The 60,948-nt window shown below is 42.2% G+C and overlaps 1 protein-coding gene across 2 annotated transcripts; it reads right to left on the bottom strand.

Moving 5' to 3' along the window:
- Nucleotides 1-521: 521 nt before the first annotated feature.
- Nucleotides 522-36,057, bottom strand: CLDN10 (claudin 10). Of its 2 annotated transcripts, XM_075198045.1 has the most exons (6): nucleotides 35,160-36,057; nucleotides 31,156-31,234; nucleotides 6,317-6,478; nucleotides 5,564-5,645; nucleotides 3,615-3,722; nucleotides 522-1,621 (listed from the first exon to the last, which is right to left on the bottom strand). In XM_075198045.1, the coding sequence occupies exons 2-6, from the start codon at nucleotides 31,223-31,225 to the stop codon at nucleotides 1,495-1,497; spliced, it is 549 nt and encodes a 182-aa protein (XP_075054146.1). In that variant the 5' UTR covers nucleotides 31,226-31,234; nucleotides 35,160-36,057; the 3' UTR covers nucleotides 522-1,494. The 2 variants fall into 2 exon arrangements, with proteins under 2 accessions (XP_075054146.1, XP_075054145.1); XM_075198044.1 differs by lacking the exon at nucleotides 35,160-36,057 and having other exon boundaries at nucleotides 31,156-31,369.
- Between the last annotated feature and the right edge of the window lie 24,891 nt (nucleotides 36,058-60,948).

Genomic DNA, 60,948 nt, shown 5'->3' with positions numbered 1-60,948 from the left:
CCCACTATCACTTTTAGATACTCCCTTAAGATACTCCCTTAATTAAATATAATTTTTTTCTTCTAAAAAATATAATTTTTTCTTCTGTTCCTTCAAACTTAATTAATGACGTAAATAATTTATAAGGGGATTGACGACTGTCTTTTTTTCCATTTGTCACGGCGTTGTGTGCGTATAAAAAATGCACTTTCCTGTATAAGGTACCCCTGGTGGGTAAGGTAGGCGGACCTATGTATAATCTATGTTGGTTTGCTTGGGTTAAAAAGCTCTGCGGTCACCACTAAATCTTGGATGCCCTACCAAGTGCACAAATTGAATCCCATTGAAACGTACTTAGATATGTTATTACATAACACAAAATCTCATGTATTTCTCATCTGCCTGCAGCAATATCTACCTAGCTCCACTCATTAGACAAAACAAAATTTGTAAACATGTAGTTGTGTTAGTGTCAACCGACAATATGCATTGCTCATTTCAGTCAATCATTTCAATGTTAAAATAAGAAATGGAAAGCAAACTGTTTTTGAGGACTTTATTTCAAGGATTCCTGTCATCTATAAAGCTGGCCACACACTCTTGCTTTGCCAAGACACAAGCAACAGGAAGGATCGCTGTTCACTCATGTGGATGACCAAAGTGGCAAGGTCACTTTCACTACACATAGCGGCCATTTTTCAACATGCCCAATAATGTTTCTAGCCATTTTGATAAGATTATTATCGAGCATATCGGTCGTTCCTTTGCCACTATAACTGCACAGAGAAGAATAAAAAGATCATGAAGCAATTGTTTTCTGTTCTAAGTTACAAATGTGCACATTGCTTACTTAGAAAGGTCTAATTCCCCAGTGTAGATTGTTAAGGAAATCATTTTTCTAGGAAACCAGGTATCTTAGATAGAGTCTATAATCACAGCAAGATAACAGAACCACAGTGCAGTGTCATGCATGCATAGTCATAAACAGCACCAATGCATAAACAGTTATGAGCGTGAGTGAATTGGCAGTTTGTAAGATGTCAATATTAGTAGGAAATCAGTGCAATCAAATACTAACTAAGAATTAGCATTACATCCAAATGTATGATATAAAGGTTTTATAGCAATTTTAGTACTATTCTCGAATTGTTACAAAAAACAAAGGAACATTTCATTCCTAATGTCCAAGCAAAAAAACCATGAAGTGCCTTATTGAGAGTCCTTGAAATTCCCACAAACTCCAGTCTGTCAGGAGCCACTGGATCTTGCAAAACCCTAATTCACTGATACAACATGTGAGAATAATATGTATCAAAAACATTGGGATAAGAATATATTGTGCAATTATGCTTCCGTCAGTCAAAATAGAGATGAACAGTACAGACTTGACATACATGATAACTTTACTACAGGCTTACTATTAACTCTTAGCTTGCCTCATCAAGATAATAAAGGTACTTTATTAACTGGTACAGTTTATTATTTAGAGTAACAGTATATAAGGACTAAAATGTTTTAGACATAAGAGTTTTTATTGTATCCCTGTGAGGATCCTTGAGGGATCACGAGTTTTGTTGCCACTTTTGTTTTTGTCCGTGAACTCATGTTGGATGATGCTGCAGCATTATATGGATACGATGGTCTAGAAAGAAAAATAGTGTAAAGCTGTTATTTCTTCAGTAAACATTTACATTGATTTGTGTTTATCTCACAGAGTCTATTATTATAGTAGATGCTCTGTGGCTTCAGGTCATTTTGAAAGGCATCACAATATAATTCAGTGTTCAATGCAGTGTCCCCCTTTTTTGCCTCTTGATTGTTTTCAATACTTCAATATTTTTAATACTTAATTAAAAGTTGAGGAAATTAAGAAATGTATTTACTCAGATATTCTGTGATATCTAATTGGATAAAAGGTCGGCACGGTTGTACTTTGTAAGCAGTAGAGGCAGAGGGTTATTTAGAAAGCTGCAAATATATAGATCCACAGCACATTTCTTTCTTGTGCAATTTTACTGTTTGTAGTGCACATACAAAGGTGTTTCTATGACCATTTGCAGAGATGCGGGTGAAGGCTGGAATGCGCAAAATGGAGAAAGTAAAAATGTCACCTTATAATACTACCTATCACTTTGGATCACCTCCTCAATTCAGCATTTCCATTTTCCCTTAAAATACATCTTGTTCAAGGCTCATTTCCATCTTTAATAAATCATAAATGTAAGCAGGCACCTAGAATGTGTTACATTGGTATCTGTATGCATATAATGCACTTTCCATATGAAGTGCACTGGGTTTGTGCAGAATGTGTCCCATAGAAATTACTGGCACCAATGATATTTATAAATCAGGTCTTTTTATGGAGGTAAAAAAGCTCTTTGGCCACCCATTAAGCCTAAATAACATCCCCACCTTATTCATACTTTACAGTTATTAAAGCTAATTAAAATAACATCCTTGATTTAGCATGTGGGCTCCAAGGAAGATTTTTTGCATCTAGCTCATATTCAGTAATCTAAGCCTCAATCCAGCAAAGGTATGTGGCAATGGGCCCCCTTGTAGGCAGCACATCCACCCGACGCCAATTGCTCCAGTCCCAGTGTCAGGATCTGCCTGCAGCCCTCTGCATTGCATGCTGCTTTACATTGGCAGCTCCTGCCTCCAGGACTATAGGACTTTATATTTGTGTTCATTGTATATATTATGGCAGCACTTCTAACTCACCAAAGGTGCTGCTATTGTGCTTTAATCTTCTCACTACTAGTGGTTAACCTGTTGGACTAATTATCTCCTGCACCTGGGTGTTCCCTACTTATACCTACCTCTCTCCCTCTACTGTGCTGGTCATTGCTGTTTTGTTGCCTTCCCCTTTGGTTTGTCTGCTGGTTCTCCTGAGCTCTTGGACTTCACATCCTTACTCCGGATCCCTCCTTATCTAACCATTCCTCCTGCATCTGCAGTCTTCCTTGCAACCAGTATCCAGTCATCTCAGATATTCCTGTGCAGCTTCAGCATTATCTGGTTTGTATTATTTATCTGCATTTCGATTAAAAACACCTATATTCTTTACCACATCCTGGGCTCCATAGCTGTTACTTATTTTGAAGTGTGACACACAGCCACCCAGGTGCACATCTTCCAAAGAGAGAGCTGGCCAGATAGAGAGGCACGACTAGGAAGAGAGGCTTCCTGCAGCGTTGCTGACATCATGTAATTAATAACATCACATAGCTATCAATGGAAAGGAGCTGAAAGAAGACCACAAAATGAAACAGAGAGGCAAGCAAACTACTATAGGGGTTAGATAGAACCAGGGATTGGGGGCGACTGAAGAGAAGAGGGGGGCAAATGTTGGGTAGAGGATAACTGAAAAGTGAGGTGGGGTGCATGTTACATTTGTAATAGGCCTCACAAATTCTGGTGCAGCCTATAAGTGGGTCCAATTGTGCAAACATAGGTGCATGACTCAAGAGTGGCATTTGTGCTGTGGGGGGAACAGTTTTGTAGTTTCGAAAATAACCCTTGGTAAGTATGTAGACACAGCAAACTAACATTCATTACAAGATTTTTTTTTTCATTAATAGTATTCCTTTTACATTATATCCATGATATTATAAAATAAATATCATTTATACCTGGAAAAAATGTTTTCTGTTGAAAATGTGCAGCAAAACATAAATCCACCAGCCATGCAGAGAAGAGCTCCAGCCCACCCTACAAACAGTGCTGTCCCCAACTCATATCTGCAAAAGAACAAAACATGCACAATGTAAAGCAGTGAATTCTCCAGAGCCTGTAATCCAGAAAGTTCCAAAAACCAGTAAGAAAAACCTGAACATGTTTGCTGCAATTCAGTGCTAATGCCATGCAAACTAACGTAAGTGCCACCTCCTAAAGTCACTAAATGAAAGAAACTTTACCTTTGCAGATTTTGCTGAGCTCCGTGCTAAGTGTAGCCTGTGAAAGTAGCTGTCTTTATTTTGCCCAAACGTACATATATTTATGTCCTGCCCACCTGTACTTAGCAACCAGATTGTAACCGATTTCTTCAGGTGTTGTAACTCAATGCACTCTGCATCATAACCAATCGTGTACCTACAAGCCCCATAGGGATATTGTAAGTTGCATAAGTCATTATAGCCTTTATCTCTAATTTTCAATAGCTTGTTACTTTTTACTCTGCTGTAAACAATTATTATGACTATGTTACTGATAGTGTTATACTGTATTTACCGTAGTTAACATCATCTAGGCAATTTGAAACAAAGGAACAAAAAAGATGACCAGGACTGACATAGTGAACCTAATGCAAATAGTGGTCCCAAATTGATGAAATGTAGCAAATAATGAATGTTATATGTTAGTGACAGTAATAAAATACCACTAAATCCAAAATAGTAAAATTCACAAATGTACAGTCTTACAAGAGTATTATTGACCAATTCTATTATTTTACTTAATAACAAATCCTACACTGAAATTTTGTAACCAAAATTATATTTTTGTTTAATGTGACATTGTTACATGTTACAAAATAATCTTAAGGAACATGAAATATGCTGTTTGAATAAGTATTTAATCCCCATACACAAACTTTTTAGGAGCCACCTTTTGTAGTAATAACAGCTTTAATTCTTTTGGGTTAAGTATGTTCCAACTCTCAGGTTAGTAGAAAAAAAGAAAAATAATCCTCATTTACTGTTTCTACAAGTCCAGTGTTACTCAGCATCAGGCTCGGTCGTCAAGGAGTAGGGCATAGAAAAATTATCAGGCTCCTGCATCATGAAAGTAGTGGTCCACTGCTGAGTAGCGCTGGGCCCTCCAGGTTTCCCTGGCCAGTGGGTACCAAGGTAATACTTTCAACACATAGTGCAGACTCTTGTGGCCTTACAGGTGCCAGCATGCACATGTGCACCAGTGCATATTTTTGTAAGCCGCTGTTTATATAAAAGTCCCTATATCTTGACAGAATTGGAGATGCTTTTTTTCTCTGCTATCAGCCATTTTCTATCTTGAAAGAGAGTCAAGACATATGCTGTGAACTTGAAAAAAAATACCTATGATAACTATGTCAAACATCTTCTCATCAGTTCCTTTTACATGTATAGCAATGTATATTTGTGGTCATTATTGCCTAAGGCTACATTTATTTTAGGTTTAGCAGTCCTTATAGCCTCATCTAACACAGTCACAATAATCATATATGCAGTGTAAATAAAGGATATAAAGCACTAAATCTGTCCAATACTATTTTTTGCCATAGTCGTGTCTTACATCTTTCTTTGTGTTATAACGTATCACCCTGCAGAAACAGAACAGTGCCCATGGCAAAATCTTGGTAGGGGCCCAGCAATGCCATTCTTGTCTCACAGCCCCCCTCTTTGCTCCAAATGGAGCAGAGCGGGGACCTCTTCTGACTGTGTTTGTCCCAGTGCAAGTGCAAAGTGCGCATGTGCTGGTCATAAGATTACTCCACTTTGCACTTTTGAGAGAAGACTGGGGGCCTCGGAGCAGGGATGGACTGGAATTGCAGGGCCCCACACACGTCTGCCCCGTCACCATAGATTATGGAAACAGAACTTACTTTGCCGATACAAGTGTTGGGTCAAAGAACTCGGAGGTGGTTTTATGGGCATACAGGGAGCAACCAGTCAAGGAGCATGCACCTGAAAAACATAGATGCTTCAATATTTGATAATTATTTTACAGAGAGTCTATACACAAGTAGGAAAGATCCATGAGATAGAGAGAAATGTCACCCATTCTTCTCACTTGCCTAAGTTATTAAATAATTCCTATTAGTCCTGATTTGGGCACTGTTGTTACTTTATTGATGACTAGGTACATTACAAATAATACAACTAGTTCAGCCATATTTTGCCTTGTGTATAAAATTATACATTATACATTTCTGTCAAACAGTTTCCCTAAATAAGTCAACGGCATTTAGGTTCCTACCTATCTCTGATAAATTGACTATATTATAGTTTATGAAATAACAATAAAAATGATCAAGTCAAAAATGCATCGACACCCTTATACTCATGGGTGAGAAGTGTCAACAGTAGAATCATGTCCAGTGGCAAGGTAATCTTGAATGTTGAATAAAGGGAAACTATCAGGAAAATTTAATATTCATGTATGGTATGTGTTTTCGGGTAAATTCGTTTTATATAATAAGAGCTTTCCTGATTCTATTTGGTGCACCAATAGCCATTTCTCAGAGTTAGTGGATGGTGTGAGTGATCCATTTGAGTGGGTTTAAAGAGCCATTAGATGGTCTTTGATTGTATTCTCCATTTATCAGAGATTTTAGTCACACTAGAAATTATATTACCTGAAAATATGAAGAGTACTCCAGCTAAACAAGCAACTTTGGCTTTCATCTGGTCAGTGCCTCCTATCCTTGTACATTTCATGCCAGCAAATGCAAATATTGACCCGAATGATCCCAAACATATTGCTGCAATCATGAGTGCTCTGCAGGCCTGCAAAAATCCTGATGGTTTAAAATAATACAAAACTGTTAACATTGGACATGTCTTCCTCATATTAGATAACTTGTTATATTAAAGGGCAAATTTTTTTCATATTAGAAGGCACATCTTCATACTAGAAGATGTGTCTTCCACATATTAGCAGGCATGTCTTCCACATATTAGCAGGCATGTCTTCCACATATTAGCAGGCATTTCTTCCACATATTAGAAGACACAACTTCCTCACATTAGAAAACATATTTTCCTCACATCAGAAAACATGTTTTCCTCATGTTAGAAGGCATTTCACACTCATATCAGAAAACATGTCACCCTCATGTCAAAAGGCATTTCACCCTCATATTAAAACATATATATCCTGTTCATTGTCTCAGGTTTAATCACATGTAATCAAATTAGTAGACCATTTTATTATTATTATTAATTTTTACTTATAAAGGCGCCACAAAGTATCCGTAGCGCAGGACAAGGTCAAACAATGGCACAGTACAAGGTGAAATAGCACAGTACAAGTAACAGTAAGCACTATAACTCTGGGGCTTAGGCTCAGCTAACGAGAGGGAGGGGAAAAGTCAGTACCGGCAGGTAACTTTGGCCCAAGAGGGTGGGCATGGGTGACAGGTTAAGAGCCACTGAGGGGAGCGGAGAGAAGCGAGAGGAGACAGAGGGCAGAAGGACCAAGAGGAGGAGAGCTGAGTAGCTGGAGAGCGCAGTTAAAAATGATGGATACAGGAGGTAGGAGAGCCCTGCTCAAAGGACCGTACAATCTAAAGGGAGGGGAAGACAGACAGACACAAGGATGAGACGGAGAGATGGGAGAAATGGAGATGGAGTCGAGGAAGGGGGAGTAGGGAAGAAGGGATGAGAGAGAGAGGTAGCCGACCGGTGGGAGGTTAGGCATGAGACTGGAAGGCTTTTAAGAAAAGGTGGGTTTTTAGTGTTCGTTTGAAAGAGGACAGATTAGGGGAAGTTCTGATGGAGCGGGGGAGCATGTTCCAATATAGGGGAGCGGCGCGGGAGAAGTCTTGGATACATGCGTGAGAAGAGGTAATCAGAGGGGAAGAGAGGCGACGATCGTTGGACGATCGCAGAGGGCGGGATGGAGTATGAATAGAGATAAGGTTAGAGATGTAAGGAGCATGGAGTTGGCGAGGGCCTTGTAAGTAAGAGTAAGGAGCTTGAAAAGGATTCTGTAGGGGAAGGGGAGCCAGTGAAGGGCTTGGTAGAGTGGGGAGACAGAGGTGGAACGGCGAGAGAGGAAAATAAGCCTAGCAGCGGCGTTAAGTACAGATCGAAGAGGCGCGAGATGAGAGAGGGGGAGGCCGATAAGGAGAAGGTTGCAGTAGTCCAAGCGGGAGATAATCAGAGCATGGACGAGAGATTTGGTGGCATCCTGGGAGAGGAAGGGCCGAATGCGGGCAATGTTGCGGAGCTGGAAGCGGCAGATTTGGCGAGAGAGTGAATGTGAAGGGCAAAGGAGAGAGAGGAGTCGAGGATGACACCTAGGCAGCGGAGTTGGGGAACAGGGGAGATGGAGGAGTTGGCAACAGTGATAGAGGTCAGAGTGAAAGGAGGTACGAGAGGGAGGAAAGACAATGAGTTCAGTTTTAGCAAGATTGAGTTTAATAAATCTAGAGGACATCCAGGAGGAGATGGCGGAGAGGCATGTGGATACCCTGGAGAGAAGGGACTCTCTCTCTCTTCACATGTGGGACAGGTCCCACATGTGAAAGTGGGACCTGTGTGGGTACTAGAGTTGTGGTTAACTCTTTTGGACAGTCACCCCCAAGGCAGACTTATTTGTTTGCTGATGTGAATGAGTTCTCTGTACAGTGCTGCGGAATTAGTGGTGCTATATAAATAAATGATGATGATGATGATGATGAGGGTAACTAGTAGCTCAACTCGAATCTTTGCACTCACCTTATGGGGCATGTCTAACACCACATTGCCTGCTGTACTACCAAGTAACCAACTGTGAGTAGCTGCATAGATACTACTGTTGTTATCATTTTTAATAAACAGAAGCCTGTTTAAGTTACAAAAGTGTTGTGGCTTAACATCCATATTAACACCGCTGAACACCTTTATTAACATCAAAAGGTATAACCAACAATGAAAACTTTGCTTTTTTTTTATTCGCAACTGTATGAGATGCGTAGATCACTACCAAGCATTACCCGGTATCACACCTTATGATATTTCTGCTGCATTTTGCTGCTAATTGAATTGGTACCTTCATTTGTAAACGTTGTTCTGTCTAGATACAATAGTTATTCCTTGTATTCTGCAAAAATGTACAGATGCCCCTAATATGATCTTTTCTGGCTCACTAAAGTATTAAGGTAATCATGTGTGGAGGTTTGATGACTTTAGTATTATATCTACAACTGAAAACACTGGGAAAGTTGTACAGTATTCCTAAGAATTGAATAAGAAGGCCAATTTGTTCAATCTGTACGGAAAACAGTGTTTCTCTCTAGATATTTCAACAAAAGAGGTCTAGCAGATTAATGAGGTAGAAAATATTTTCTTTGTTTCTCAGTCAAGTTGCATTTTGCTGAGTCACAGTGTGTAAGGCACAGCCAATCCCACATAGAGTACCTGGAGTCCTATTTTTTTTGTACACCAGAAAGATGTAGATAATGAACTGTATATGAAGGAGTATAATTATCATAATAAAATTTTGGACTAATATGTGCATCGTTATGTACTTATTGAAATTAAATATATCTATATTTGTTATATTCTATGTTGTAAGTAAAATTTGTAGAACAATTTAAAAAAGAGAATTTAACCTCTAATCTACTCCTCCCCATTGAGCATGTAGGTATCAGAAGGTTGGGACTCGCTACCTTCGGACCTGATACAAAGTAACCCATATTAGTGCTTGTTCCCCCAAACCCAGCAGCTAATAACTACAGACACAGAGGGGCTCATTTAGAGTAGGACACAAGGCGCATTTTAAATATAAAATATGCTTTTTTGAACTTTACATGCATGTGAAAAATAAGTATCCTTAAGTCCATATTATACTATTTTGTAAGTTGTGTCAAGTACAGTAAAGGTGTGTTTATTACATACTTGCGCTCTACTTAGGCGTAGAGACGGCAACATATATGCCTGTCAGAAGGGGTACCTGTTGCGGGTGCTCCATCAAGCACAGACCTTTGGTGGTCATCACAGCACAGACCTTTGCAGTTAAATAAAAATTATTTAAATAAATTAATTAAAAAAAAATAACACCACCTGCCCCCACCCCCCCTAAAAAAAAAAAGCACTCCCACCACCAGCTCTCATAGCGTGGGGTCTCATGAGGTCAACCAGCCATAACCTGGAGCTCAACTGCTTCACTATAATTACAAGTGGCAGCATGACCTGGCAGCCATGAAAAGGCTGGAACTTGTGGAACATACCCCGATAGTTCAGGGATGCCAGGCTGAAAGTATTCAACCTCCTAAAAGGTCAACAGATTTGTCTCTATTACAAATGACACTTAAATAGATGTTTCCGACAGTATTTTATTGTGAACCAGTTGGCTATTAAAGTAAATTTTCATAATTCATTATTTGTCTACAGATTTTTTTAAAAAAAAAAAAAACAAACAAACTGAAAAATGCTGTTTGTGTAAGTATTCAACCCCTGTGCTATGAAAGCTCTAAGTTTACAGGAAGATATTGCCCTATCGCAGTGTTGGATCAATTGTGAGGAAATGTAAGTTAGGTCAGCTATTACTTTGAAAGAGCTACAGAGTTCAGTGGCTGAGACTGGAGTGAAGGTCAGCCATATCAAAAGCTCTGCATTAACTAGCCTGTATGGGAGTTTGGCTAGAAAGAAGCCATTACTGAAGAAAAACCATATCAAACCACATCTGGAATGACCCAGCTAAAAAAGTTTAGTGATCAGATGAGGTAAAAATGCCCTTCCTCAGTGTGGACTGGGCATCTTGTTAAAATTGAAGGATGGATGGATGGTGTAAAATACAGGGAGATACTGCAAGACAACCACTAAAGCTAGGGAGAGAGCTCACCTTTCAGCAGGACAATGGTCCCAAGCACAAGGCCAAAGCAAAGTGGTTGAAGAGCAAAAAGGTGAATGTTCTACAATGACCAAGTCAAAGTCCAGGGGGTAAATTTATCAAGCTGCAAGTTTCCAGTAGGTTTGAAAGTGCAAATGTTGCCTATAACAACCAGATTCTAGCTAGCATTTTGTAGAATGTACTTAATAAAAGATAACTAGAATCTGATTGGTTGCTGTAGGCAACATCTCCACTTTTCAAACCCATCAGAAAATAGCAGCTTGAATAAATTTACCCCCCGATCTCAATGCAATTGAGAATCTGTGTTACTATTTGAATATTTCAGTCCACTAATGCCAACCAAATAACCTGACCAGCCTGGAGCAAATCTGCAAGGAGGAATGGGCAGAAATCACTCCCAAACATTATGAAAACTTAATAGAAACGTACCATAACAGACTTAAATCTGGTATTGCAGCAAAAGATGGTTCTACATAAAACATCAATGGACTGTGTATGGAAAGGAAGCCCTGGTGTTCATGCTGTCCATAGTGTTGAAATAAAATAGGGCTATTTCTGATATTTAAATAGATTTTCTAATGTTGTCCACCAGGCATACTAGAAGGAGTGCGAGTCAGTGTGTGTATAATAGAGGGAGGGTTAGTCAGATATATTGATTATGTGGCTTCTATAAATATATTTCCTTTGTGACAAGTTATCCTATTTTTCTGGTCTTTTCCCCTTCTGAGTTTTACTTTTGCGGTATATACACATATGCACACACACAAATACACACAGCTGAATTACAATGAAGTTTTAGTGGCAGAGGTCTCACAAATTTCTTATTCTGGAGCCTCCACTATCCTTAACAAGTCCCTGAAAATGACCAGCAGGCAATTATTAGACAAGAGCACCTTCATTTGAATGAGGGAAACAAGAGAACTCCATGTTTTTCTGAGCCAGACATAAGGATACTCCAAAAACATACTAGTAGGGTAATTGGCTGCTGACAAAATTAACCCTAGTTTGTGTCTGTCTGTGTGTTAGGGAACTTACACTGTGGAGCAGGGACTGATGTGAATTACAAATATTCTCTGTACAACGCTGCAGATTTGGTGGCACTATATAAAGAAATGATAAACATAATATTGAGGCTTTGAAAGAGCCTCCTCCTATCCCTGGCAATTTAACTGTTTGATGCATAGTGGGTATTTGTGCACGGGCATCATGACACCATGACGTGACATGACTCTGACACTGCATTGGCTCTTCTGTTGCAGCACTAAAAGAAAATCCACCAATCACAGGGTTAATGGAGCCACAGAGAAGGGTGTAACTACTATAGGCACAGGGGGTACAGCTGCTATGGGGCTCACAGCTGAAGGAGGATGACATTCTCTGAAAAAGCCCTATGTGTATATGTGCATTTTTCACCATTGGGCGATGCATCAGGGTTCTTACAAATATTTCCTATGAGGCCCACAAATGTCTAGTTACACCCTTTTCCACATACATTCTTTTGGACCTTTCTTGCAGGCTATGATAGGACCACAATTATTAATGAAGAGAACCAAGACATGGAGATCCATTATTCCAACACATATGCATGTATTAAAATAAATAAAGTGTAGCGAGTTAAAAACTGTACCTTGGGACTAATCTCAGGCATAGACTGCGAGGGATAGCTAGTCTATTATAACTACTCATAACACAATGACTTGCTGCTTATCAGAAAGAGGTAATTAATTCACCAGAGACTATTTTGTGTAACCTTATCAGAAAACTAAAAAGTAATTGAATTAAATTGAATCCAACTAAAAGTAGGTGAGCACAGTGGGTGTGGTTTGATCGGGCATGGCGTAAGACACATGGTGCTTGCTCTCTTGCCAAAATCCTGCTTTAAGTCCGTCCTCTCACACACTGAAAGCACTGTATCTTTACTTCATCCCACTTGCTCCGTGTTCCTAGATACTTGCATTAACTGATTTTGTGCCTGGAATACCTGTTGTGGAGTTTTGACCAAGAAAAGACTTGCAGTTGTTGCTGAACCCCCCTCCCCAGGAGCGGACTCTGCTGACCACCAATTTTATGAGGACCTTGTGCAGAGTTACCTGCGCGGTGATCTCGGCTGTATTCTGCAGTGGAGTCTCCTGATTGGCAGCCTTTTTGGGTGCTTCTGGACTCCATTCCAGTCCCCTCCTCCTCAGGGCTATCTTTTCCATTGGGCATGATGGGCAGATGCCCAGGGGCCCCATGGGGAAGGGGGCCCCATAGGCAGGAATCTTAATTAGAATAAATAATCCTGGAAAAGAAAAAAACTGCAAAAAAAACCTTCAAGGGTCACTGAGCAAGTACATCTATCTATCTCTATATATCTATATCTGTATCTCTAAACCTATATATATATATATGTATATATGTATATATATATATATATATATATATATATATATATATATATGTAAGGGCCCCGGTGCACCGCTTTGCCCGGGGGCCCATAATGTTGCTAAGATGGCCCTGCTCCTCCTCTGGTGTGTGGAGGCAGGAAACGGTCATCTTTCTAAATGACAGAAAGGAAATCCAGCGATGACCGGAGGTGCGCACTCTTAGTCTGCTCTGCTGCAGTTCTGATCCCTGACTCCCGCTGCTGTGTTCCGCTGACTGCTGTCTCTTTGATTAATTATCCCAGGTGCGCGCGGTGGCTGCAGGGACTGTCTGCCTCTGAGGGCTGTGTGGTGGAAGACAGGGTTCATATTCTTATGCATCCTGACTGCCCCTTTTCAATGTCTATGGCTTCTTCATACTCATATTGAGAAGAGCTGCCTTAAGTATACCACCGCTGTTGAGTGTGGGCTGTGCTTTTGCGATAAATATTGTGCAGCCTCAGGATGTGCTTGGAAACAATTTGTCACTCATCCAGTATATCGGCAATACAGTGACACAATATACTACACTGCACCTAAAACCCAGTTACCATTGAAGGGTATTCAGATATTTACATCTCCTATGTCTGTAAGCTCTTCTGGGATGGGGATGAGGAGTTGGACTATTATACACAGGAATGCCACGGTTATGATGCTATAGTGCCTATCTGCCATTGCTCCTGCAACCATTTGCTTCAGTTAATTAACTGTAAACTCCTCTAGGTCCTGGGTTTGGAGTTGTGCTGCCCTCAGCTGGTACCTTGTGGAAATTGTCGATACAGGGCCTGCTATAACTGTATATGCTCTCCTATTTACCCATCCATCTGTAAACTCGTCTGGGCTGCAGATGTGGAGTTGCCTTGCTTTTTTATGCACCTTCAAACTGTTGCACAAAACATTGTATAAATCTCTCTGTAAATCTTTCCAGAAGTCTTCCTTGCTACCCTAATCCTTAGAGCTGTAATTATGGGAAAAACCAACACTGCCACTGCAGCTGCCAAACTTGAAAAATATGCTTGTGGTTCCTCCACTTCTACATCTGCAGAGGCTGCTGGAGCTACCAGGCCCCCTGCTGCAATGACAGACTCCCCTCCGACTGCTGCGGAAGATCCTTTTTCTATTCAGCAGGTCCTACAAGCCATTACATCTTCGGAAAAAAGACTTGCATATCGTATTGGGGAGGTTCAGGCGGATCTATCTCTTATCTGTCAGGACATGTAGAGGATGAGAGAGCGAGTGGATGAAGCTAAGTAGCGAATATCCAGGCTAGCAGACACTAATGCACCCATGAAATGGAATATGACTGAGCTGACTAAACAGGTTAACATCTGTAAGCAAAAAATGTCAGATCTTGAAGGGCGTCTGCATAGAAACAATCTACTCTTTGTTTGTCTTCCTGAGAGAGCGGAGGGCCCCAATCCGGAGGCTTTCTTAGAATCCTGTCTGATATCTGTGTTTTGGGAAGAAGGCCTTTACTGCGCAGTTCACGGTTGAGTGGGCTCACTGACTTCCTCCTCAACTTCCACAACCGGGAGCCCCGGCTTGGACTTTTATAGCAAAGTTGCTGCATTATCGTGGTAGAGATGCTGTGCTTCAACTGGCTCGGACCAAGGGCCCACAACATTATGAAAATCAACCTGTATCAGTCTTTCCTGATTTTGCTCTTGATGTTCAGAAAAGTAGAGCCTAGTTTGTATATGTGAAGCGACAGCTTGGAGACCTGCAGCTTCAGTATGCCATTCTGTTTTCCTGCTCAAATGCGCGTGGTTGCTGATGACCGCACTCACTTCTTTCCTACACCCAGAGAGGCGATGGACTTGCTGGATGGCAAGGTTCGGGCTGATCCTCGGTGAAATGGAGATCGTTGGATGGAACTGTTGCTAATCAATCAGGTCTAGGGTCGGGGGACGACCCTTTAGTCTGTTGTACTAGAAAGTTATTATTGTTAAGCTTGTGAATTCTAGCAAGTATCTCTATATACAGTGTGTGAGATCTAATATTGCAGGGGGACTTCGATTCTTTGCCTGGAACGTGCAGAGACTCAATGAGCCTTCAGCCCAAATTCCTGTATCCACTGCACCACTCCCCTACCTACCTCCAAAGTGTTAGGAGCCGCGACTCACTGCCTCTCTCCCTGGCATACAACAACTCTTGCCATTCCTCCACTAGTACCTCTCTGTACCATCCTAGATCTAACGCATTGGCTCTGCTTAACCCTTCTGGGCTCCCTGGCATACACTCTACGGCTTCCAGTCTGAAGAACATCTGGAATTAAGTTCACTCTGCCTTAAAATGAGCCTCATTTCACTCCAAAAAAAATTGTGGCTCAACACCGTAGGAGCTGCTATCTCAAAGTGTGTCAGAAGGTGTGGTGAAATATGTGGTAAAAACAAAACCCCTAGGAACCGTTCTTCGGGTCAGCTTATGCCTTTATCTGTTCCTACAAGACCTTGGACACATTTGTTGATGGATTTTATTGTGGAGCTCCCTTCCTCAGCAGGCCACAATACTATCTGTGTAGTGGTTGACCGCCACAGTAAAATGGCCCATTTCATACCTTTAACCAGACTCCCTAGTACACAGGCCTTGGCATCCCTTTTTGTCCAACACATCTTTTGGCTCCATGGTTTACCGATGGACATTGTTTCTGACCATGGCTCCCAGTTTATTGCTCATTTCTGGAAGTCCTTCTGTGCACTCCTTGGAACAAACATCAGTCTCTCCTCAGCATACCATCCACAATCCAATGGACAAACTGAAAGGGTTAATCAATCCCTGGAACAATTTTTGCGTTTTTACTCTTCTGAATTTCAGAACAACTGGTTAGCTCTGTTACCATGGGCAGAGTTCGCAACTCTTGCCATTCCTCTACTAGTACCTCTCTGTTCTATTGCAATCTTGGTTACCATCCTAGATCTAACTCATTGGCTCTGCTTAACCCTTCTGGACTCTCTGGCATATGCTCTACGGCTTCTAGTCTGAAGAACATCTGGAAGAAAGTTCACTCTGCCTTAAAACGAGCCTCATTTCACTCCAAACAATTTGCGGATCAACACCGTACGAGCTGCTCTTTCAAAGTGAGTCAGAGGGTGTGGCTCTCCACCCATAATATCAGGCTCAGACAACCCTGTAATAAAACTTGCTCCCAGATTCATTGGCCCCTTTTCCATCATCAAGCAAGTGAATCCTGTGGGTTAAAGCTTCCCCGCTCTCTAAAAATCCCTTACACGTTTCATTGCTCTTTGCTTAAACCTGCCATTTCTTCTAGTATATTTAAGCATGTTCAGTTTCGGAGGCCACATTCAGTTAATGTGGATGGACACCGGGAATTTTTGATAGAAAAAATACTTGATTCCAAGAGAGTTCAGGGGCAGATTCACTTATTGGTCCAATGGAAGGGCCATGGTTTGGAGGAGCGTGCCTGGGTTCCACGGAACCTTCTTCATGCGGATAGACTTATTAGGAATTTCTTCAAGCAATTCCCTAAGAAACCAGGGTGTCAGGGTTCCTTAACCCCTCCTCAAGTGGGAAGGCTACTGTTAGGAGCCGTGGTGGCAGCAGGCACTGCCACGACTCACTGCCCCTCTCCCTGGTGTCCCGGCCATCTCCATGATGAACGGGACGTCACTTCTGGATTCTCGGCCCGACCATTGCTAAGGCGGACGCTGAGTTTGGCTATGACCTTGTCCCTTTGGCGTGTTTTTGACCATTCTACCTGCTTGTGACCCCTGACCTTGGCTTACATCTGACCATCCGTTACCATCTTCTCAGCCTCCTCTGGCCTGCCCCTGCCGTGTTGTTTAACGTACTTGCACTGCTGGGAGATGGATCTGGGTGCTGTTACTGATGAGAATTGGAGCTCTATGTTAGACAGTGCCAGAGAGGCTACCTCCTATACTCGCAATACACAAATTCAGCTATATCTCCTGCCCAGGTTATACTACTCTCCGCATAGGCTGCTCCAGATGGGTGCCAGGTTGGATGCCAATTGCCCGAAATATGGGGGTGACCCTGCTACCTTCTGGCACCTGTTATGGAGCTGTCCTGTATTCAGGAATGTTTGGTCACTGGCGGTGTCTGGTATACAGGATACTAGTGTTGGGATTCCACTGCTATTTCCTAAGACATGTGTTTGGTCTGGAAATTGATCTGCTTTTGGGGAGGAGCAAGACCAGATATGTTCGTAATGTCCTGGCCTTAGCCAAGGTTATTATTGCTAGAACGTGGATGGCTCAGGAGGGACCTGACTTTGATAGCTGGGTGGCTCTAGTTAACGAGGCTGTGGGACATGAAAGGTTTAAGCATGAATCCTAAAATTAAAGATATGGGCGAGATGGGCAAAGTCAAGATATTTAGTGCAGTCCTTGGTTGCTGATTTCGGTCCTGGCTGAGAGTCTCTTTAATCATTATCTTCCTTGCCCCTCCACAGAATAGATGCCTAGCTCCCAGTTGTTGCCGACCAGAGGCACTTACTCTGCAACTTTCCTATGGTTGGCTACTTTCCCTTATGGCGAAGGTGACAATTGAAGTAGAGGGATATAAGTCATTTAATGTATCACATTAATGATCTGTGAATAGTAGTCTACTTTGTATTTCTTGTTATATTCTACTTTTTACATCCATATTTATTAAGTGTGGCTTCAAATGTATATCAGAACTATGTTTTGTTTATTTTTCTTTTTTTCTTGTACTGTTTAAAATATTTAATAAAAATATTTGATTTAAAATAAAAAGTAGGTGACAACAATCCACAGCTCCTTTATTGGTGCTATGCAACTTGTGATTAACTGTTGGTCCAATCGAATTGGTACTAATCTACTAACAATAATATAAAAATCAACAACTATCCAATAACTCCAGGATCCAAGAGCATAACTAACAGCTCCTTAATCAATAATTATTACCAAATATAATTTTACAGCTATGGTTAGCCCACACTGATTTCTATCTTAAAGACATATTGCAACGTACTATTTAGACAAATATTATCATAATGAGATTAGTCTCAATTTACGCTTTTTAACTACACTTTACTTATTTTAATCTTCAATGAGATAAAAGAAGTCCATATTTTAATAAAGAGAAATAAAGTTGTGTTTTTTATATTATTGTAAATTATATGTAATAAAATTCAGACTGTTTAGTGTTTGTGCGCCACAATGTAACACTTGCTCTCTCTTCTGCCTTCGTGAATCCCTACGAATATGTAAAAAGTTTAATTATCATCTTTAACTTCAATAGTATTTTTATTAATTTTTCAGAAATTATGGGGTACAGAAAGAAGAAAGGGATGGGGGGGGGTAAGGAAAGGACACAAAAATAAAAAGGGGGAAGGTTTGAAGGGGTACATAGTGGGGAGGAACACCTTAAACAATTCTGCTGTTAAACCACATTGAACATATGAGGGGAGGAACCCAATAGGATCCCTTCCAATTCGTGAAAGTTACACTAGTCGAATGGTCACCAGGGAACTACTAATAGGAACATTGGGGAGCTTCTCTAAGTGTAGGAGATGCAGGTAGTAAATCAGAGTCTATTCGATTTGGACGCGCTTCCTCTCCGTCCATCACATACACATGCCAGCTGAACCACTTCATTATCGAGGACGAGGTGGCAGTGGAGTAGGGCATCCCCTCTGTCTCCATTTCAAAGCTGAATTGCACCTTGCCACTACTTTCGATATCAAGGGTATCTGTGGTGATTTCCAACCTTGAGCTAAGGAGGCACTTGCGGAAATCAGAATATGGCTAAAGACATATTTAGCATGTGATGGAAACTGGGGGGGGGGGGGGTAGTGCTGCAGTAACGCGACCTCTGGGGTAGGGGAGAGATTTTGTCTAGTAACCTTATTAGCTAACTGGAAGATTTGTACCCAGAACGACTGTATAAGGGGACAGTTCCAGAATATATGTATCAAATCCCCTGGTATATTGCATTGCCACCAGCAGAGTTTCGACTGGGAGGGCCACATTTTATGAAGTCTTGTTGGGGTAAGATACAATCTATTAATTAATTTTATCATCATTTCTGTGTGATTTATACATTTGGACATTCGGAACGAGTTTGTGAAAATGGCTTCCCATTCTTCGCTTTCCAACTCTAGTTGCAGGTCAGATTCCCAGTGCAATTGTATTTTGGTTTTATTTTCTGATGTAGAGGGGAGGGTATAGCGGTACCAGAAGGTAATGCTGGCTCTATTATCTCCTTTTGTTAATTTAGTGAACAGCAAGGGTGGAGGAGTTGTAATAGGTAGACCTAGTCTGGGAAGGGAGTTGAACCAGTGTCTGAGCTGCAGGTATTTATAAAATTCCTGGGAAGGGAGGTGAAATTTTTCCTTTATTTGTGTAAAAGATAGTAGACTCTGATCGTCTAGTAATTTAGAGAATGAGGTTATTCCGTTTGATACCCAAAGGCTGAGATTTAAATTGTGAATTAAATTAGCCACTGCGGCTAAAGAGATATTTTTGTCGGGACCATAGTCATAGAATTAGCCTTTAACACTTTGTCCCACACCACCAGGGAGTCCCTAGTTGTCTTTGGTAATTGGGCATTTACAGGGTGCCAATATTTTGGAACCCAGATCAAATCTGCTAATGGGAAATGTGGGTTAAGAGCTTTCTCCAGGTCTACCCATGGTTTTTGGTGCATCGGAAGTGACCAGTCACGAAGCTGAGAAAGTAAACAAGCCGCATGATATCTGTTCAAGTCTGGTAATGCCAAACCTCCCTGTTGTTTAGGCAAATACATCTGAGAAGTGGCTATTCATGGGGGTTTATGTTTTCAAACGTATAATACCATAACCGAATGTAATTTATCTAATAAAGATTTGGGGATACAAACAGGAATAGTACGGAATAAATACATCATTTTTGGGAGCAACATCATCTTGAAGGCTGCAATCCTTCCCAACCAGGAGACCTCGCTGCAAACCCAGGATTTACTTAGAGTTGAAAGCTGGAGGGTTAAAGATGAAAAATTAAGATTAATCGTATTTTCCAGTGAAGGAGTAATCTGAATACCCAAATATTTCAGTGCTGACATCTTCCATGAGTAACGAAAGGATGTTTTAAGGAGTTGCACCTTCTCCTGGGGAATATTTATTGGGAGAGCTTCTGATTTAGTGGAGTTTAGCTTATAGTATGAAGCTCGGCTATATGTATCTAAAATATTATGAAGGGTCGGCAACGAAGTCCCCGGGTCAGTTACAAAAAGCCAAACGTCATCGGCAAATAGACATATTTTATGCAAGGTATTTTTAACAGTGGCACCAGGAAACAGATGTGAGGATCTAATGGCTATGGCAAGAGGTTTCATTGCCAAGACAAATATCAACGGGGATAAGGGACAGCCCTGTCGAGTTCCGTTTGTGATCGTGAATCTATCCGACAGGAATCCGTTGCTAAACACTCTAGCCGATGGGTGGGAATATAAGGCCAAAATAGCCCTCACGAAGTCACCATGGAATCCAAACCGGAGAAGGGCCCCCTCCATGTAGCCCCAATGTAGTCTATCAAATGCCTTCTCGGCATCGAGGGAGAGGACTAACAGCTCAGACTGGGCCTCTGAGAACCATTCTATAATATTGAGCACTCTTCTTGTATTATCCGAGGCCTGCCGCCCCTGAACAAATCCCACCTGGTCTGGATGGATCAAATTTGGGAGAAGTCCGTTAAGCCTGTTTGCTATCAGTTTAGCATATATTTTAATGTCAGAATTCAGAAGGGCGATTGGCCTATAATTGAGACATGATGCTGGGTCCTTCCCCGGCTTGGGTATAGCGACGATTCGAGATTCTAACATTTCAGAGGGGAATGACCCATGTGTTGTCCCTGCGTTAAATAGTTGCTCTAATATTGGGAGGAGGTCTTCCTGAAACATAACAAAAAAAACATTGATATAACCGTCAGGGCCAGGGGCTTTGTCTCTTGGTAGGTTTTTAATAACTGTTTGTATTTCAGCTTGGGACCAGGGGACAGATAGGGATTTTGCAGTCTCCGGGTCTACTTTAGGGATATGCAAGCTATTTAAAAAACCATCTATGTCTGCCGGAGATGGTTGATGCAATAGGCTATCCTCTTTCAAATTATAGAGTTTAGCATAGTACTGAGCAAACATATTCGCTATACTTTTAGGGTTAAATACCTTTTGTCCACTTTCGTCCACTAGATGTTTAATTCTATGTTTAGCTCGTTGACCCCTACACTTTCTCGCCAAAAGCTTCCCCGCTCTGTTCCCTGCAACATAGAATTTTTGCCTAAGTTTAGTCAAAGCTTGTTGTGTTTTGGCCATCAACAGTTTCTGAAGTTGACCTCGGACCAGTGTCAGTTCATTCTTTAGTTCAGAAGAAGGGCGTTGCTTATTTTGGGATTCTAAGGTTTGTAATTTTAATTTTAGCTCAGTTTGGCGATATGCATTAGCTCTTTTTAATCGGGCACCTGTCTGAATCGCCACTCCCCTCAATACTGCTTTCAGAGCACACCACAAATTAAAAATATTAGTGTCCTCTGGGGCATTATTTTGACAGTATTGATGGAGAGCGTTCTTAAAGTCTAACTTAGCTTCCAGAAGTGTCAATAAATATGCTGGCATGCGCCAGGACCTAGGAGGGTCATACGGTCGGTCTCTATGCCACGTCCACAACACAGGAGCATGGTCAGACCAAGATATTGGTAGAATTTTAATTTGTTTAGTGGCCTGTAATGTCCACTTATCAGTTAAGATAAGGTCTATACGGGAGTATGAATTGTGGACTGAGGAAAAGTATGTGTAGTCCCTGCCACTCAGTTCCGAGGTTCTCCAGACATCATACAGGTCGAACTCTGCTAACAACTTAGAAAAGGCTAAAGAAGGTCCTGGTATAGCGGGAAGAATAGGATTATAAGGAGAGGATGGAACTGGGGATGACCTATCTAGCCTAGGGTCTGCCACAATATTAAAGTCCCCCATAACTATCAATTTACCCTCTTTGTGTTTCTCTATTTCCCGGAACACTCTTCTTACAAAAGGAATCTGACGTGAGTTTGGAGCGTAAAGTGAAACCAAGGTCACTGGTTTGTTTTCTAATAGACCGACTAGAATCAAGTATCTGCCCGCTTTATCTGCTATGGTAGTCTTATTCACATAAGTAACTCTACTGCTAAATAGCAAGGCTACTCCATTACGTTTTAATGGGCCATTTGCCGTGAAACAAGTCGGATAATGGTTATCTCGAAGAATGGGGGGAGCTGCCGCCCTAAAGTGTGTTTCCTGCAGGGATACTATGTCGGCATGCAGCTTGTGGAATGAAGTTAGGGCTAGTCTCCTTTTATTTGGAGAATTCAAACCGCTAACATTTTGCGTAAGAAATTTAACCATTTAGAATAATAAGTGTGTCTATTAATTTATACTGTAAGTAATCTATTGCCCTGTGGTCATTCTTAAAATGGGGTACCCTGTAGCAATGTATATTAGAGTAGGGAGAATGGGCCTCAAGTGAGACAATGGTACCCAAAACAAGAGTATTAGAAGTGGCGACTTTAGTATGTAATGGGGTGTTCCTGATTAAGGGGGAAATAACGGTGGGAACGGGAAACATAGGGAAAAAAAAGGGGAAAAAAACTGAGATAACCCAAAACATTGGGTTAGAGTATTTGCTGTTAGGGAAAGGAAAAGACCAGCAAAATAAGTAACTTGGGGCTGGTCAGGCCAATTATGGCACTCCTCATCCCTGTTAACCCGACAAACCCCCGCAATTTTAAAGAATCTAAAATTAACCGTATCAGATGGAATATATCCAGGGCGAAGAGATATATCAATCAAAACAACATACCAGCAAAACATTGACACAGTACAAAAATAGTACCTTAACCGTTAACTGTAACCTATATATAGACAGGTATCCAACTCTTTTGCTTCCAGGGGCGGAACGCGGTGTCCTCCAGCGACATCCAGCACCTGCAGTAAGTAACGTAACCAGATATAAAGACACATAACACATAACTTAGTGAAAACAAAAAGGCATTTTTAAGCATGGGTGCTTAGATGACTCCAGATAGTCCCTGGCGAGTCGTCCCCCGGAAACTGTAGATCATGTTTGAGTAGCCGCACAATCCGTATCCCGGAGATCATGTTGATATAGGGCTTCCCGAATATTTACTCAAATGTAGAGAGATCAGGACCATTAAGGCCCATTAGAATATTCATTTCGACCAGTCCTGTCTCACGCGGGAACTAGGAACTGAAGCAGGCTCCTGAACAGGGACATTCCAGGTTTTCAACCGAAGAAATAGTGTGAGTAGAATTATTCCTCCTAATGATTAATTTGACTGGGAATCCCCATCTATATATGATGTCTTGGGCTCTTAGAGCTTTCGTGATTGGTTGAAAGGATCTCTGTTTAGAAAAATCGTAGCCATAGAGAAGTCTTGAAATATCTGAAGATTCTGAAGGAATTCAGCTTTATCTTCCAATCTGGCCACTCTCAAGATACGTTCTTTAGTTTGAAAGAAGTGGATTCTCATAAGTGTATCTTTAGGTAGGTCATCCGACACTGATCTTGGTCTGGGAAGCCTATGTATGCGGTCAACCATCAAGTCCTGTTCAGTCGCGTCAGGCAATAGTTTACGAAAAAGATCCAATGCATAGGGGAGTAGTTCAGCTGAGGTAATGGAATCTGGAATACCCCGAATCTTGATGTTATTCCGTCTGGATCTATCCTCCATATCCGCAAATTTGTCCCGAAATTCTGCTTTCAAGGTTTCATGTTCCGTTATGAGATTATTGTGTGAGGCCGCCAGTTCCTCCATTTTGTCTTCAATGTGGCCAGTACGACCACCTAACTCAGCAACTTCCCTCTGTATCTCCCTGATCGACGATCTCATTTTTGATAGTATTTAGATTTAAAGGTGGAGAACAGGTGCTGCATAGCCTTGATCGTGATAGGACCCTCAGAATCCGGGTTGTCAGTAGGGACCACACCGTGAGCTGCCCCCTGAGTAGCTGGCGTAGCATCGGAGGTCTTGGTCCTGGATGTCTCCAGCCTCTTAGAGGTACCTGCTTCCAGGGTAGAAACCTGTGGTTTGAAGAATTGAACTGGTGAAGCAGATGAGATGCCTTTCGCATTTTTTTTCGAGGCCATTCCGGCGTCACTCAGGAAGAGCTACAATAAGATAGAAAACTTTCCAAGACACTGGTTGCGCAGGAGCACGTATTATGATAAGTGGTATGTTGTTAAAGCAGCGTTAGCTCTGGTCGGTTGACATTGAAGATAATTAGTTCAGAGATATTTCGGTTGACATGGGTAGAGGGACCCCCTGCAATCACGCCATGTGTATAAGTGGCTTAGACATATTTCAAAGATGTAAAAGGCTCAAGGTTATCACAGAAAGGAGCTATATTTTTAAAGCAGCCACCAGTTGGCAGTGTTGCCTTATTTTTGCCTCCGTCTAGAGAGAAACTGAAATTTAGTGTAGAGAGCACTTCAGTGTTACAGTGTTACAGCACTTCTAATGCCTGCTTTTGTGGGGGGACACGGGCACAATACCTTAGCCGGCCAGTCAGCAGCTCTGGTGGTAGTGGAGCAGATAAGACTCTGTTCGCTGCCATATACAGCAACTCCTCTCCCTCAGATCTGCATATCTGCATGTGCAGCGCCTGCTGAGTCGGTCCCTGCAGTTCTCTCCGGTCCCCAGCTGCCGCTGAACACTCTGCCGGGATGTAGCTGGCCTCTACAGGTTAGTGCAGTTCCCTGATATCACGGCCGGATGTGACCGCGGCCGGGCGCCATGTACAGCAGCAGGCCCCACACCTCTCTCCGTCGGTTTGCAGGCTTTCCTGTCACTCTCCGTGTGAGCAGTTGGCACACTTATCTAGCGGTCCGCAGCGGGGATCAGCAGGCTTGATTTGGGGTCTCAGAAGTCCCGATGTAAGTGGATTAGGGCACCTTTTCCCCGGAGCTTGCCAGTCAGGCGTCTACCTCCGATGGCGTCCAAACCACGCCCCCTAATTATCATCTTTAAATGCTGATCCTGACACTTAGTTCTCACTGCGCAATTTGTCCACACACAAAGGTTGTCAAATTGGATGAAAGTTGGGCCAGATTAGTTTCTGCAGTACTGGGGTCTGTTTGTATGATTGATGAGGACAACACCATCTTCCACCATCGAAATGCCCAATAGAAACCTGTTTGATTTCAGTTAGATTATTATAGGTCCAATATGAATAATGCAGTTTATGCAGCTTGTTCAGGAAGTAGCCTCACATCCACATCCTCCATGTCTCTATACACAAACACCATGTTAAACCTGTGCAATCAAAGGTGTATAAAAGTTGCACTGATGTACATAAACACATTCTATTTAGTGTGTTAAATTATTAAAAAGTAATTAAAAGGAAATCAGCTTTCATTCTAGAGAAGCATATACTTTCTATAAAAAGGAGGTATGAAACCATCCATTGCCTGTAAGCCAAGAACTGTGCTCTAAAATCCCCATGAAAACCATGACTGCTGAAGAAGGTAAACCCTGGCGTTTCACAAAAAAGTATACAGAAATACTCAAAAAACAACATTGAGAGATCAACAATTTTGTATGGTATATTATTTAGAAAGATAGGTGATGTATTGTTCATGTGAACCAGGCTGCAGCACTACAAAGTGTTTGGAAAGTAAATTTATAAATAAATGTATTAATCAAAATGTATAGCAAAATTGTAAACAAATAGTATATGTGAAAATAAAAAAAGAACAGAAGAGCGCTGGTTAAGGTGAATTAAAATTGATTATTACTTATAAATTGAACTATACATTTATTGTTATAAAACAATTAAAATCATTTAAAATAACTATATATATATATATATATATATATATATATATATATTGTAGTTCAATAGATTAATCACAATGTTGGCAAGTGACAGCAGCAGAAGCTATAGTAAAAAACAAAGTTTCTCTGAGTCAAAGTTGGCAATTAGCTCATATTATTGGGTCAGTCATATGAATACAAATAGTTAAACCCACAAGTATCCAGATTCCTTCCGATATTTGATGATGATTTAATTATTGTTAATTCATTAATTGTTATTCAGCTCATTACTATAAGCGTTATTGTGGTTTTTATTATATCCAGACTTTTTTCAGCTTCACAGAAGCCAGATCATCATCTAGTTACAAGTACAGAAACAATATACTGTGGACAGCAAATTTTTTTGGCTTCTCAATTGTTTCCTAATGGACTGTTTTTGTAGTTGTAAATATTAATGGGATTATTCCCTAAAAGGGATGGATGGTCTCTGTTTTTTTGCATCTTATACTTGAACTAAGAGGTGTTTTACATAGCGCTATTTCATTTAAATCCAAGGGGCTAGATTTACTATCAGGCGTGTTTGTAAACCCGCTGACTTTCGGCGGGTTTGGCGGCGGTTTAGCCATCGCCGGATTTACTAAGGCTAAACCCTCCGTCCAAACGACCAGAAAAGATGTTTTCAAACCCGCCTCTGTATAAAGCGCCATGACGGTTTCAACAATGTTCAACATACAAACAGCCGGATTTACTATTAGGGGGTTTATAAAGCCGCCGGAAAACCGCCATTCAAAAGACCAAAATGAAAGCGCTGCTTGTGAGCGGCGTGATGGTTCAAACAGTGTGCTGTTTCAGGTATTTTGCCAATCAGACCATAAGAGAAAGGCCTATTTCATGTCCATCGACCCATTAGGACTGTGTATAGAAAATGGCCAAAGTGTCATGAAATTTCAGGCTATTTTTTTTTTTTTTTCCATTATTTTTTCACATAGTATGATTGCATAGTAAAAGCTCATTTCACCTTTCCTTTTCTAGTTGTTTTGTACTTTCCAAAAAACCACTAGAATACTGTTGCCTCAAAGAAATTAGGATGGGAATTGTTGCATTACATAGTTAACCCTTATTTTAATGCTAATGTAATCCACATGTGAAAAATGTTTTTTCTGCCTGAAGCAATCACAGACAATCACCGTCTATTGCCCAGCAGTTAATCATGATGCTTACAAAAAGGGCCCCTCATTATTTGGCAGGTGTGGGTTTGTTGGAGAATGGCTTTTGCAGGTAATGTGGTGCATTCTTGCCTGTGTATGTTTGCAGCTTTTTACCTGATGGAGGCAGAAAGGCGCCAGGAGGAGGAGGATGAACAGCAGTTGGCATCTGTTCCGCGAAGCCTGCAAAGACCCCGCACTCCACGTGCATTTCCAGTGCGTTTGAATCTGGAGTCTTTGGCTGATGTGGAGGTAGTACAAATGTTTCGCCTCAATCGTACTAACCTCATGGCACTGTATGAGCAAGTGAAGGTTGATTTGGAGCCTATAACCAGCCACTCTAATGCAGTGTCAGGACTACACAAACTACTGTGTGCAGTTCACTTTTTGGCAACAGGTTCCTTTCAATCTGTGTCCTGCACATTTATGCCCCCTACAATTTCAGCCGGCATTATCTGGCGCAGCTCCTCCTCATATGTGGTGTACTCCATACGAAGTGGGGGGCCACTGCCCGTGCGCCTTGTAGACCTCCTTTCCTGGGCCATCTTCTCTTTAAGCCTCCTCTAAATATCAGAGAAGCGCTTGCGGCAGTGTGCCACTGTCCGCTTCAGTGGGCCCACCGCGTTCACGGCATCACAGACACGCCCCCACAATTGGTGACGCCGCCTTAGAGGAGTCTGGGCTGCCAGGTTGCCTAGGATGACCTCGTAGCAGGGAATGATATTGTGCACCAACACACAATTCTCATCATGTGAGAAGCGCACATTCCTCCCTGTCTTGGTTTTCCTGCCCTGTCCTGTCTCCTCAACCTCTCCCTCTCCCTCCTCTGACCCCTCAACCTCCATCTCCCTCTCCTCAGCCTGTTCTCCCCTCCTATCTCTGGACATAATGACAAATAAATGCCAAACACAGAAAACACAGAAAGACTTACAAACACAAAGGACAAACTACACTAAATACAGACACACTCTCCACACAGGCACACACAAGTAACACAGACAAAGGACAAGTCAAATACAAAAAATACAAGACAGAAAATAAATGTGCAAAACAGAAAAATACCACAGGACTACTCACACTTCAATCAGATATCGCTCCACCAATCCAACCAAACTCCAACTCTCACCAACTCTCACAAAGCACAAACCAACTAACTCCTCTCTCAAAACTCCTCAAAACCCTATCAGAGAAAAAAGTGTCAGGCCAGTGGTTTATATAGGACTTGTGATGTCAAATCTCCTGAGTTTGAAAATAGCCAATAGTAACAGGCCAGGAGACAGGTGTAATTTTCAAAAAAAACGCCTTTACACGAAAGCGTCATTTAAAGCAAAAGCGCCATGTTCTATTCAAAGCCGCCGGCGGCTTTGAGCATTACATCCCGCCGTGACATCGCCGGCGGCTTCAAATTGAAGCTGAAATGCGCCCATTAGTAAATCCGGCTGTTTGCAATGCAAACCCGCCGGAAAACCGCCGCGATGCATGGCGGCTTCAAGGCGCCATGCATCACGCCTGTTAGTAAATCTAGCCCAAGGTCTTACTAAGGTTGGCAGTTTAATCACCGAATGAAGAGAATTGCATAATTGGTCTCAATATGTGTTGGACCTAATCCTTATATGGAACTTCTCTTGGATAACGCTATTTGTTCAAACAAATGAATTATCTCTATAGTCTGGATATACAATAATTAAATAATATATGTTGTTAAGGTAGCTAAGAAATACTTTCTATTTATCTGTGAAGTTGGCTCTTACCTACAATATATATGTAATAAAATTTGTATGTCTTAATCATAGCAGAATACTGCTACCTCCGATACTTTCATGCAAACTTACATTTCATCATCAACATATATTTATATAGCTCCAGGAAATTCCATAGCACTTTAACATTGGGAAAAAACAGCCATTCGATCTTCATATTTGAGTGGAAAAATGTAGTCAATGATCTTAAAAAGTAGAGCACTTCTTTCCATGTTAATAATTTTTAAAGACTGGCCTGAAAATCAGACATGTCGAAAATACCATCATATTCTCATGCGGTTGTTCCCAAAAATAATTTTTTTATCTCAAACAGCAACCAAGAAAGTAAAACAAGTTCACCAAACACCTTATATATATTTTTCATTGACTATACAGTGAAACCCCTCAAACAGCATTCACATTTGAAGATGGATAGTTAGTATTTGTATTGTCTGTAGAAATATTTTTTCCTCTCAGTAATTACTAAAACACACCTTAAAACCTAATATATGTGACATGGCAAATACTGTGAAGCAGATTAAAGGATAGCTCCATCAAGATCTAAAAAAATTGCTTTGTGTGGCGTTAAACAAGATTAAGAAAATAACTGCTCTCCTCTGATCTTGCTGTATCGGAAAATCAGGGTACAGGAGGTAAGATTTAGTTATTTTATTGATGTCAGCTTACTACTACATATTTTGTTTTTTTTATGTTATCCTTTAAGGCAGTAACTAATTAAAAACATCCATATAATATTTTTGTATCTCTTAAAGGCATGAAGTATATCTTGTAGCTGCTTTTAAAAGAGGGACTGTACTAATTCTTGGTATGCTCATGCTTTTATTGTGCAAGTGCTACATCGACTTTCTGGCATTTGCTATGTATCTACAGTTTTGGGTTTGCAGACACTATGGAAGATATGCATTGTGGTAACAGCATAAATGTCACTACAAAGTCCAATCTACTTTCAACTTTTCATTACTTGCAACTTTTATGTTTTTCTCTTAATACACTGCTTAGCTTTGCCACATGTATGTCTTAAATTAATCATGTGAGCAAGGGGACATTAGGCATGTCTAATTACATGTTACTTTTGTCTTTGAAACTTTATCTCACATTGTTAGACGTGCACCTTGAAATTCCTTTCTCTGCCAAAAATACAACTGAAAGGTGCAAAATACATCCCATTATAAGTACAATATGAAGCCTGGCTTACACTAATTCTGAAAAGTGGAAAAATCCATCCCCGGCAGCATTTAAATATTCCCATCCCATAGAACAAAATCCTGTTTACCACTTGAGTGTACTTAGCAAGGTATGCCCCAATTTATATATTATTTTTATATTAAATCAGTATTGATGGGCCTACTTTCAAGATGCAAAATTTCTAAAATTAGTATTTTAATTTGTACACTTTTCAGTATTAATATAGATGGTTATTTGCTATTTACTAAGGTAATTAGGAAATAGCAAACACAATTATAATAACATTTTAAAAATGTCTTCAATAATTTGAACAATTCTTTTTTTATAGCATCATTTTGTATACAGGAGACATTTGCTGAATACTAGTTACATTTCAACAAAGACAGTATACCCATTTTGAAAAAAAAATAATATAATTGAAAGAAAATACACTTAAAATTATCTTATTTCCAAAAAATGTTGACTTTATTTTATTCATGAGACTGGGATTTTTTTTAAAAAACATTGTTTTTATTATATTTCTAAATGTATTACACTTAATTCCATTCCAGGAAATGCATATTTTTTTTTAAAAATAAATGAAAAATTGACCTGTGCATCATAAAACTACAGAAAACTTTAATATGGGTCTGTTATATAAAATATTAAAACTGTTCAAGCCGTTTATGCAGCATTAACAAAATAACAAATCATACTAAACACAAGACAGTTGTTTATGTTCAAAGAAAAGCCCAAATATAATCTATTTCCTCTGGTAAATATAATTGCATCAGAGGCATAATTCTCTTTATAAACAACTGAAATCCAGTGCAACAAATTAATACAATGAAATTATATATTAACTAATGCTCTTGTATCAAGCTGTACTTACATCTATTTGTTGATTTATAACAATCAAAATAAATTCATATGAAAAATTATGGAAAAAAACCAAGGGCTGTCAAAATTGGCATTTTTTTGTGTAATTACAGTCTAAACATAAAATAAAATTAGACATCTTAAATGTGTCACAAAGTATCTATTTTAAATTATTTTAATGCCTGTAAAGAAAATACAAGACAACATAAACATTGTAATCAGTCATTATTATAATTTAAATTATTTTTAAAATATATTAATGTATAAACAGAGACTACAATACAGATCCAAGTGCATTGTTACAGCAATGTAAAAGAGTTAAGAAAATGCAAAAAGGAGGAAAATATTAAATCATACCTTATATATCATAGATATACAGCTCAAATGCACATTTGTAGATAACTAAGAGAGCATCAGAAAATACAGCATGTTCAACTCTTCTTACCTTCTACACGGAACATGGTGAAGTGAGGTCTGCAGTGATACGAGCCCAAAGCATTCCCTGCACAATTCATCCATAGGCCCTGAAAAACCCAAGTGGCGGTAATTACAGAGCTTGCTCTACTGGTCACTCTCCATTCGTTTGAAACAACTGCACCTATTACTGCTCCAGTGCCAGAAATACAACATATTAACGCCAATATTTGTAATCCAGACATATTTATATCACTTTTCCAAGTGACCTGAACGGGACCTTAAAGAATAGAATTGACCAAGATGGGAAGCTGTAGTGGTCTGACAGCGTCATTGCAGCGTAAGCAGCATGTTCAAATTACATATGCTACAAAAATATTAGACGCTTGTAAAACATGGTTTTCCTTTCTCAGTGGAGCGAGCCATGATAAGGTGCAAAGTACACTTCACTGGTGGATGCACTGGGGAAGGAAATACTAAGACTACCACAAATAATGAAACAAAAACCTATCTTATTAGCAATAAAGAAAAACGCATACATTAGAATACACTATTGCATATACATTTTAAATGAATCATTTAGTTTGTTTTTTCTGCAGGTGAATAAAAAGCTCAGTTAATACCACTTTAGGTTTCCTAAATACTTAATGTTTAAATTGAGACAAGCTTAAAAGCAAAGTCCAAACTAATGATTAATTGAGAAATAGCATTTTTCTTAATCACAGTTGCTATGTAAAAAGGCAAAGCCTCCCAACAAGGCCTCAGGTGAGGACAAACAAAGTACAAATTAATAGAGTAATTGTAAAAAAATAAATAAAAAACTGTGTGTGGATTACATGGGCGGAATGATGAATAGGTTGCATTTATTTTACTTTAATGGCCATAACCTCTGGTGACCAGAGATTCAGCTATGCACAGTGTCTTATCAGCAGGTTTATTTTGTGACTAGGGTTCATCTTTTTGGTTCAGTGTGAGCTGTGAAATAAGTGGCCATGCACAGAGCCAGGATGAGGAGCGCAGATTGCCCTTAATGTTCAGTCCCTGTCTGCCACATAAATTGCACCCACCACATGACTGCTTCCATTACTCACACTCTTTTGGGCTTCATCCATCTAATGACAGAGCCCATCTCTCTCCAGGTTCATTGATTGTGCCCTTTATTACACACATCAGGTGACACTCCTCCCATTTCACTCCCTCTGGTTCATCTGTAACCTCCCTCTCCATCCCCTAGAAGCTCCAGGTAATTGCTCCTGATAATACTCCTGTTATTTGAGTGATTGTGCCAGGACACACTGGATGGTATTTTAGAGACGAGTCCCAACCAGTATCTTGTCTAGGGCCCCAGAGTGTCTCAATCTAACTCTGACCTTGCTGTTTCATCTTAATAATGCAGTTAACCTCATACACTGTGCAAGACAAGCACAAGAATGTAATAGTGTATTACAAAAGTAACAATAATATGTAGACAATCAGGGCCTGAGTCATTAAGGAGAGCAAAGCAAATAAAGGAGTAACTTTGCACCATGTTGCATTGCAAGAGGAGATAAATTTAAAATGTGGGGACAGATTTATAGTTGTTGTAGGGCATATTCAAGCTCAACGTTAAAATTTAGTGTAAATATAAAGTTATCAAGTATTTGTTTGCTACATGACAAAAAAGCCAGTATTGCCCCTTGCATTGTAACATGGTTTGTCCAGGATCAAATTTACTCCATGTTTTGCCTTGCTCTCCTTAATGACTCAGGCCCTCAGTGTGAGGTTAGCAGCAGAAATAACTAGGTGTGTGACTTCGAATGACAGTCTTTATTTTATAACACAATTGATCAGCAAGATTGCAGATTTATCAGGTTCAGAATCAGATTAAGATTATCAGGTTCAGAATCAGATGCAGATTTATCAGGTTCAGAATCTGATGCAGATTTATCAGGTTCAGAATCTGATGCAGATTTATCAGGTTCAGAATCTGATGCAGATTTATCAGGTTCAGAATCAGATGCAGATTATTAGGTTCTGCGCCGCAATGTGGTAAGTATATATATATTTATTATTGAGTGAGGAGCGGAGCAAAGAGGACCCAGCATGGAAGAAAGAAGACAGAATACAAGAAGAGTAGAAAAGAGATGAAAGAAGCCAATAGGAAGGTAAGTAAAAGAACGGGGACAAGGGGAGGGAAACAGAAAAAGACAGAGTGATGAAGAAGAGGGGGGGCACAGAGTGATGAAGAAGAGGGAGGCACAGAGTGATGAAGAAGAGGGAGGGAGGCACAGAGTGATGAAGAAGAGGGAGGGAGGCACAGAGTGATGAAGAAGAGGGAGGCACAGAGTGATGAAGAAGAGAGGGGGGGCACAGAGTGATGAAAAAGAGGGGGGAGGCACAGAGTGATGAAGAAGAGGGGGAGGCATACTCAACATCTTACAACAGTATCCTAACACATGTAGGTAGCACACCTGCAATCCAGCTCAAAATAAATTAAAGCAAACAGCTCGCATACACAGGGAAACAGCAACAGAAACAGATAACAGAAGTAGAATCCCAATACTCAGTATGTCTAGCAACCAGGAAGTTCCCTCTGAATGTAAAACATTGCATGCAGTAATGTGAAACCACTCTAAATGTTGTCACTACAAGCAGGGGCGGGCTGGACCGGGGGGCAGCGGGCACCCAGGCGGCTCAGTCTAGCGGCTGTTCGGGCCAGACGCCTCCCCCCATCCCCCGTTGTGGATGCAAAAAAAAATTTCATATAACAGGTGGCCCCATCGCGTGACACCGCGTCAGCGCACAGGCGGCCGCATCACATGACACGCGATGCGGCCGCGTCATTATGACGCGGCCGCATCGCGTGTCATGTGATGTGGCCGCCTGTGCGCAACCCGGGCTGATACCTCCCAGCCCGCGCCTGACTACAAGGTATAGCCACAGCAGGCATAATGCTCTCCTGTCTCTTGTTCGTGTTAAGGACTTGACCCACATTAATCTGGACCACTTTTTCCATTGCACAAAGATGCACACATGTCAGGCTTATCTCTCTCTTTTCAATGAATCACTTACAATACATATTTATGTACCTTTAGGGAAGCACTTACTTTCCTGCAGATATGATCAAGGTTGTTTCTATGTTATATATCACTCGGTGCAAAAATGTGACCCCCACCCTTCAATATCCTAAAATTCTTACATTTAACATTACAGAAATATCATTATTCAAAATCAGTATTCATTCCTTATACTTTTGACCTTCCAGATAAGGATTTTTCCAGATTATTACAGAAATGCATTTACTATTTGCTGAAGAAATATCAGACAATTAGAATTTTAATTGATCAAATTCATCCTTAATTTTAATCAAATCATAAATAAGTTTCTTATGGATAAATCTGACACAGTGTACTCACCTGTTAGATATCTCCACCAAATAAACAATATCCTGCACTTTATAAACATAGTAAATTGTTGATCGTTGTCACTTAACGAGTTTAATAACACCTTAACCAGCCTGTCCCTTGTTTATCACAAAATGTGGATTATAGCATGCACTTTTTAATAGCCCTTGCTTTTGTTCCCCAGTTCAAAAGAGTACAACTGCATTGTCTAATTACATGTGGATAAGTTGACATTGTAGCCATACCTAGATAAGAGACTTCTTCATTCCATGTTACCCATTGTAAAAACGTGTTTGTTGTTAATTCAGTGATGCTGTTATGCATTGTTCTCAAATTGAAGCCATGTGGGTTATGGGTAAGAATCAGGTGGTGTCCAGGATACAGGTGAGGGGGCTGGAGCTGCATTAATTCTCCCCCCTCTTCTCTTTACAGGAGTCATGGAACAGTTGGGGTCCCTGTGACATCACAATGTAGGGGGTAATTTCAGGAGGGGTTAACTGTTATCTGTTATTTGGAGGTGGGGAAGGCCAATTAGTGCTCATTTTCCTCCACAGGACTGACTCAGACATTCTCTCTGGGAAACTGCAGGGGAGCCACTGTGGAATAACAGCTCATCTTAACTCCACCTACCACATCCTAGTCCATCACTCACCTATGTTTAAGAAAGAGAGACCCAGGGGTTTGCCCAGGGAGGCGAAAACACTGGAAATTTGACCCTAGATATAAGGAGCCGCTCCAGGATGAAATGATGTTCGTTCTGTGATTTGATTCCTGGAAGGTGCAAGATCTGGTGTTGAGTTGCCGTTCTCTACCTGTGAAATACATCAGCAGATCAATGGGTTGTCAAGTCAGGACAGACAGGTGACTGTAACTCCTTAAGCTAGTAGTGTAAGGGACAGATAGTTTAGTGAACCTGCCTGGCATTTATTGACTGTGTGTATATAATATTTTAGTGATTGTTTTTATTACAATAAATGTATTGTTTTACTTTCTAACTGTATTTGCCTGAGTGACTATACGAACCTTAGAAGGTACTGGGGTAGGCTTCCCTGGCATAGTAAGGCACCCCTGGGTGGCCAGCCAGCGTGAAGTGGGTAGAATTGGGACAGAAAACATGGTATTTTCAATTTTTTTGTGGCAGCAGTGGGATTACCCAGTTCTGGTTAGGCAAGCCAGGTAAAGCTGCAGGGGATCACACACAGGGCTCTGTAGTATGCAGGTTTGGTGCTTTCGATATTCGCAATCTGTGGCATAGTTGCTTGGGTACCAGTAGCCAGTAGTTGGGAGCTGCAAAAGGTTCCAATGGCGACAAGGGTACTGGCTCGGGGTCGGTGCATTCACCCTTCGGGTGGTACAGAATAGTGGGCCGTATCCCACAAGGGGGATCACAGATAGGTGACCCCGGCATTAGGCTAGGATTATGGTCTGCTTAGATGCGAGATAAGTGTTGCACAAGAGAAGGCCATTATACCAGCTGGAGTAGGGTCTGCATGCACACTCGGAGGTACTAAGTGAAGTGAAAGCAGGACAGAACCCTGCTACAGTCACTGTTCAGGACCCAGAAGCCCTTGGAGCAGAGTGCGTGGTATTGGGTCCCAGCCCCACCATGTATGAGAGAGTGTAGTAGCCCCACTGAGGAAGTGTAACTCCTGCAGTAGGTTGAAGCTACGGGATAACTACAGACCAGCCTAGCAGTGGGTCTGTTCACCCAGCCAGCAGTGTGTGATTTTGGGCCAAGGCCCTGAAAGTTGAGAGCGAATAGTGGGTCTCAGCCCCACAGAGTACGCTGCAGTGAGTCATAGTCCAACTGTGAGTAGAGTGAGTCCCAGCCCCACAGCGAGTAGGGTGGGTCCCAGGCCCATCATAAAGATGGCACCGAAGAAGGGACAGGAGTGTTAAAGGTCCTTTGGGAAGATGGCAGTTCTAGATGAAGGTGCCACAGTAAGGCACCGACATGTAGAGCTATCACCTTCACCAATACGTACCGAGTGCCCTTATCCCTGGGAGCACTTCTTTGATGTCTGGGCAGAGAGAGAGAGGGAGCCGTCACCCAGGAGCAGATGAGAGCCCTCATTTATGCCTACTTGCAGTGCCAAGAGAATGCTATAAACTGAGGCCTGAATGAAGAACCTACATGGAAGATACTCGTTAAATCAGTCACATGGAAGTTATGCCAGCTGTCTCTAGAGATTTAAGCTTCTGGTCAAGAAAATCTGAGCCTGCTGACTCAGTGTTCAGAAAAAAAGCCAGCAGGCAAACAATGTTGAATCCCAGCACTCATACCCAGCAATCCAGTCAGGCTACCGAGGGGGCTGTCGCTTGGCAGATGCGAATGAGTTCCCTATTGTTATCGAGAATGTAGGGAAATCGTCCAGGACCTCAACCACAATCAAGAAAACCCGGACAAGGCGACTACCGAAGGTCAATTCTTCAGCCAGGTCCCAAGATTAGTCCAATGGAACAGCTGCAATATTTAGAGGAGTCAGATTGGGGACAGTTCAATAGCTAATGTGACAAGACCAGTGCCAATGAGTGAATGCTGAAAGGCACCGCCTGCAACACCTTCTTCCATTAGCCGAAGAAGCGATCACCCAGCCTTTGGAGGTCAAGGATAAGATGCCCCATCCAGTTGATGATGTTATGGGGCAAGCTACAGTGAAACACCTTGCTCCCCAAGCAACCCGGCTGGGGAAGGACCACGTTAAAGTGGATGCTGGGAAGGAGGCAGCTAAAGAGAAGAGTCCGCTACCAGCTAAACCATTAGCTATGTTGAGGAATGCCACCCACGACCAGGTGGATGCTAGGAAGCATGCCTGCAACCCCTTTTCTCCTCCCTGGGAGAAGATCACAATGAAACTCTCAGTGACCAGGTTGAGCTGTGTTACAACTTTCCATTTGCAGGCTTGGAGGATGAGAACTTGACAAGTGAATGCCAACCACTCGCTGTCCTGTATGTTAGACTGGGCAGTGGCGCACGCAGGGTGGGGGGGTTTCTGGGTCTCCAGAAACCACCCCTTTTTTTACTAACTAAGTGCTCACCATAGCGGCACTGTATTATACAGCAGCCGCGGCGCTGTCACAGGACTGGGAGAGTGTCTGGATGTGAGGAATAAAGCAGAGGGTGGAGTGTGACACCAAGGCAACAGGCTTGGGAGACTGAGGAAATTGTGGTGTTATTGACAGCGAGGGAGATTTGAAGGCAGGTGGTGACTCTGAAATGAGGGAAGAAAATAAGCTCTGTTTTGGAAATGTTGAGCTTTAGGTAGCGTTGGGATATCCATGTGGAGTTAGCAGAAAGACAGTTGGTTACACAAGATAGTACAGTAGGAGAGATGAAAAAAAACACTACAGAAAATTTCTCCAGATGAGATATCCGATTTTGCCAATGATTGAAAGTCCCGATGAGCATGTTAATTCATGTGTACACACGTACATGATTTACCTTCAGATCTGTGCACCTCCCGTGTCTTAACCATCTGCTGAAAAGATCGTGACTGTAAACTCCGTAGAGATCTGCCTACACTGCTGGTCATGAGTGCATATACACTTCAGAATTTGACTGACATCCTTAACAGAGATTTTTAGTCAGTTTATAAAAATCAAATGAAATGATACAATGTGCTTTGGTACGATAAAACATGATCGTGTGTGTTACGAGCCGCGGCGGTGCCCAGCCGCCGCGACTCACTCACCTGCGTCCTGGCCGTCGCTATGGCGACCGGGACGTCACTTCCGGCCCTGACCCGGCCGTTGCCGGGGCAACGAGAAGACGCTTCAGCGCTGCGTCCCGGCAATGAGAGGAAGCCGGGCGCAGCGCTCACCATATGTCCTAGCCTGTGGGCTAATTAATGCAGCCTATTAATTATGCTGGGGGCTGTGTCTAATTCAGAGCTAGGCTCTGATTGGTGGCCACTGGTATTTAAGGCAATGAGGTCTGCTGCCTCATTGCCGGTTATAGCTCCTGTGTTCCAGTCTGCTAACCTGCTAGTTCCTGTCCTGTATCCTGATATCTCTATTTGACTCCCCGTGTATGACCCTTGGCTTTGATTTGGACCTTGCTCGTGTTTCCTGTGACCCTGATCTTTGGTCTGTTTACCCGTTCTGCTATTTGCCTGTGACCCCTGACCTCAGCTTGTTCATCGATACTGTTGTCTGCTGCCGGCCCTTGACCTCTGCGTGGACCTGACTCCTCTTGCCTGGGTTCTCCCCAGCTGGTACGCACTTCACGACCCTCTGTCAGTCTGCGGCCCAGTCTGTCCCCACCATCAGGGGCTCCAGTGAACACCTGACTGGCAGAGTAGATTCCGGGTTGTGTTGTGCCGGCTGGAGGGTTTCCTAACATTATAACCGGCCCACTCACGGAGACGAGGTTGGAATGGATGCAAGTGGATCCTCACCGTCTCCGGCACAAGCCCTAGCAGCCCATGTTGAGTCCTTATATCAGATGATCCAGGGATTGGCTGAGCGTCTGTCTGTTCAAGAAGAAGCCGCAAAAGTGTCACAACCCACTCCAAGTTCCGTCTGTGAACCTAAGATGAACTTGCCGGATCGCTTCTCTGGAAATAGGTCCCTGTTTCGGAATTTCAGGGAGAGCTGCAAGCTCTATTTCCGATTGAGACCCCGCTCCTCCGGGTCAGAGTATCAAAGAGTCGGGATTATCATTTCCCTTCTACAGGGTGACCCCCAGTCCTGGGCGTTTTCCTTGCCGCAGACCAGTCCTGCCATGCAGTCAGTAGACGCTTTCTTCGAGGCGTTAGGTCTACTATATGACGACCCGGACCGTACTGCCTCCGCTGAAACTCATCTACGGGCCTTGAAACAAGGCCGGCGCTCGGCAGAGGAATACTGCGCTGAATTCCGTAGATGGTCACCTGATAGTGGATGGAATGATCCTGCCTTGTGGAGTCAGTTCCGTCTTGGCCTGTCGGAACAGGTCAAAGACTCTTTGGTGCAGTACCCATCTCCTACCTCTCTGGAGGATCTGATGCACCTCTCCATTAAAATCGACAGGAGATTTAAAGAGCGGAAAATCGAAAAGGAGACATCATCACCTCTATCCGGCTTCATTCCTGTTCCCACGGATGGGGAGGAACCCATGCAATTGGGGGCGTATCGTCTCTCCCCTGAGGAAAGAGACAAGAGAAGATCACAGGGCCTATGTCTCTATTGCGGCACAAAAGGCCACTTCTCCCGTTCCAGCCCGAATAAGCCGGGAAAAGAGCATGCCTAGGGAACGAGGGGAAAGTTCACCTAGGTCTGCAGATTGTCTCCCCGAAAAACGCCGTATTGATCCCTGCACAGCTCATGTTTAGTGCTCGTTCAATGGACCTGTCCGCCTTCGTTGATAGTGGAGCTGCAGGCAACTTCCTGGACATCGGGTTCGCCCGCGCTGCTAAAATTCCGATGGTAAAACTCAAGTCCGCTATTACTGTCTGTGGATTAGATGGAGGTCCGTTGCCTGGTGGCAAGATTTCCTGGGAGACCTCGCCACTACAATTAAAAATCGGAGCTCTCCATTCAGAGTCAATAACCTTCCTTCTTATCGATTGTTCATCAGTTCCCTTGATCTTGGGCCACCCATGGCTTTCCCGTCATAACCCTGTCATGGACTGGGTAAAAGGAAAAATTGTCCAGTGGAGCTCTTACTGTACACAGTCCTGCTTGTCACTGCCCCTGCGGGTGATTCAGTCTATTCCGGAGCAGCTTCCCTCACAATATCATGAGTTCTGGGATGTGTTCTCCAAGAAAGCTGCTGACACCTTACCACCTCACCGTGACTTTGACTGTGCCATCGAGCTTATTCCTGGTTCCAAGTTGCCTAAGCGTCGCCTGTACTCTCTCTCTGGTCCGGAGACCAAGTCCATGCAGGAATACATTGAAGAAAATCTGGAGAAGGGCTTCATCAGGCCATCTAAATCTCCCGTAGGAGCAGGATGCTTCTTTGTATCCAAAAAGGACGGAGGACTAAGACCCTGTATTGATTACCGGGGATTGAATCTTATTACAATCAAGAATACCTATCCCCTTCCGCTCATCTCCGTATTATTTGATCAGCTGAGAGGTGCTACTGTCTTCTCAAAAATCGATCTTCGTGGAGCGTATAACCTCATCCGTATCAAGGAGGGAGACGAGTGGAAGACGGCATTCAATACGCACTCTGGCCATTATGAATACTTGGTTATGCCGTTCGGTCTTAGCAATGCACCTGCAGTATTCCAGGACTTAATCAATGAGGTTCTTCGGGACTTTCTTGGTAGTTTCGTGGTCGTCTATTTAGATGATATCCTCATCTATTCCAGATCTCTGTCTGTACATCAGAATCACGTTAAACAAGTTCTACGAAGACTGCGAGAGAACCACCTTTACGCCAAACTAGAAAAGTGTGAGTTCGAGGTGCAGAAAGTATCCTTTTTAGGTTACATAATCTCTTCTGAGGGATTCTCCATGGATCCAACTAAGGTTCAGACTATTCTAGATTGGGTGCAACCAAACAACCTTAAGGCGGTGCAGAGGTTTCTGGGCTTCTCCAATTATTATAGAAGGTTCATTCCAGGTTTTGCGGACATCGTGGCTCCCATTGTCGCCCTAACCCGTAAAGGAATGGATCCAACTAATTGGTCGCCTCAAGCAGTAGCCTCATTCGAAAGCCTGAAAAAAGCCTTTGTCTCTGCTCAGGTCCTTAGACACCCGGATCCAGCTAAATCATTTGTTCTTGAGGTCGACGCCTCTGACGTCGGTGCTGGGGCTATACTATCACAGAAGGACCCTCATACTAATCGTCTACACCCGTGTGCCTATTTCTCCCGCCAGTTCTCTTCAGCAGAAGCCAACTATGATGTCGGGAATAGGGAACTGTTGGCAATCAAATGGGCCTTCGAGGAGTGGCGACATTGGCTGGAGGGTGCTCCACATCAGATCTCTGTCATTACCGACCACAAGAACTTGCAATATATACAATCGGCCAAAAGTCTAAATCCCAGACAGGCCCGTTGGTCGTTATTCTTTACCCGGTTCAATTTCCTGATCACCTATCGACCGGGTTCCAAAAATGTCCGGGCAGATGCTCTGTCCAGAAGTTTCTTGGCACACCACGTTCCAGTTTCGAACCCAGAGCCTATTATTCTTTCTTCCATAATCCATGTTGGATTAACCCAAGATCTGAGTATCACACTTCAGAGATTCCAGAAATTAGCCCCTGATACTACTCCGGAACAACATATTTTTGTTCCAGTCCATCTAAGGAAGGCGGTTCTTGCAGAGGCGCATAATAGTAGGTCTGCTGGACACCCTGGAGTTTATAAGACGCTGGAGATCCTTTCCCGTACGGTCTGGTGGCCATCCTTGTCCGCTGACGTCAAGAGTCATGTCCTCTCGTGTGAAATTTGTGCCAGGAACAAAGTCCCCAGGACTCGCCCGGTGGGTCAATTGCTTCCATTGCCCATTCCTGCAAAACCTTGGACACATTTGTCCATGGATTTTATTGTTGATTTGCCACCTTCTGCAGGACATAATACTATTTGGGTTGTGGTGGACCGTTTCAGTAAAATGGCACATTTCATCCCATTAACCAGGCTTCCTACAGAAGATCGGGTATTTGCTAATGCGGAACTGAGATTAAAGGCCCATGTGAAGGTGTTAAAAGAGTGTTTTACATTCATTCACATTAGTTTTGCAATCTCTGCATCACCTGTCTGGGAGCTATAATGATGAGCTCTCTCACAGTTTGTTGTTCTTTGTATAGGAAGAGCAAAGAAAATTGTATATAATGTAATTGTTTATTGTCTAGTTTTGTAAAAGTATGATATGCAAGCAGTAAATGAAGTAAAATAAATGTCTGGTGCAGTGCCACTCTAGATTAAAATACATCCATTGTGTGGTTAACCACATTGTTGTAAAATACCACATTAAAACTGGAAACTGTTATAGGTTTCAGACTTTTCAAGTGGAATAATTCCCTCTGGTTGTATTTCTGTTAATTTTATTGCATGTATTTCTTCTATATGTTTCTAAATGTTTGCTTCCCGAAATGCAAATAGAGGCAATACTTAGATAACTTATATTCAAGTTTACCTGCTCCAGTCATCAGCAGATCTGTGTGAGGAGAGACAAAGAAATCGAGCCAGACACTTCAACCCTTATATACAAACAGTGGTACAAATGGACACGTCCCAATTGTCCCATATTAAGACGGGACAGTATCGATTTAAGGGGACTTTCCCGCAGTCCAAATACTGGACTTTTGATACGACTGCCAGGACTGTTGGGAGGTGTCTCCCACACACCTTTATGATTGGGTGTATGCCCAACAATGCAGTGGTATATCTAGGTGAGAGGAGGGTGATTGAGTGCAGAATTTTATTGTGCTGTAATAAATGTGCCAGTTTCTTTTTTCCTAGTAAGGCATGTGTCTTTACTATAACAGAGTAACCATATTCTATGATACCGAGTAGGAATCTGAAGATACTATTACCATCAGAACTATAAACAAGATTCAGGTGGAGGCACTATGCTAGAATTCAAGGTGAGCCGCTATTTACACACACACCCAGGGCCGCCATCAGGGGGGTACATCCAGTACAGCTGTGGGGGATCCAGACAGGCCATGAGGCCTGTACATACCCCTTCGTCTGTACAGGCCCCTTGGTCTGCTCTGGTCCCCCTAGTGTGAATGACTGACCCCTATCCCTTCAAAATGCTATGGCTCCCAGTCACTGATAGGCTGGAAACGTGCGACGTGGTGATGTCTTCACTTTGCAGCTACTTCCAGTGAATCAGTGACTGGGAACCACCGCATCGAGCCAACAACAAGGTAATTGAATTGGGAGAATTTACTGTGACGTGGGAGGGGGGAGGAGAGTGCACAATTTACTGTGATAGGGGAGAGGGAGCGATATGGGAGGGGGAGTGTGGCATTTACTGTATTATGGGAGGGGGGAGCGTAGCATGTAAACTGAAGTGGGGAACAGAGAATATAAAGTAATGAAGGGAGGAAGCAGAGCATGTATTGTGATGTGGGGGGTAAGCGAAGCGGAACTACTGGACTTTTGCCTCTAATACTGGCTGCTTTATTGCAATGTGCCACGTCTACTCCAGGAGACAGCATCTGCTATCTACGCTCGTCTCATCAAATATGAAAGTGTAGCAACATTTCTATCTATTTATCTTTGCCATCTTCTACCATCTAATAGATAATAGTGATAACAGTAATGTTGTTACATACACCAGTTTAACCCATACAATAATTTGCTTAGTCATCCTCACCATTACTGAGTAATGTACCATACCTTTCACCTCCTGTAAATTATTACTACCATCTCATGTCCTCTATTTACTCTCTTACTGTGTAACTATCCATAGCTCATTAACACAATGTGGGAATGTTTATCTGTAGTGCTCTAAACTTTCTCATACACTGATTTCAAGGCACAAAGTTATTAGCTTTAGATAAGATAGGCATCTACAATTTAAAGCTGTAATCCAGAAAAAGTTTTTACCTGTTTAACGTAAAGCTTCTTGTCATTTATGTTTAAAAATACATATATGATGGTATCAGATACCTTTGCACTTTGTTCTTTGACTTTATATGTTACACATGTATGGATATTTTATTAGGTATTGCTGTGTGATCTGTTCTTTAACATTGTGTACCTATATTATTTGCAGACAGTTTTTCATGTGATTGCAGCTTTGACCATTCACTTTCTAATAATCTTTGATATGTTGATCCTAAAGCAAATGATGCATTTTACTGTGTGAAATTTGTCTAACTTGATCGACAGAGGAAAAATCTTCTTGACAATAAAATTCAGCATTTTGTTAAAATGGTAGCCTGTCATTACAACAACAGGCTCTTATACCTACAACGTGACAATGAAAAATCAGTAGTTGCCGGTGATCTATGGAATTGGTTATACTTGTGTTGGGCAGTCATATGATAATCCAACAAACAGGAAGAGCAGCAAACATTTGTAAACAATATAAAATAATTTAGAACAATTTACAACTAGGATAGTACTCTACATAGTGTATGAGAACATTTATGGAACTTTACTTTATCAATACAAACTATGCATCAGATCTAAAAGAGGAACAATTCAGAAGTAAGGAGACATTAAGAGACTGTGGAGATATGCAGACATTTGAGAAAAGCAAGCAAGCACCCACTTTTCAAATATGACTTTATAATTCCACCATACTAACTTCCAGGGACATAACTAGATGTTTTGGGCTCCAAATCCAAAAAATACTGGGCACATCCATCAACCCGACCCTCTTCCTCTCATCTGGCCTCATAGTACACACCGACCCAAGCAAACCTCAATGCTCATCAAGTGTAATGGACACTGTGGAAGCCATTTGTTTTCATGTTTCCTCATTCGCTCTCCTCATTTCAGTAGAGAGAAGTAGTAAATGGGGGGTGGGCACTGCTGTATGATATCATTTTCTGCATGCCTTGATGCCATCTTGCAATTTGCAATTTGAGCTAAAATTAAATTAATGCCAGTGAAGAAAGTTCCCTATTGGACAAATGATGGCAAATGCTCTGCTATGTTGATTCATCAATATTAGGAGGGAACTCAATTATATCCCCACAATGTCTGTCTACACTCATTTCTGGGTACTACTGTACCCAAAAATCAATGATTTTCCTGGCACCTCTATGAAGTGTGAGGAAAACTGTGCTGTTGCATCTCCATGGAGTGCGTTTCAGAGACACTCCACGGCACATTACTGGGAATTTTCCTTTAGAGTACAAAAAATTTCAGGATTAACCACAAAATGAATAATGCTTCATTTATGGGTACCTGGATCACAATATCTGTTTACATATGCCACATGTCCTACTGTGTCTATTGTTACTCCCCTGCTGAATTTTTTATTTTTAAAAAGTTGTTAAAGTGCAGGCAGATACACCAGTGACCTTCTCCAATAAATCTGCTGCATTGTCTGAGATTTGTATTTTTCCTTTTTGTAACAACTTTAGTACAATTGGATGTATTTTGGGCACCATAATATATGTATCAGGAGTACACGAAGAGGGGCCTTGAACCAGCTCAAGTTGGCTCTCCCCACACTCAGGACACGGAGTCTAACATGGCGCCAGTGTTCACCAGGTACTCCCACAAGAAGGTGTGGCTAATCGAGTGAGGCAGAGAGGAGTCACAAGCGGTTATGTGAACACATCTATATTAGGATGGTGTGCACATGTGCCGGCACATGTGCGTCCAAAATGACTGCCAAAAGCAGATGCCACCAGAGAAAAGAAGATCCGGCAATGGCGCAAAGCTGAAGAGAAAATGTGTGCTGGACCCTGGTAAGTTTGGCGTGTGAGAACCTGGCTGCAGTAAGGCATGAAAAGGAAGCAGAAAAGTGATTGGAACAGCCATATAACATAATGTAAATAATGTATACTCCTACCTCAACCACTGCTTATAATGATATAGTCTATGCATTATTGGGAATACTACAGTGCTTCATATTTGAGTGCCCACCCCTAATCTCCTGCTAATTGGGTACAATGAGATACAAGCAATCCATAGTATGACCGATACCATATTATTGCATTATATTGATCTTAATTGCTGGTGCCCTGAAATGTTCTTAATCTCCAGTATTAATTAGTGTTGGTGCTAAATAAAATACCAGGTACTTCGGCTGTATGAGTTTAGTCAGGTTCCCCTATAACATCTGAATAACTTATTTTGATAGCTCAATTGTAAAATAATAGCATATTGCAGCAGGTATGTCATTGGAAAGTAGTAATGTAATCATAAATATTAGACTTTTGTGATGTAATATGCTGCTAACTTGCAGTTAGCGGGGGAAAAAACTATCCGTAAAAACTCCTTTTGCTCAAATCAGAAACGTTTCAAAATATGACCTTATTTTCTGGATTCAAACCAAACATAGATACGAATACATTTCATGATCTAATGTAAATGTTGATAAAACTGTGAAAAATTATTATTTCTGAACAGTCATTTTTACATTATTATACATTACGTTATTTATATTTATTGCAGTAGCTTGCATCCTAAAGTGAAACAGCTTAAGTGAACTGTGAGTTTGAAACAGAATCAGGTGACTATTCTCTATCTGCCTACAGCAGTGGTTCCCAAACTTTTGCAGTTCGCGGCACCCTTAGAGTCTCCAAATTTTTTCAAGGCACCCCTCCAAAATAATTATTGAGCAGTCCTGTTTTAGAAGTAGTTGGGTCAAAAAATTGTAATAAGTATTTAGGTCAGGACAGAAATACTTACTTAATTGTATGCAAAAATGCCCCCTCTGCATCCAGAAAGTCTGCCCTCAGGCACTCTGCCCCCTCTGCATCCAGACACACTGCCCCCTCTGCATCCAGACACACTGCCCTCTCTCACACTGCCCCCTCTGCCCTCTGTCACGCTGTCCCCCCTCCTCTGCTCTGTCACGCTGTCCCCCCTCCTCTGCTCTCTCTCACAATGTCCCCCTCCTCTGCCCTCTCACACGCTGTCCCCTCCTCTGCCCTCTCACGCTGTGTCCACCTCCGTTGCCCCTCTCACGCTGTGTCCCCCTCCTTACTAATCCGTCGGGCGCTGGGGCCCAGCAGCCTCCTCTCTCCTGCAGCTTGTTACTGACGTCGATATTCAGTGACAGCTGCAGGAGAGAGGAGGCTGCTAGGTCCCGGCGCCCGACGGATTGGTAAGTTTCTGTGTTTTGTTTTTTTTTATGTCTGGCCCGCGGCACCCCAGTGACAGCGCCGCGGCGCACAGTTTGGGAACCGCCGGTCTACAGTATATCTATCTGATTGTGAATCTGTTTGTGTTTGTATCGGTGCTGTGCATTCTTGTCTGGTGCTTACCTGGAGCCACAGCTCCAAGGGATAAAGAGCACATGTTAAGAATTGTGAAAGCAGCAAGAAAAGATGGGGAGGTGAATGTCATTGTCCACCTAGGGACAAACGACCTGGCTGATGCTGAAATCATGGCAGAAAGAGATGAACTTAGAAAGTTAGGGACTGCTCTAAAACAGGTGGCAACCACTGTAATTTGTTCAGCAGTATTGTCAGTGTATAGAAGTGAAGACAGACCTCATTGCATCAGAAACTTCAATGCGTGGCTAAAGAAGTGGTGTTATGAGGAGAGATTTGGATTGATAGACCACAGTCATGCTATCTGGCAAGATAGGGGCCTATACACAAGTGATGAGCTGCACCCATCTTCAAGGGGAACCAGAATACTAAGTGAGCAGTTTGGAAGTTTCATCAGGTACTATTTAAACTAGCAGAGGGGGGCAGTAAACTAAACAGTAATACAGCAATCTGCTCCCCCAACCAGGTATCGTTTCTGCAGGCTAACATAGAGGGAGATAAGCATAGAAGATAAGAACAGAAAATGCAGAAACAAAACTTTAGAAGCTTAGGAAATAGAAATTCCATAACTAATTGCTTTAATGACAATGGATGAATATGAATCTGAATATTGTGGTTATTACGGAGTCATGGTGAATGAAAATCATGACTGAAACTTAGCTATACCGGGATATATTTTATTTAGGAAGGACCGAGTGGGAAGAATGGGAGGAGGAGTAGCAATGTATGTGGGAAAAAAAGCATAAATACTACTTTAATACAAAGTATTTAAGAAAAAACTGAGGCCCTTTGGGTGACCTTAGAAACAGGGGACAAGGCTGTTCTTCGCACTGAGGTGATTTATAGACCAACCGGTCAGGAAGAGGAACTGGACAGGAACTTATTGCAGGACATCAAAAAATGGCATTAAAAGGAGAGGTAAAAATCATGGGAGAATTTAATCTACCTGATGTGAACTGGGAGGGGTCTTTTGCAAGTTCCACTAAAAGTAGGGACATTCTGAATTCCTTGCAGGGAGCATCCCTCCAGCAAATGGTGATGGAACCCACTCGCAAAGACGCAATATTAGACTCAATTCTTACAAATGGTGACAGAAGATCCAGTGATCATCAAGCAATATGGTTTAGTATAAAAACAGAAACCAACTCATACCACACAAAAGCAAAGGTGTTACATTTTAGGAAGGCAGACTTTGTTGAGATGGGAAATTGTGTAAGTGACTATTTGGTAGAGTGGAAAAACTTGAAAGGAGTGCAGGAGAGGGGGGAAAATGAAAAAAGTGCAATACTTAAAGCAACAGACCTTTGTATGAAAGGGGTTAAGAAAAGTACAAGAAAGCCATTGTGGTTTGCCAAAGAAGTAGCAAGTAATGTGAAAGAAAAAAAATATTGCCTTGCCTTGCAGACTCAAATAATGAAGACAAAGAGGTGTATCTTGCTAGACAAAAGGAGGATAAGAAGGTAATCATATGTGCAAAGGCACAATCTGAAGAGAAAATGGCCCAGTCAGTAGGTAAATGGGGGAAAACTTTTTTTTTGCATAGAAGTGAAAGAAGAAAAACAAAAGGACGAATAATAAGACTAAAGACAGAGAGTGAGAATCTTGTTGAGGGAGACAAGGTAATAGCAGATCATCTTAATAATTTTTACACAGTGTTCACTACAGAAAGAGCGGGAAGGGGCCACAGTTAAGTTGCATGTATACTCATAAAAATGAGGTAGATACAAGTACATTAACAGAGGAGAAAGTCCTAACAAAGCTCTCAAAACTCAAAGTGGATAAATCAATGGGGCCAGATGGGATACATCCAAGGATACTAAAAGAGCTTAAGGGGATGCTGGTAACATCATTAATATAATTATTCAAGCAGTCACTAGCTACAGGAGTAATTCCAGAGGACAGGAAAAAAGCTGATGTAGTATCACTTCACAAAAGTGGAAGCAAGGAAGAGGCGAGAAACTACAGACCAGTGAGCCTTACATCAGTAGTAGGGAAATTGATGGAAAAACTCTTAAAATAAAGAATTGAAGAATATCTCAAATCCAATAACTTACAGGATGCCAAACAGCATGGATTTACAGGGGGAAGATCATGTCAAACAAATCTTATTGACTTTTTTGAGTTACTAAAATAATAGATCAAGGTGGGCCGTAGATGTAGCTTATCTAGATTTTAGTAAGGCTTTTGACACTGTCCCACATCGCAGACTGTTAAATAAACTTGAAAGCTTGGGATTGGATTCTAAGATGGTTGAATAAATAAGATCTTGGTTGCAAGATAGAAAACAGAGGGGCATATTCAATTCCGATCCGATCCGCGGTAACGCGCGTTGCCGCGGAAAATGCACAGTACTGCCGGTAATACGGTACTGCAATAACGCGGATTTTCGAAAATCCAGGTTATTGCGGTACCGCGGATTAGGTTCGCGGCCGTTCCGGCGCGATACCGCGGATCGGGATCGGAATTGAATATGCCCCAGAGAGTTATAGTAAATGCAGGATAGAAAACAGTTATAGTAAATGGAGTGCATTCACAGGAGGGAAAGGTTACCAGTGGAGTACCCCAGGGATCTGTACTTGGACCAGTGCTTTTTAATATCTTTATAGGAGACATTGCAAATGGTATTCAAGGGAAAGTTTTTGAAGATGACACAAAGATATGCAACAGAGTAGACACACCAGCAGGGGTATAACAAATGATTGATGGCAACTACAGTTTAATGCCAAAAAAATGCAAAATTATGCACTTGGGTCTCAAAAAACCAAAGGATAAATATAGTATTAATGACATAATAATGGAAACTACTGAAGAGGAAAGGGATTTAGGAGTCTCTATTTCAGATGACTTAAAGGCAGGTAAGCAATGTAACAAAGCAATGAGGAAGGCAAGTCAGATGCCTGGTTGCGTAGGGAGAGGTATCAGTAGCAGAAAGAAGGAAGTAATAATGCCACTGTATAGGTCATTGGTATGACCTCATCTAGAATACTGTGTTCAATTCTGGAGGCCATATCTCCACAAGGATATAAATACATTAGCGACAGTACAAAGAAGGGCAACTAAAATGGTGCATGGCCTACAGCACAAAACCTACCTGGAAAGACTTAAAGATCTTAATATGTATAGTTTGGAGCAGAGAAGGGAAAGGGGGGACATGTTAGAAACTTTCAAATATATCAAGGAATTGAGCAAGGTACAGGAGGGAAGCATTCTTCAAAGGAAGAGAAGTACTAGAACACGGGGATATGCACTGAAACTGGAGGGAAGTAGGTTCAAAGGAAATTTGAGGAAAAACTACTTCACATAAAGGGTAGTGAATAAGTGGAATAGCCTCCCCTCAGAGGTGGTGGAGGTTTATACAGTAGAGCAGTTTAAACATGCTTGGGATAGACATAAGAATATCCTTATAAAGAATAAAGTATCAAATAGGGTTTAAGGTACCGTAGGTTAATAAAATGGGCAGACTAGGTAGGCCAAGCGGTTCTTATCTGCCATCAAATTCTATGTTTCTATGTTACAGTGCATGCATATTATGCAGCACTTTGGACTGAGGGAAGAAACCCATACAAACACCAGGAAACCTACAATCTCCACAGAGAGAGCCCTGATTGGAATTGAACACAAGACCCCAAATGTACTGTGCCACCATAGGCGTGCACAGCACATTTTATTAGGGTGTACCCCATAGAAATTTAGAGAGGGATACTCTGTGCTGCAGAGGGGGCTTGTCTAGGCGGTAAAAATATGGGACAATGCCAAAATGTTCGCAATAATCATTAAATAAGTACAACTTTTACATTGCTTACTGTATCCAGTGGAGGAGGGTTCAAACTACTATTAATGCTGCTACTGTTTTCACAGTCGCTGTGTAGGGAACTGTTAAAGTGGGGATAAAAAAGTCTTAAATGGCCAATATGCCCCTCAGACCTCTCCACATGCCCAGTATACGCCCATCAGACCTCCTCACATTCCCAACAGACCTCCCCACATGCCAACAGACCTCCCCACATGCCCATGAGCTGCACTTTACATACCCATCAGACCTCCTCACATGCCATCAGATCTCCCCACATGTTCCTTACATGCCCATCAGCTTCCCTACATGCCATTATATCTTCCTACATGCCCTCAGATCTCCACACATGCGCGTTACATGCCCATCAGCCTCCATACATGCCATCAGATCTCCCCACATGCCCACCAGCTGCCCCTTAAATGTCCATCAGACCTCTCCACATGCCCTTTAAAGTTTTTTTTAACATGTCCCTTCCAGACCTCTCCACATGCCTATTAGATTTTAACAGATTCTACTTACAGACCTCTCACACCTCCCCACTTACCTTTACTGCAGGAGCCTATGCAGAGGAAGGAGGGAGAGCACACTACTCCCTCCTCCCCTGACATGATGTGGAAGTCAGCTGCTCGGGCTCAGTATTCAGTCAAATTGGGAACAGCCGATTCGGGTCCCTGCCGCGTCAGTCTACTCCCACATGCAGCTTGGCCACTGTTGCATCAGGGTGTGCCTGGACACACCTGGCACACACCGTGCACACACCTATGTGTGCCACGCACCTAAGTGTATTTAATGCATATTAAAGCATGTAAAGGGGCGTGAAAATAAAAATAGTTGTACTAAATAAGTACTTGCAATTTTACATGCATTCATATTGCATTGCACTGTGGCACATTACGTTGAAAACTTCCTGTTCTATTTTAGTGTGTCTGATGTGCAGTTGAAAACCTACACCCAGTTCTATGGGCTTGTAAAGGCAAGGATATGTGATTAAAAAGTGTTTACATATATCATACCTCCCAGCATTTAGAATTTCGAAAGCGGGACAAAATAAGCCCTACCCCCGTTCCACCCAAGCCCCGCCCACATAGTAATTTCTGTAAAACTCCAACTACTTTTCTGCTAAGCCCCACCCCTTTTGTAGCACACGAATCGGGATGTCCTGCCAAAATCAAGAAAGTTGGGAGGTATATATGCATACCTCCCAACTGTCCCAATTTTGGTGGGACAGTACCGATTTTAGACCTCCGTCCCTTTGCGAACATATTTGTCCCTCAAGTGGAAACGGCAGAGCAGTGGTGAACCTGCTACTGTTCGTGCTGCAATGTTTGAAGGGGAAGGGAGGTATCAAAGGGGCAGTTTAGTGCATCACAGTGGTAGGCAGCCCTCTGGGGCTAGTAGCCATGCCCCTATCATGACTTGGCTATGACCCCTGTCCCGATGCCCAATATATGTTTCCACATGGGTTTGGCTTGAATAAGATGACAGCTTCCTGTTTTATTACAGTCACATGTTAAAAAATATAAATTGAGAGCACTTGTAAAAGCATTTAAATAGATTTCAAATACATATCAAACACATGCATACACAAAACATGGTTAATATGTGTTTTCAGTGTCGGACTGGGGCATGAAGGGCCCACCGGGAATGCAACACTAGGGGCCCACCAGAGGTGGTGTGGTCAGCCATCATAGAGGCGGGACCAGACACTAGAGGGGGAGTGGTCAGCCCACAAAGGACAGCTAGCACCTTAGTGTAGTATATAAAGAATGCAGTGTGTGTATAAAGAATACACAGTCTTGACCTGCCTCTTAGATTGGGCAGAACAGTCACCAAAAATCAGGATTGTCCCACTAGACCAGGTTTGGCTAACCTGTGGCACTCCAGGTGTTGTGAAACTACATGTCCCAGCATGCTTTGCCAATATATAGCAGCTTATTGCTGGAAGGGTATGCTGGGACTTGTAGTTTCACAACACCTAGAGTACCACAGGTTAGCCAAGCCTACACTAGACTCAGAACATTTGACAGACTGTCCTACCTGTTGTTGTCACTTTTACCACCTGTGGCTGCTGGTTTCTTTAGTTGCGGCTTGTCTGCATCCTGGAATGTTGAGGGCCCTATTTGGAAAAAATAATGGGTACATTTAGAAACGCCAACCATCCCTGCCATTAAATCAACAGCACCCACATTTAATAATTAGGCCTCTCTCCAGCCTCAACATTAAAGTAATAGCACTCACATTTGATAAATAGATCTATTTCCGTCCAACCAACCCCAACATTAAATTAATAGTATTCCCATTTAATAAATAAACCTATTACCCTCCCTCCAAACGGCCCCAGCAATAAATCAATAGCATTTACGTTTAATACAGCCATTTCCCACTACCATTGCTAGCATTAAATAATTAATATTCACATTTAATAGATAGCCCCCCTCCCCACACTCAGCCCCACATTCAACTATAGACCCAAACCAACTCAGCATTTAGTGTTCTCTGTGCAGCTATAGTACTCTCAATTCACACTTATATATATATATATATATATATATATATATATATATATATATATATATATATTCTTTATTGTTTCCCAGGAGTTGTGGTGTTTTTAACAGTGTATAGAACCAAAGCAGGGGAACTCTCTTGCTAAGCCTTGTGACAATACCGTTTGGCTAAACCATCTACAGAATTTTACAATGATAATGTTTCCGTGATGTATAAAACAAAAGTTTTTCATTAATTGTGTACACTGGTATTTTCACATCCAGGCAAACATCTGAATAATGAAAACTTAAGTTTATTTAACACAACGGAGCTATAGTACTTTTTATTAAAAGGTTAAACAATTATACCATAACAACTGAATACGTTATAATTATCAGTCTCTCTTTAGCCAACCCCTGGGCACAGTCCTGTGGTAACTAGCATTCTCCCCCTCTTACAGCCAGCAAGGCAGTCCTGCTCCAATGACAGCCTGTTTTTGGGGCACACGCTTATACAAGGCTCACAGGCAATGAGGAAAAAGATATCTGGTCCTTGCAGCCTCTGCATCTTGTTGGTACATTATGAGTCGTAACCTCTTGCTAGTACTGGTTAACCTGGGTCCCCCTCCTGTGGAGGCTTCTGGGTACAGGTTGGGCACTCCCAATTCTGGCTCCTCGATTGGCAGGGAGTGAGGTGCTACGCATTACTTCTGGACCTCACATTGGTTGTTGCTCCATAAATTCTGAATGTAATAGACTCCCACAATAAATGTCAACAAAGGAGTCTAATCACTGCTGATTTTACTTAACCCTTTATAGCTTTTTCCTAAGATCCAGAGCATTTACACACTTATGGTGAATGCTAGTCAGCTATCTGTGTGCATTTTAACAGTACCTGCAGTACAAAGAGGGGGCAAAAAAAGAGGTGAAAAGTATCCCTCATTCACTGTGGGAAACGAGTAGTAATAGTAACCCCTCGTTTTGCCACTTACCTTACCTTGAAAAGCTCCGGCATCCTGCTCCTCTGGGCGGCGCGGCTAGTGACAAGAAGACAGCCGCGGTAGAAACTCCATCCTCTTCCCCTGCTGAAGTTCACAAAACACTACCGCGCAGGCGCAGAGAGCCAAGGCACGGCTCTCTGCGCCTGCGCGGTAGTGTGTTTCTTACACTGCCGCCGCAGACGACCGTCTACAAGGTGCTCCCTGCAAGCTCCGCCCCAATGTCGGAGGGGGCGGGGCTTAATCACGGCCGGGCCTACCGGTCTAAAGCCCGGCTGGCCGGCAGGCCAGTCCGAGGCTGTGTGTTTTCACTTTGTTTTAACACATACTAAAAAGTGCGATTCAAAGACCAGTTTGTATATAAACTAATTGTTAAATTTCTATAGCTTTTGTCATTCTGACAACAAAATTATCATTGTGCTGTCAGTCTCTCTCCAAGCTACAAAACAATGACAAGAACAAAGTCTCTTTGGATACTTTTATATACATTTAACTCCTGGTTTACTTACACACACTCAGGGCCATCTTAACAACATTATGGGCCCCAGTGCAAAGCAGTACACCTGGGCCCCTATATATATATATATATATATATATATATATATATATACAGAGAGAGAGAGATACAGATATAGATATAGATATATAGAGATCGATAGATGTACTTGCTCAGTGACCCTTGAAGGTTTTTTTTGCAGTTTTTTTTTTTTTTGCAGGATTATTTATTATTATTAAGACCCTGCCTATGGGGCCCCCTTGCCCGTGGGGTCCCCGGGCACCTGCCCATCGTGCCCAATGGAAAAGATGGCCCTGCACACACTCATTTCACAGGTACTCATATCTTTGGGAGTAATCATGATCACATTTGTATATTTTATTTTCATAACTTCTGATTATGCCATAATAAAGGTATATGCTTTGTACATTTTTATCAGTTTCACATATTAGCAATGTTTTTGAAATAGTTGTCAGACATTAACGTCTGACAGCTATTTTACTACTATGTCCTAGCCTGAGGGAAAAAATACTACAATTAGTAATACCAGAGCTTTTTGTTACCACACAAACTTTACAAATAAAAATGAGATCACTATGCTACCCTAAGTGTATATATAAATGCAGACTAAATGGGAACAAAAAAATGGAGGCGGATCCCCTTTTTCCAATGTATAGAATAAATAACAAAAGACAAATATTCATAGGCGCAAAGGTAGATATTGTCAATGTAGAGTAGGTATGATAAAATGGCCTTACCTGTGTGGAGTTTGTATGTTCTCCCTGTGTTTGCGTGGGTTTCCTTTGGGTGCTCCGGTTTCCTCCCACACTCCAAAAACATACTGTTAGGTTAATTGCCTGCTATCAAAATTGACCCTAGTCTCTCCCTCTCTGTCTGTCTCCCTCTCTGTCTATCTATGTGTGAGTGTGTGTCTATATTAGGGAATTTAGACTGTAAGCTCCAATGGGGCAGGGACTGATGTGAGTGAGTTCTCTGTACAGCGCTGCGGAATTAGTGGCGCTATATTAATAAATGATGATGATGAATATAGTCCGGTGCTCTGAAACAATATAAAAATCGAGAGAGAGAGAAAGAGAGAGATCACTCTGGGACAGGGGAGGACTGGCAAACTTGAGCCCAGGGGCAAGACTTTACTCAGCAGTCTATTTTAAATGAAAAAAAATGCAGGTGACCCAGCCCAAGGTAGCCCACTATGGGACCAGCCCTGGGGATAGATGACCCGCCTGCCCCCCAGACCAGCCGGCCCCTGCTCTGGGATAAGAGTAAGCAAAATAGAGGATCTTATCTGGTACACAGGCTTTAGTTGGACATTGAAGTTAGAAGGTGACCCACTAGTCAGACCTGTGTGAGGTATTCCCTTCCTCCTAGGGTACAAACACATTCAGTGTTTCTATTATATACCGAATTTCGGGTATCCGAGTAACGAACCACCCGTTCGGTCTCGAAATCGAGGAAAAACGTCATTGTGACGTATTCATTTTTCTGAGCTCGGATCTCGCGAGATTTAAAAAGCATAAATACCCGCCTCCACAGCAATCCATCGCCATTTGACAGGGAGAGAGCAGGGTTAGGTCACACTGGCTATATCAGCGCAGGGACAGTGATTTATTGTATTAAACAGCTTTGAAAGCTTAATACCAGATTGTTACAGTTGTAAGAGAAGGGTTTTTTGTTCAGTTTCTGGCACTCCAAGTGCTATTGGGGTGTCCCCCATTATTTTGCTGAAATTTATCTGGCTGTGAAAAAAGTACTATATTGCAGCACTTTAATAATTAATATATTTAGCACTTCTATTTGCTTTTGGGTTGTCCCCCATTCTTTTGCAGAAATGTATCTGGCTGTAAAAAAAGTACTATATTGCAGCACTTTAATAATTAATATATTTAGCACTTCCATTTGCTTTTGGGGCAGGTGCCTAGGTTGCCTAGCGGTTCTGGGGGGACCAGCTGTGGTGGACAAAAGAAAAAAAAAAAAACATTTCGGCCCCTCCCCCGACTCGCGGCACACCCCCCCGCGACTTGTGCGGGGGGGGGTTCATGAGCCGGGGGAGGGGGGGTCGGGTAGCTCGAGACTGGGGAGGGGCTACTGTGAAGGCTGGTCTCCACCCTCCCTCCTCTGTGCAGCCTGATGTGTGTCACATGGGACGTGCACCACATGACAGGTGCTGTCCCATGTGTGAAGGGGATGCACAGAAGACTGCACAGCTCCTAGATGTAAAAAGGTAAGTTGGTGGAGGGGTAGGGTAGTATATTAATAGTGTGTGTGTGTGCATTATGTGTGTGTGTATTATGTGTGTGTGAGAGGCCATTTTCTGTGTGTATTATGTGTGTGTGAGGGGCCATTGTCTGTGTGTATTATGTGTGTGTGAGGGGCCATTGTCTGTGTGTATTATGTGTGTGTGAGGGGCCATTGTCTGTTTGTATTATGTGTGTGTGAGGGGCCATTGTCTGTGTGTATTATGTGTGTGTGTGTATTATGTGTGTGTGAGGGGCCATTGTCTTTGTGTATTATGTGTGTGTGAGGGGCCATTGTCTGTGTTTATTATGTGTGTGTGCATTATGTGTGTGTGAGGGGCCATTGTCTGTGTGTATTATGTGTGTGTGAGGGGCCATTGTCTGTGCGTATTATGTGTGTGTGAGGGGCCATTGTCTGTGTGTATTATGTGTGTGTGAGGGGATATTGTCTGTGTGTATTATGTGTGTGTGAGGGGCCATTGTCTGTTTGTATAATGTGTGTGTGAGGGGCCATTGTCTGTTTGTATTATGTGTGTGTGAGGGGCCATTGTCTGTTTGTATTATGTGTGTGTGAGGGGCCACTGTGTGTGTGTGGGGGGGCATTGTCTGTTTGTATTATGTGTGTGTGAGGGGCCATTGTCTGTGTATATTATGTGTGTGTGAGGGGCCATTGTCTGTGTGTATTATGTGTGTGTGAGGGGCCACTGTGTGTGTATTATGTGTGTGTGAGGGGCCACTGTGTGTGTGTATTATGTGTGTGTGAGGGGCCACTGTGTGTGTGTATTATGTGTGTGTGAGGGGCCACTGTGTGTGTGTATTATGTGTGTGTGAGGGGCCACTGTGTGTGGGAGGCCAGTGTATTTATATTATGTGTGTGTGAGGGGCTGTTTGTGGGAGGGAAATAGGTTTATTTTTTAAATGGTAACACTATTAATTTAATGTTCTGGTTGGAGGGAGGCCTACTTATAAAATGTGGGTGCTATATTGATTTAACACTGGGGCTGGTTGGAGTTCACTAAATTTCATGTACCCATTTTTTTTTCCAAATAGGGTCTCCAACATTCTAGGATCCAGACAAGCAGCAACTAATCTAAAGACACAGCAGCCACAAGTGATGAAAGTGAGAAGAACAGGTAGGAGAGAGCAGCACAGTCTGCCAACTATCCTGAATCTGGTGGGATTTATATTATGAGGAGGTCTGACTTGTTTAAATGTTGCACTATGGGATTCATGCAGAAGACTGACATATTAACATGATTATTACATTCCAGCACTTTTTCATGTTTCTGTAGGTAGAGGGCTGCAGTCAGTATCTGTAGTAGCAGACGGTTTATGATGTGGTAGTGATAGGAGACTGCTGTTTTTTCATTACTGGGCTTACTAACCCTGAACTACAGTTTCTTGACATGTTAATTATCTTTAACTACACTTAGGTGTTAATCATAAAGTACAATTTGTGTGAATTGAAAGGTAAGCAGTGGTGGAAGTGGGGTGTATATGGTAGTAGGCCATACAGCTACTTCTCATGCTGCCTTCATTGTAAAATAATAAAATTCCATTCACTTGGTTACATTCCCATTACATTTTTCATTCCGCCACTTCTAAACTTCCACTTCGACCACTGAGCTTAATATTCATCGTATGGAGCATATGACCAGCATAATTCAAAATTCTGGTAGATCCTTTGACAAAATATGGGGTCCATGGACATTATTCTTTAACTGCTGGGACCACAGTGTGATGCAGTGTAATGATAAAGGAGGGTACAGTGTGATGAGAGGGACAATAATGAGGGGCCACATGGTGATGCAGGAGGAGCAGCGTGATGTGCGGCGGCACATAGTTTACCCTTCTACTTAACTATAGGAGTATATGCTATGCTAAAAAAATATAATGCTATGGATTCAGGGAGGCGGGGGGGTGTGGGGGGCTGGGGGGGCGTTTGAGGGGCGCGCGTGTGGGGGGCTGGGGGGGGGGCGTGTGGGGGGTCCAAACCAATAACTTGCCTAGGGCACCATGAGGTCTAAATCCGGCTCTGTTTTGGGGTGTCGCCCATTCTTTTGCTGAAATTTATCTGACTGTGAAAAAGTACTATATTACAGCAGTGTCAAAAACAATTTGTAGCACTACAAGTGCTTTGGGCTCAGAATGGATTCAAAGCAGTCCACATATGAGCAAAATGAGCAACCAGGTTCTGTCACCAGTCCTGATGGTAGTGTTCCCAGTACGTCATCTGGGAAAGGCGATGGTAAACTACACCGTCTTTTGAAATCAACCAAAAAAACACACACCCCAAAAAAAAATACTGTGTTGAAGCGAAAACGAAGTGTAACTGAGGAAAATGTAACTGCCGATAAAAAAAAAAATTGCCAACATGCCATTCTACACACGCAGTGGCAAAGAGAGAATGAGGCCTTCACCTTACTCTTTTAGTGGCAGATCCCAAAATGTTACCGAGCCTACAAGTGGTGCAAACTACTGTTACGCGTCAAAGCCGAGCTGCAAGAAAACAGTAAGGCATTAGAGGATAATGTTTGCTCTGAATCACAAATGACACCAATCCCTGTGGAGAGTCCATCCAACAGTGGGACGTCTAATCGTGAGCATTCTGTTAGTGTACCCATAAAGAAGGGCCCTTTCAGCAGTTCTGCTGATGTGTGCCTGAACAGCCCGAGTGTAGCCGGTGATAGACCAATTGAGGATGCCACTTTGGATTTAGAGGAGGATGAGGGGGAGATTTGTGTATGCGACGAGGGTGCTAATGAGGATGTTAATGAGGATGAGGTTGTTTGTGTAAGTCCTGCACCAGTGGCAGCAGTTCTGGCACGTGACAAGAAAAAGGCCATTGTCATGCCTGGGCATAAAACAAAAAAATCCACTTCTTATGTGTGGAATTATTTCTATCCAAATCCAGACAACAATTGTCTAGCCATTTGTAGTGTATGTCAAGCCACAGTCAGTCGAGGGAGGGACCTTATCCACCTTGGAACCTCGTCTATGTTACGCCATTTAACTAGAGTTCATGGCAAAGTGTTGGGAAAATCTGAAAGTTCTTCCAAAAAAAAAAAACAGCGCTCCATCATCAGCTAAGACCCTGCGGTCACCGACATCCCTACGGCTACAAAATACACCCACCACACCATCCTCATCAATATCCTTAGTAGCGCTTGGAGTTAGCCCTGCATCCCACTTATTAAGGCTGGATGACTCCTGCACTCTAATTGATTCCTCTGAAGAAAGCGTTAGTCCCACTGCTGCTGCTGGGGGTAAATCGCCAGCCCAGAGGCAGGTCAAGAAAATGAGCAGTCCTACATTTCAGCAATTAACTGTGAAACAATCATTTGCTAGGGGAAGCAAATATGACAGCAGTCACCCAGTCGCCAAGCGAATCACAGACGCCATAGCTGCAATGTTAGTGTTAGATCTGCGTCCAATCTCCACAATAAACGCAACTGGTTTTTCACAGTTAATTGAGGGTTTGTGTCCGCGTTACAGAATTCCATCGCGACACCATTTGTCCCATAAAGCTATTCCACAACTATACCAAAAAGTGTGTAAAAATGTAG

This window comes from Mixophyes fleayi, chromosome 2 (assembly GCF_038048845.1).
Source record: "Mixophyes fleayi isolate aMixFle1 chromosome 2, aMixFle1.hap1, whole genome shotgun sequence".
In the NCBI taxonomy this organism is placed as follows: Eukaryota; Metazoa; Chordata; class Amphibia; order Anura; family Limnodynastidae; genus Mixophyes; species Mixophyes fleayi.
Note: the sequence above shows the minus strand (reverse complement) of the source record. Positions and strands in the feature narration are given on the sequence as shown.

Excerpts from the sequence above, each read along its gene's own strand:
- CLDN10 (XM_075198044.1), bottom strand. The coding sequence starts at position 31,369 with ATGTCTGGATTACAAATATTGGCGTTAATATGTTGTATTTCTGGCACT. Across the intron at positions 6,479-31,155 it reads CACCATGTTCCGTGTAGAAG|GATTTTTGCAGGCCTGCAGA; the intron begins GTAAGAAGAGTT and ends TTAAACCATCAG. Across the intron at positions 5,646-6,316 it reads AGTACTCTTCATATTTTCAG|GTGCATGCTCCTTGACTGGT; the intron begins GTAATATAATTT and ends TATGTTTTTCAG.